The sequence below is a fragment of the Cupressus sempervirens genome, chromosome 8 (assembly GCF_028749045.1).
Source record: "Cupressus sempervirens isolate cs-2001-9-10 chromosome 8, ASM2874904v1, whole genome shotgun sequence".
Lineage (NCBI taxonomy): Eukaryota > Viridiplantae > Streptophyta > Pinopsida > Cupressales > Cupressaceae > Cupressus > Cupressus sempervirens.
The window spans coordinates 585,432,229-585,504,317 of NC_143125.1; the positions used below are offsets into that span (position 1 = coordinate 585,432,229).

The window sequence follows — 72,089 nt, forward strand, 5'->3', positions numbered from 1 at the left end:
GGAGAGAGAAAGTGTGAGGAGAGAGAGTTCAAGGAGAGAGAAGTGAGAGGAGAGAGAAGTGAGAGGAGAGAGAAAGTGATGAAAGAGAAAGTAACAAGAGGAAGAGAGTGTGAGGAGAGAGAGAGAGAGAGAGAGAGAGAGAGAGGAGAGAGAAGTGAGAGGGGAGAGAGAGGGAGAGAGAAAGTGAGGGGAGAAAACTTTGAAAGGAGAGAGAGTGTGAGGAGAGAGAGTTCAAGGAGAGAGAAAGTGTGAGGAAAAAGAAAGTGATGAGGGAGAACGTAAGAAGAGAGAAGTGAGGAGAAAGTGAGAAGAGAGAAAGTAAGAAGAGGGAGCGAGTGTCAAGAGGGAGAGAGAGAGTGCTTGAGGAGAGAGAAAGTAATGAGAGAGAGGAGAGAGAGTGTGTTCAAGGAGAGAGAAAGTGTGAGGAGAGAGAAAGTAAGTGTGAGGAGAGAGAAAGAAGAGGGAGAGAGAAAGTGTGAGGAAAGAGAAGTGAGAGGAGAGACAAACAGACAAAGTGTCAGGAGAGACAAAGTGATGAGAGAAAGTAAGAAGAGAGAAGTGAGAGGAGAGAGAAAGTGAGAAGAGAGAGAAAGTAAGAAGAGGGAGGGAGGGAGAGAGAGAGAGAGAGAGAGAGAGAGAGAGAGAGAGAGAGAGAGAGAGAGAGAGAGAGAGAGAGTGTGTGTGTGAGTGAGTGTAAGCACACAAAAATGATCACCTTGACTATGTGTCAGAGTTTCATAATTTATGTCAAGCTTGAATCAATATTTGCATCATCATTTCCTTTGATCAAATTAAATTATTTGAATTGTTCGATTTATTTGAATTATTTGAATTATTTAATTAACCATTATTATTTTCCATCAATTTCCTTGATTAAATTGAAATTAATTTATTTAATTATTTTAAATAAATGGTTTGATCATCTTGATTTTTATTTATATTTATTAAAGGAGATTTCTCCCTTTTAATAAAACCCTCCTCACTTAATTTTATGTGCAACAATTATTATTTTAAAAGAAATAATAAAACCCATCCTCAATTGTGTGTGTGTGTGTGTGTGTGTGAGAGAGAGAGAGAGAGATGGCAGAGTGAGGAGAGAGAAGTGAGGAAAGAGAGAGAGTTCAAGGAGAGAGAAAGTGAGAGAAGAGAATTTTTCTAGATATTGAAGGTTTTGCATGATGGTGTTGCGTCAAACCACTCTATTGTTGGCTGTCCAACCCCTTCCAACCTCCGTCCTTCGCCCACCGTGAGCCCTCCTGCTCCTCAATCTTTGATCAAGATTTTGGAGGGAGATTCGATTTCATCTCAGTCATCTCCTTCCTGTACCTCGGGTTATTCGTCGTGTTCCCTTCGCAGCACATCTACCCACTCTTCCAACTTTCTGCACCAATGGGAAAGCAAACTGGTCATCAACTTATCTGATGTCTCCCTTGACCCCCATTCTTTCAATTTTTTGAAACAAGGTCTTAATTTTGCGGTGGCACCACGTTCCATTCCGCAAGTTGACTTCTTGGTTGAGATTGAGAATGCTATACGTACTCTCCCTATCAATGTCGCCGAAGAAATTAGGCAGGATTGTGCAGTTGCCTTGAGATGGGCCAAACCTCCCAGACGTAACATCCCAAAAATTGAGTTTCTTTCATTCAAGAGTCTGTTGCGTCACAATGACCTTGTCATCACCAAAGCAGACAAAGGCAACGCCACTGTCATTTTGAATAAGCAAGACTATGTTACCAAGATGCGTGACCTTCTTGCTGATTCTCGTAGCTACAAAACCTTGTCTCGTAACCCTTGTGCAAAAATCCTTAAAACTGTCAAATCCTGTGTCATGGCCTCATCCTTTGATGATCACATCAAGAAAAGGTTAGTCCCTTCTAGAGAAGTCACTCCTCGCATATATGGGGTCCCAAAAATTCACAAGGACGGTATTCCTTTGAGACCAATTGTGGACACTATTGGCTCCCCCACATACCCTTTAGCTTCCTATCTTGCCAAACTAATCTCTCCCTTAGTGGGACATTCTGATTCCTTTGTCAAGGACTCAACCCACTTTGTCCAATTCATCAAGGGTGCACATCTAGATAGCAATGATGTCTTGGTGAGTTTTGATGTTGTCTCTCTCTTCACAAAGGTCCCAATCCCTGATTCAATCGAAATTGTGAAGCATAAGACCAATGTGGAGATTTCTAGTTTGGTTGAGTTATGCCTCAAGTCCACTTTCTTCTCCTTCGAGGGAGTCATCTACAAGCAAGTTGATGGTGTAGCCATGGGTTCCCCTCTCTCTCCTGTCATTGCCAATCTTTATATGGAACATTTTGAAGAGTTAGCCCTCTGTTCTTTCCCTCTTAAGCCTAGGTGGTGGAAGCGATATGTTGATGATACTAACATGTGTTGGCCCCATAGCATGGATAAATTAGAGGAGTTCCACCAACACATCAACAACATAGCGCCTTGTATCTCCTTTACCAAAGAGGTGGAATCTAAAAATCAGTTGCCATTCCTTGATGTTCTTCTCATCAAGAAACCTGATGGTACCCTTGGTCGTCAGGTGTTTAGAAAGGCCATGCACACAGACTCATACATCCACTCTTCCTCCCACCACCATCCCAACCAAAAATTTGGCATTCTTAAGACTCTTGCTCTGAGAGCATATAGAATTTGTGATGAGGACCACTTAAGCCTTGAACTCAACCGCCTTCGACAAGTCTTTACGCTTAATGGTTACTCTCATAGACATATATCCAGAGCTTTCAACCAAGCCCAGTCCCTCCACCTTTCCTCGTGTGATACCAAAACCTCCCCTCGCCCTCCCGGTTTGTTTGCCTCTCTCCCCTTTGTGGAAGGCATTTCGCAAAAAATCTCCAAGATCTTGACCAAGAATGGTTTGCGAATAGCTTTCAAACCCTTATCCAAGCTTAGAAACCTTGTCCCGCCTTCAAAAGACTCTAGAGAGGCGTATTCTAACTCAGGAGTCTACAAAGTAGTTTGCTCTTGTGGGACACCTTATATTGGTGAAACAGGTCGCTCTTTCCATACTAGGATCAAAGAGCACATTGCAGACATTAGGCATGATAGGGTTTGCAAATCAGCCTTAGCTGAGCATTCTTTCTCTACCAAACATCACATCTGTTTGGAAAACACGCAAATCCTAGCCAATGAGGACAACTATTTCAAAAGGAAGCTTAAAGAAGCCATTGAAATCAATAACCACCCCATCAACCTTAACCGTGATGATGGTTGGACCCTCAACCCCTCGTGGCAGCCAATGTTAACCTCTAGGTGCAGAGACCATCATTGCGAGTAGTAACCTCTCTCCTCCCACTCTCTCCCATCTTGCTTGGTCGCTCTTGCTCCACCGGTTAGGTTTCCTTCTTTCCCTTGGTTGCCTCTTTTCTTTGTTTTTAGTAGCTTGCCTCCTTGCTTCTAGGGTTAGATTACTATTGTGGGTGTGTGTTGGTGTGTGTGTGCGTGTGTTAAATTCAACACATGCACACACATACACTAGTCATTCAGCTTGTGCTTTGGTTTTAGTTATTTGGTTGGGTTTTTTAATATTTGTATGTTCAGTTGACATTTGCGCAATCCATTATTTTTATTAACAAATTCTTATATAACGTGTGTGTGTGCATCGGTATATATATATATATATATATATATATATATATACATACATACATATTTTTCATTTTTCATTTTTTATTATTTATTTTTTTCCTCGTATTAGGTGTATATATTCTTTATATTTATTTCATAATTTACTCGTTTATGTGTATGTATTTAGTTGATGCACTATATGTATATTTATATATAAATATAAATAAAACTATATATATATTTGTTTGTTTACATCTATATAGATTTTCTATTTTTAGTATTAGTGTCTCACTTTCCCTTCGTTGGTCCATATCTGCCCACATCTAATTCTCATCCATGTTTATGTATATGTGTCTATACATATATCGTGTCAAAAATAACACACACACGCACATAACATTTTATATATATATATATATATATATATATATATATATATATATATATATATATATATATATATATATATATATCAAAAATGATACACACATACACTCATTATATACTATATTTGCATGTGTTCTACCTAACACGTTATATTTATTCATGTTTTTGTCTTTAGATATGTTTATTCCTATTCATATTTTCAATTTCTTTATTTTATTATCATTATTTATTTGTATTTTTATTTTTATTGGTATTTTTAATTTTAATTCTAATTTTTATGTGGTTTGTTCTTATGGTGGATGTTCATTTATATATTTATTTAGCAGTTTGTTCTTGTGGTGTTTTCTATGCATTGTTATATGTATTTCAAACTTACTTTTTAGTTATTTATTTTCATTTTTATTCATTTTTTGACTTTTATTTTTGTTTTCTTGCTTTTCGTTCTTAGTGGGGATGTGCATTTTTTGCTACATGCCCTACATCTGGCCATTTCTTTAGTTTCCTTTTCACTTCTCTTATACTTGCTTCCCTTGTTGATTGGGAGTCTATCACTTATGGTCTTCTATCCTACCATCTCCCCATTTGACTTTTTTGGTGTGCGTGCAATCCCCCCCCCCCCCTTAGTCCCTATATCTTTGAGTTTGTCAACTTCTGCAACCCATTTTGTTTGACATCTCTTGCTCTCTTCATCGTGATGATGGATCACTTGGTGTGATTCGAAACGTTGATGGTAAAAAATCTTTACACAATCGAATCCAGAAATATATCAGTTTATTGAAGGTTTTTTTTATTTTTTTTATTCATCTAGAGTTTTAAATTGTTTTTTATTTTTTACATCTAATCCTATTGTTGGTTTTCTACATCTTAGATCATATTTTTAGTTTTCGACATTGAATCCTATTTTTGATTTTCTACATCTAGAATAATATTTTTGGTTTACTAAATATAATCATTTTGTTTTTATTTATTTTTATCTACCTAGTATTTTAAATAAACTAAACATATTATTTCTTCCATTGACTACAATTTTAACAATATTTTCTAACATTTAAACTAAAATACAACATATAAATATAAAATCAATTATTGTATACTAAAAATAACAAAATACCCATAAAAAAGCTAAATAAATTCAAAAAAAGAACTAAATATTCAAAAAAGAACTACTAATAATTCATCAAAATAACTAAAAAGACCAAGTCTTCTGCTCCCCCTTTAGATATGATCCTTCGGTCGCGTAAGGACAAATTCAAATCAAAAGGAAAATCTTATGCTCCCTTATGCTGACTGATTTTTTAGTGATGGTGAACTGGCCGAGTTTCTGGTTTGCTGGAAACTGGTTTGGGAGGTTTATCTTAATGGTTTATCTTTCTTTTTGTTGTAAAGGGTTTCGGGACCCCTTCAAAACCTGCTTTTACCTTAATCTAAAACTAAACAACCATTTAAAATAACTAAATATTCATTAAAAATACAAAAATGAACATACCTGGTATGTTGAATGCTCAAAGGAGGTTGAAAATGGTACCCCAAAATGATGATGCAACTCAAATGTCACAAAGTTTGCTCCAAGCCCTACTGCACAACTGTCGTCATGATAATGAAAGGTAAAATGGTAAAACAACTTGTAACAAGTCATTTTTCGTGCAATGATAGGGTTTGAATGGGCTTCGAGCAAAGCAATTGGGGCTTCAAAGGAAGCCCGAGGCTTCGTTCGAAGCCCTAGCAGGCTCGTGGGTAGCTCGGGCTTCAAGCAGCCCCATCTACATGGCTTCGAGCGAAGCCATGTGGAGCCTTTGATGGAAGCTCTAGCTTCGCTCGCAAGCCCCTCAAAAAAAAATTCCCACTTTTCATCTAATTCCTTCGTGATGACAAGTGGGAACGAGTTGCGTGGCCTTATCCAGGACCATGTTATGAAGGTGGCCGGACAGAAAAAGAATTTTGAGATGCAAATATGCCCAAACTAAACAATATTATAAGAATGGTTCATAAGGCACAACACTTGGTGAAGGTTTTGCAAATAGTGTTGCAAGCTTTGGGTTTAAGCATGGAGGAAACTCCATATTTAAGCACGCTCAGGTTGGAGTAGTATTGGGATGGGTGACCTCCTAAGAAGTCTCAGTGCTTCACCCCTGTGAGCATCACCTAGATTCAATAAGTGCTAAGTGTTCCATTATTCTCACAAGAGATGGATCCATGTTTAATCACTACTCATGAAACATGGGTCAATGAGTTTGACTCAAAATCACACAATTAAATCCTAATAGGAATATCACAATTTGACTTCTTGTGGAAATTATCTCCTACTTATCAATTGATGAGCTTAAGGGGCTTTCTAATGAATGGTTCATAAGACACCAACACTTGTTGAAGGTTTTACAAATGGGGTTGCAAGCTTTGGGTTTAACCATGGAGGAAACTCCATAGTTAAGTGCACTCAAGCTAGAGTAGCACTGGTATGGGTGACCTCTTGGGAATTTCTAGTGATTCACCCTTATGAGCATCACCTAGATCCAATGAGTGCTAAGTGTTCCATTTATTCTCATGAGATATGGAATCATGTTGAATCACTACTCATGAAACATGGGTCAATGAGTTTGACTGAAAATCACATAGTTAAATCCTGATAGCAATATCACAATTTGACTTGCTATGGAAGTTATCTCCTACTTATCAATATTATAAGAACTACGGTGATATCCCAATTTCATTTTGAAGTGTTATGTGGCTAATCTATTTATTAAGATTAATGGATAAATTTATAGATGTTTTACAAAATCATCACTTAATTGAGGATTTTTTTTTGTATCTATTCCAATACATGGTATAGTGAAGGATGAGGATAATCAAGCAACTAATAGATTAAGCAATGTTAAGAGGCCATGCAAACATAGCATTGCTCTAATGGCCAGAGTTCGATTATACTTTATCCATGCCTAATTTAATCCGGAGTTTCTTGACGTCAGCAATTCGTTGGACTCAAATTTAAACCATGAATTTGTTAGCGTACTTTTGGCCCATCAATTTCCCTAAGTAAATGTTTGGATGTCACATATCCCCTAAGCTATAGACACTCATGGATTTATATAAACTAAATTTCTATTCGTTTATATACCTTGTATCCCCTTTCCAACCAATCGGATTAAAAACCCACATGTGGCTGCTGAATCAGGGAGCACCGCAGACATCAATCTTTCATAAGACCCAATTGAAACAAATAACTAATGATTTGGTTATCGTAATCAGGTTTGCAAATTAATTCAAAATTATTTGGGTCGTCAAATTGGTTGATACAATATTAGCCGCAAGATTTTTCAAGACATCGTCAAATTGCTTATATTTGCACTAGTGTAATGTGAATTTAAATTCATAAAGCAGACTACCATGGTTTAATAATTACAGAGATAACCCATATATATATATATATATATATATATATATATATGGGTTATATACAATTTTCCTGATTTAATAATTTTAAAGATTGTAGTTATTTTGAAAAAAAATTTAAAAGAATATATCTTAGCTTTGTCACATTAATAGATACAACATATTTAACTCTTGCATAGTTCTCATATTATTTACATTATCGTTTAGGGATAGTAAAATTGTATTTTGTCTTCCAATCTTCAACAGACCAAAGGGTAGGGATTAATAGAAGTAAAATCATTCAACAAGGACTTATAGAACTACATTCATTCAACTCATCTTATTAAATAGTGGCTCTGGCATGGCAAAGGTGTATCCAGAGCTGAGTTACCTGTCTCTCTTCACAACTTGTCTTTATAGAAAGAATTAGTCTAAATAAAAGTTATTTAATAAATCAAAAGTTGAACCCTTACTTTCAATAAGAAAAAATATTGGTGACCATGCGTACAGCCTTTTGTGATTATACAAGCTCATTGCATTTTGATCTTGGAGATTTAAGTTGATAAGGAAGCACAAGGGATTGATTTAGCTTCCATTGGACAACTCTCAAATTCAAGACTCATTTTGATGCAATGTCATCGAATATACAATACTTTTTTTGTTTTTCAATTATATTACCTTTTTTTATACACATGCACGAACAAAATGCTATCAACTGAATTTGTTATTTCTTTGTCCGACTCTAATCTAAAATCACATTATAATATATTGTGTCAATGTTATATAACATTTACAGTCTGCCTTATAAATGTTATCACGTGAATATTTGAAAGCTCTTAAATTTAAAATTTCAAAACCAATCATATTTTTAAATAGTAATACCATGTCCCTTAAAAAGTTTCCTCCAAAAACTATCAGGGAATGCATTCCCCCGTTAAAGAAACTTTTTACTAAAAACAAATTAATTAAAATTGTGAAGAACCATTGATACTTAGGTTTCATATGACTGCCAACTATTTTGAATTCATGAAAACAATATATAACAAGAATATTGTCCCATGGAATGCTGCCCATTTCAATTTTTACTACTAAATTTGGTTCAATTCACACTATCACAACGTAGAAACCATGTTTTCAATCGTCACGCAAATTTCTTACAAAGATGATCATAACATGATATTGAAACAAATTTATGCATCAAACCACTGATTGAAAGGAAAGGTTAATTCCTAAATATTCCAAACTGTAAAATTAGTGTATCCAACAAGAGAAAATGCAAAAAAAATTAAAGGACTTGTTTTAGATAGCTCCACTACCCTGCAATGATAAAAAGATTTTTCAAATTGCACTAGACAGATGGGTCCCAAAAACATTGTAGAGACGAATCAGTTTAGTTGCATTACTAATCAGCAAGGCTTTTTAGTCTTGTTCAAAAAGAAATATATATTCAAGATACAAACACTATATAACATGCACACGGAAAATGATTACTGAAGATACAGGTGGTTGTGAAAAGTTTGCTCGATTGATGACATAAAAAAGTTACATGATAATATTGAATTATGCTGGGGAGAGCTATATCATACATAACATTTACTGCTAGGCCTCCTTTTCATTTTACTCATCCATGAGTCATCTCAAAATGAAGCAGAAACCGCAAAACAAAATCTAGAAAAGCAATAAAAGAATTGCCTCAAATCTGAAAAATAAATAATCTTTGCTAGGAAATCAGGCAACTACTGAACTTCAATTTGCCCATTAAGATTAAACTGAAAAATTATTTGAACTTATCAACGCATATTTCCTTCTCGTAAAACATCAATCATGTTGTACAGTCTCTTCTCTGCATTACTCTTAACCTGTATGTGTAAAAAAAGTATAACTTTGAATTGTTTTGGAAATTTGTGATGAGATTTTGAACTAGCTCTTAAAAATGCTTCTTTAAAGAAAATTCAACCACATACAGAAAGAAGTTTATTACCTTCTTAGCCAGGAAAAGTACAGCATCAACAGTACCCTGGGCATATATTGACCTTCCACAGACATTGTGTTGAAACTGAAAGGCAACCCTGCTCATAGTCCAAAATGTCCACACATTGACTAAATGTTTGCCATATGGAGAAACGCATAATAGGAAACTTCTTATAAACAGGGAAACAATGTAACATGAAAACTGTGTTAAAAAGCATCACTCAGAAAAGAAAGATATGGAGGAGAAATTACGTGTTATCTGGAGATATAAGACTATATGTATGGAATGCATGACCTCCCAAAAAATCCTCTGGAACTCCCATTTTCTCAATTTGTTCTGTGCGACCTCTAACTTTCTTTATCTGTAATTGGACAATGTGATCTTAAATTGAGCAGATTGTTCTTCAACTAAACAAATAGAATCAATTTATTTCATGTGATATAACATTATACACCAAATTGTTCCAGAAAACATATAGATTACGAATGATACCATTTTAAAGTGAAAGAACATAAAATCCATGACTGAGAACAACCATATAATGACCGTAGCTTACTTGGTTAATGTCATAACTAACACCAAGTCTCTGGAAGCAAGAAACAATTGCTTTTGCAGTGCCTGACGTGTCCACCTTACTTGACTGGTGAGATTCTATCACCTGGGTCAAAATATTTTCCACTTTAAACAACACTGAAATATGATTAAAGAGGACAAGTAGGGATTCAACAAATTATCAAACTAGTGTTTACAGAACAAAGATTGTTCTTTAGAAAGTTGTCTCAGAGCATGGACATTAAATAAAACTAAATACACGAGCAGTTAGAAATTATTTATGAAATTAACAATTTTAAATTTTATATTAACTCTTTATTTCCTAGTTTGCTTTTACTAGCATTTTTTTTAACGGGTACCCCTTGGAAAACTCTAAAACAAGGTTTATTTTGAAATCCATGATCCCAAGGATTATTTAAATAAATGGATCTTGCAATTATTTCTTGTTTTTGCAATCAATTAATCATGAAAGACCAAGGTTGAATTTGGAACATATGTTCACAAGCAATATTGCAAATAAATGAATCTAGCAATTCTTTATTGTTTTCGCAATCAATAAATCATGAACTGATTATATTACTCTCTCATTGCTCTTATCATTTCAAACTCATTCTGATGAAGACTGAACTTCAGATTACTATTTTATAATTCGTACAACATAAATTGGAGGGAAAGTATATTACAAAGAAATTGCACCTACGTAGATTTTATAGTCACTTTTGGTTCCTTTTCATTTTGAGCTGCACAATTGTTGGAGTTTGTCTTGGACCATAAGCTAACGGTGAGATATTAAAAGGATGTACCATGATTGTATATAGTTCTAAAATATATAATCCCGATGTAGTGTGCATGTTGAGTTTTTGCAACACTCAGAAAAAGAAATGGTTAATAGATAAGAAGAAACAAGTCATCCCGATGTAGTGTGCACGTTGAGTTTTTGCAACACTCAGAAAAAGAAATGGTTAATAGATAAGAAGAAACAAGTCATTAGGTTAGCAACCTGTAAAATAGGGTCAAACAATTATATAAATAACTCATTATTGTCTTAAATAAATTGCATTTGCGATATACGTGTAAAAATATTGCTATCATATGAGATCAGAGCAATCACTGCTCCTGTATAGTATCGAAAGGTATTTATTTAAGACCTTGAAACAGAATAGGATGTAAGTTTTTATTTTTTGTGACAGACTATCTGTGTACTTATAAAGGTAACTGTATTATATGTGAACAATTCTGCCAAGCGAAAGAAGGATTTTAGAAGTGTATTAAAAAGAACTAATTTAAGTGCATCAGGAGTGCTTGTAGTAGAAAAGGGTATTATGATAAAACTTAAAAGTGACAAAGGTATTTTGAAGAATTAAAATAAAATACCGAAAAAAGTGCATTGGTGTATTGCCACTGGCAAAGCGGGAAGAAAAACTTGTTTGATGCAGAAGTGTTTATTAATAAGCTCAATTACTCGCAGTAAGGTTTGGGTACCATAGAGGAGACCTCTTGTTTGTGAGAGGTGGCGTGAAATGCAAAGAGAATGCATGGCATTTTACTATTAGTTAAAAGTGTTTAGTATAAAATTTGATTTCAATAATATTGAGGGCAAAACTCTTCGAGTTTTAAAACATACTATAGTCTTTAAACATTAACCATTTTTTGAATAATAGAAACAAAATCATGGCAAAATCTGAGCAAAAGGGCACGCTACAACAAATGATCAATGACAAATAGATAACTGATAGTATCATAATTCGAAATGATAGCTAAACAATGCCAAGGCCCACTTGAATAGTCAAATCATAGTAAATACGCCAAAATCATTAAATGTGGTGATTTCAATATCAATGGTCATTCATAAATTATCATAGTAGCTGTAAGTCAGAATCCATTTCACATTAAGCTATTCAAATAACCAATAAGCTGAAAGTTTGAAGTACCAACTAGAGACTCACTGTACAAGTCACCAATGTGAAGATAATATAAATTAAATTGCCAAAAAGATATCAATATCTGTTTTTGTTTGAGCAACAAGCTTAAAAATCAGTCATCGTCTGTTGCTGCATATCTTAACAACTCATCACTCGAACTATCAGATTGAAGTGGAACTAATTCCTCCAACCCCATCAGCAGATCATGGTCATCATCAAGTCTACACAGCTCCTCAAGCTCTACATCCCAACTGTTGCACAAGGCTCTACCTATACTCAAGATTTTTGCATTCAATCAAACAAGAGGCACTATACAATACAAGGAGGGGGCAAGCTCGTAACTCTTTAGAGAGTAGATAAAGATATATTTAGAATTTTAGACCACTTCCTCTCAACAGAGAAAAAAAAAGCTAGAACTTGCAAGAGAAAAAAATTGCAAGCGTACACGATGGTCCTAGAGTTCCATAGACTGTTCCCACTAACTAATTAAAAGTGTATTGGGCAATCTTCACTGAAGTCTTGTAGCCATCTAATATAGTAAACTCAGTCCATTCGACTCTAATTATCAGCTTTATCTAAAGTTTAAAGTATGCATTTTTTTTGAAGGCCTTTGTGAGACCATTTCTCACCTCATGATCATTGATGGGAAAAATTCTTCCAAGTCTTTTTTAATGCCATTTTTTATTCAAACCATACACAGCCATTTGTAGAGAGGCATTCAACTTCTCCCAACTTTTCTGGATGATGGGGGGGAAATGTTCATCATACAGCTATTCGGTGCCTTCATTTGTCCAAGCACTATAAATGTAAATGTAGACCTACTGATACTAGGACTATCAAAATATGTAATCTAATGACAATAACAACAGGCTGAATAAATATGTGGTGTATCTTAAATTCTACCAAAAAGCATCACTAATCATAAATGTCCTCTCTCTTCCCTGCTCATACTTTGATTCCTTCCACCTCTTCCAATCTAGTTTCATAATCACAAATTACAGTGGCTTTTTCAACTAAAGCATTCTCTCTGGTAAAATGAAATAGTAAGCAAATTGAGAATCAATTCATTTAAAGAACTATTTATTTGCAAGGTCTATATAAAGACCAATGAGGTGTGCTTATTGCAACTAAAGTGTACACCTCCCATGCATCCAGAACCACTTATTTCACCCACTCTAGCTTTCCAATGTCTATTTGTGCATTGTTCATATCATTTCCACAAGAAGGGGTTCAGTAGTTGTGCTTGTACATAGATCAAATCAACATGACTGCTGCCCTACAAACATTTTCTGCTAGCAATCACTTACACTACATTTTGAGAACCGGTCTCCTCAATGGATTCTCAAGATCTAAAGCTAAAACCCTAAAACCATACATCTTTGTGTTAAAATTTGGACCAGACAAATATCAAGCTTCAAATGAACTCTCTGATAAGCAAGTTTACCCTGGGAAAAAACCTCTTCACAGAGGGAAACAACCCAACCCACAAAACCTGTAAATTTTATTACCAAAGAGAAGTTACAGTGCTTCAGAATTTGGTTCTTCAACTCCTATACAACAGAGGGTGCAACAAGAACAACAAATCTAGCAATCATTCTTCCACATGCTTACATAACAAGCAGTGGAGAAATCATGCTCCATAATAAACCAGATACAATCAGATTATAAACATAACTCTGAAAAGATCACACAAACATCTATGAGAAACACATATTTTGATCTGAGTTTATCTGTCAACTATACATCAAAAAAAATCGTTCTGAGTGAAAAATCAACTTCTGAGAAACTGTGATTTCCTTCAACACGTCACTTTCCTCCTTGCAAGTTAACGTGTGAGAGTCACCGCAAAGCATACATACACCAGATGACAGGAAAACCGATGCCAATTACAAGGCAGGGAATAGATGTATTCCATTCTCACGAAACAGTTTACCCGACCTTTCATTTGCTCGATGCCAACTCAGAACATGTTTAATTTCCACGGCATGGGGATGATAAAAATCCTAAGTTGCCGATTCAGGTTCGGGGACGGATTCAGTTTTGAGTTCAGGTTTGTGGGTTTGAACAAACAAAAAATTCCCATTTGGGTTCACGGGTGGGTTCGTGAGTGTATATATATATGCATTGTAAAGAAAAAAGTGCATTATTGTAAAACTTGCTCACTCAGTCATTTCATAGTATGAATATATGTTACTTGATCATTGATCAATGCCAAATGTCAAAGATAAACATTAAATACTCGCTCATTAATCTATGTTCATGATTGTAAAGAAAATCATATATCGAATTACTAAATTGCAAAATGAAATTTCAATACATAGACTAGTTCATCGGACTAACAGATAAAAAAATTTATAACATTATGATAAATGACAAATGTTTAATTGTTTATCAATGATCATAGACTCAGTATCAAAGATGCAAATGCCCTTTAAGGGTCAAATGGGTCATGAAAAAATGAGGGATCAGTGGTTTCATCCCCAACTGCAACTATATCTAGATCCTTATCATTGAAACCCAAACCAGTTCCACTAGCCCCAGATGCCATCACATCCTCCTCCTCCTCAACATCTAGCAAGGCAATTCTAGCTAGATCCTGGACAGTCCTATCCAAGTCAATAGACTTGGGTAATACATCCCATAACTTCTCTAGCCCTTTCATATATTTTGGATCCTTGCGTGACAGGAGACACCAATTGTGAATATAACACCACGTCGTCTGCTTTCTTGGAACCCAACCAGTTACGCTTCATGAAGTGGATAAAGGAGTATTTACTCCAATTCCGCTTAGTAGCAAAAGAGCTCGCAACCTAGAGAGATAACCAACAAAAATTTAAAAACTAGAAATTGTAAATTACAATGCAACAGGAACTAAAGAGTGCTAATTCTACAAGCTAGGTGGCCATAAAAAAGGGAAAAAAAACTTAAATACTTACTTGTGACAGGATCTTAATAGCAAGAGGTTGGAGGTACATGTAATTTTGCCCATGTAAGTACCACCATCCAATGGCATCCATTCTACTTTGGTCATTGATTGCATCAGGGTCTACATTTTTTCCTGAGATAAACTATGCAAACTCTCTCCTAACATTCGATGCCACCTCAGGATCACTAAAGAGTCTGCTAAATGCCTTCTTATACCCACTAGCAACCTCAGGATCTTTGTATGGTGCCACTCTACTAGGAATAGAAAGTATCTCACCGCTATAATACCTGGCAGAAAGCGCATATGCTAGGAGGTGTAAAGGTGTAGTCATCTTGTTCCAGCGATATAGAACAATTTTCTCCACCATTTTGTATAAGGTTTCCTTAGGATCCTCCTCTCTCTTCTATATGACCTGGGATGTCAAATGTTCATGTAAGTTATCTTGATGTAGTGTTAATTAAAATTAAAAATCAAAATCTCTCAATAAACAAGGGTAAAGTATTGTATAAAAATTTAAACGTACCGTTTTCACTCTCTAGCATGGAGTCAATGGCATCGTATATCCCCCAAACAAGGCTCATCAGAGTCAGCAAACCAAAGCATAAACATGATGGGCTCGGTGAATTCTAATACATATTTCACCCTACCCCAAAAATCATCAGTCAAGATCATACCCTTACATTTTTAGCCCTTGTTGTACTGTATTGCTTCCATTCACCCCATTGGTTGCTAAAAAACATTTGGAGCAATGTGTCTTTCACCCTCACAAATTGTCTAAGGACTATTGTGTTTGAAGCAAACCTTCTTTCAACCACCTATTACCATGTTAATTCAAATTGTAAGTTAATAACACATTTCAAATATGTAAACAACAAAAAAACATTTTATTCAAATATGTAGAGTATGACACAAAATGATAAAAGAAACAAAAAAAAAAGTTTAAAATTTACCTTCAATAATTCCAAGCGAGAGAAAATTCTGAAAATTGCTTGTGACATATAGTGATTCATCACAAACATTTAAATTTCCTTACCCTCCTCATACCCTTTGTTTGCCCATTCAATTTGGGTGTCGATTGCTTACATCACCAAGTTCAAGGAGTGGATGATGCATGGTGTCCAAAAGATATGGTCATATCGTGCTTCTACCAACGCACCTGCATCCTTACAAACTTCAGCATTGTCCGTTATTACTTGGACAACATTGTCAACTCCCATGGACTCTATGGATTCAATGAGAATCCAAGCAATAAAATTTGCATGCTTTACCTACCCTTTACAATCAACCGCCTTCAAAAACATTGCCCCCTTGGGGGAGACAACAATCACATTTATTAATGGAGGGTTTCTACAATCTTTTCATATATCAGAGACAATAGTCACCCTTATTTGGATCCAAGAATCTCTTATTGGTTTGAGGAGGGTTTCTACATTCTTTCTCTCATTATGCAATATGGTGGTTCTTAACTTTTCATATCCAGGGCCCCAATAGCCACGAGATGCTTCATTTATTGCTTCAACCATTTCTCTCCAATAAGGTGATCGCACTAGATTGAATGGAACACCATTCGTAAAGAGGCAATGCCCAACCTTTATGTCAGCAATTTCTCTCAATTCATTTTGAAATGCCCTATCTAATATGGCCTCTCTTGCGAGATGAGGGTGTTTCTATTTCTTATTCATCCGTAGAAGGATTAGGTAGGAAGGGATGTTGTCTAGTGGCTGTTTGAGAGAGTGGTGTTGGTGGTTTGTGCTTTGTTAATTCTTTTTTCCTTGTTGACACTAACCAATCAGCTTCTTGTTGTTCTTTTAACATGCTTTCTATTTGAAAAGCCAGCAACCCCTTCCTACCTCCATCTAGGGGCCCCTCACACATGCTAATCCCTTAACCTGCAGGACCTATGAAATGGTGTTTAACTTGATAATATGGGTTTGGCAAAAATTGCATTTCCATATATACCCTCCCCCCTCCAACACATTGTTGATTTCTTCTTGTATACTTCCACAAAGGAGAACTTTTATCAATTTTAAATCTTTCGGATCCATCCCCACCCACTGAACTCTGATTACTCATTTTCACAATCTATAACAAAAATAAATAAATAAATATTTCAAAACTTATACAAACACTTCATAAAATTTTAGAACAATAAAAAACTAAAAACAAACTATCAAAGAAGCAAAGGAAAGGATCCAATGTATAACTGGAACACTCAACATTGATTATTGGAAGGATTTGAGACTCCACAAACAATTTCTACAACCTTCTCACCAAAATGAGAAAGCAAATGAGAGATTAAATGAATGAAAAGTTTCTTATTAGGCTTCTTTAGGGTTGTGAACGAAAAAATATTAAAAAATTGAATGTTTTAAGTTTTTAAGTTCACTTTTTTAGCCCCACAGGCCATAGGTCTGCAAAAGTCCTCCCAAGTCCACCTTGGTCCACAATGGTTCCGAGTAGAGTCCCTGTTGAGGATTGTGGATCCACACGAACCCAGGCGAAACGACAGTTGCCAATAGGGACCCGTAGCAGACCTGGGCTTGAATCTTGAGCCGGAGGAATCCAAACCCAGACCCGAGCTCCTACGTTTGAACCCGGCTTTGCAATAAAAATCCCAACCTGACATGAGGAGCATTTTCAGCAGTAACAACGGCAATGTTTGGAGTTGCACGCCAGCATGAGTGAAATAATTTACAAAAACAAAGCAGTTGCCACACCAGCACAAGCATTTGAAGTGACTCGACAACTTAGCCAAAAATGGTATCCCCTTCGTTGAGCATAATTTACTCATTGTCCAATCATACTTGTTCTATAAACACAAATATATAAACAGAGTTCTATACCAATGATAAAACTAGTAGAGTAAGCATTTTATTATGAATGAAAAAATATTCAGCGATCAAAATAAACTTATTTGAAAGACTCGGGATTTCATATGAAGCTATTAATTCAACACTCCCTCTTAGCACACATATGAAATCAGTTAAACTTAACAGCCATGGAGTCTCTCAACATGACAATAAGAGAACAATTTATTTATTATTAATAATAATGGAATCTTTCAACATGATAAACCTGTAAAGATTACAGCTAGCCTTTCATCGTGGACTCTCTCAAAGTGGTGATGTCATGGAATCTCTCAACATGACATCCAACTCCCATCACAGACTCTCTCAACATGATGTCATCTGTGTACTCTCTCAACATGATGTTCACTTCCTCATAGTAAAAGAGTTATCATAGCTGTCCTTACATTCTTATTAATTCATTCAAGAATCAAAACCAAAATCACAATTGGGACTTATTTCCAATTTAAGTCTCAAGTTCAACAGTACCTCACTTGTATCTAAAAGAATAGAACTTCACCTTGGGTAGAGGTTTGGTGAGGATATCAATAGTTTTCTCATTGGCATGGACATATTGCAGCTCCACTGCCTTTTGAAACACCATTTCCCTTAAGTAATGATACTTAATTTGTATATGCTTGGACTTATCATGAAAGATAGGATTTATAGAAAGCTTTATACAGCTTTGATTATCACAAAAGATTATGGTAGGATCCAGTGATTCTCCAAGCAATCTACCAAGAAGTTTGCGGAGCCATACACATCCTTGTTTTTTGCTGCATCAAGACACCATAGCAAATCCACGGCTGAAACAAAAACCTTAAATACTCTTTCTATCTGAAACACATCCTGCCCAATCAGAATCAGAGAAACCATGAAGATGAAGGTCATTAGAACTAGAAAACTTCAAACCATATTTTAATGTACCCCAAACATATATCTGAAAATGTTTGGCAGCAATAAGATGAAATTTTCTAGGCTCGCACTTAAATTTACTTGAGGTGTTAATTGCATAGGAAATCAGGCCTGGTGTTGACAAGATACATGAGGGAACCAATCAGCTGCCTATATCATGTGCAATCAATTAAATATGAAACAACATCAACTTCTTCGAGTTTCTTCAAATTTGCCTACATAGACATCACATTTGGTTTTCAGTCAAGCACACCAAATCTTATAAGCATGTCTATTGCATACTTACCTTGACTAAGAAAAATTTCATTAGGCCTTTGCCAAATTTCCAACCCAAGGAAGTAATGCATTAAACCAAGATCTTTCATCTCAAATTCCGAAGTCAATTATTTCTTACATTTAGGAATTAACTCATCTTCACCAGTGCTAATAAGATCATCAACATAATGAACTAAGATCAGCATAAGATCATTATACGTTATGAAATGAAGATTTGGATCAGCCTCATTTTTTATAAAGTCCAAGCTCAATAGATAACTATCAGTATGTTCATACCATGCCCAAGGAGCTTGTTTAAGTCCATACAATGCCTTTTTCAGCTTGCATACATGAGACTCTTTGTCATGAATTATGAACCCTCTAGGCTGTTCAACATAAACTTCTTCATTAATGACACCATTAAGGAAGGTAGTCTTGACATCCATTTGATGTAGCTTCCATCTATTAGCAACTGAAATTGCAATGATAGTTCTGATAGAGGTGTATAGAGCTACAAGAGAAAAGGTCTCATCATAATCTATCCTTCCTTTTGTGAAAAACCTCTTGCTACAAATCTAGCTTTAAATTTTACCACACTACCATCAGCAATATGTTTCATTTTGTACAACCATTTACAAGATCTAACTAATTTATTTTTAGGATGAGGCACAATATCCCAAACATCATTTTTCATGATAGATTCATATTCCTCCAACATAGCATCTTGGAAACCTTGGCTTTTCAGGCGGAGACGCATCCCTGGGGTGTGTAGTTAGGAAGTCATGTTTTGGTGTCTGACATGTCTAGGGAGTCCAAAAACATCATTTTGCACCCTTAGATTGGGTATATGCATTGATGAGGTAGAAGTTGCAATGACAACTTTTGCAACTTTGCAATGTTGCATCGGCAATATTTGGCAAGTTTGTGCATTTTTGTGCCAAAACTGCACACAGTTGGTTGAAACATGTTGGTGAAACATATTATAAGACCTCCCAAGTCATAGTGATGGGGTTGAATGCCATTTGGCGCATTTTGCAATAGTGAACAATCCACAATTTTCTGGTGTGTTATGGATTGAGAATGGTTTATTTTTGTTGTAAATAGTTAGAGTAGATCATTTCCTTACTCTATGTGCTTTGTGTTAGTTCTTGTACAGCTTTGCTTCGTCAAATAAAATCAAAACTGTGTTGGTCACTAATAGTACCAAGGTTTTGGGTGAAATAATGCCTCAAACTTGAAACTCTACTGTGGGATTTTCACTACCATTGGAGGTCTTTGAGTAGAGCCAATGTACATTCTTTTCCTATTGGTAGCAGGCCAAAAAACTCAAACAGTGAATTTTAAGGTCATGCCCTAGGTGAGCTCTGTGGTATCCTGATTAGGAATTTGAACAGTGCAAAGACTTTTTCTTGCAGGAGTGGATTGAAAATTCAAATCCAATGATGCAGAGGGGTGTAGTGAGGCCAAGACAAGCCTTGGGTGCAAGATCAAACCTGGTTGAATCCATCTGAAGTAGCTTTGGAAAGTTGGACTGATCACAAGTCTAGTTAAGCCTATAAAGACTCAGTTCAAGGTTTGGTGTTGTATGGAGGGTTGGAGACCCAAAACCTACAAAATCTTGTAGGTCTCCCAAATGCTAAGTTACCGACCTTTTTTTCATTTTTTTTTTTTTTTGAGGGGGGGATGCAGATGCGTATGGGTGTGTGAGTGTGTGCATATATACCATAGTTACAGGACTCTGCAAGTCCGAGCCAAAGTCCACAATTCCAAGGCAAATGGCCTTTGGACTCTGACTCGGTAGAGTCAACATGGGCTTGTCGAGTCCAAGGATGCCCCTAACTTGTAGAGTCCCGAGCTCTGGACTCTCTCTGGCAACATGACTCATTTAAGTGCAAAAAATAATAAAATAAAGGCTTAAGTGAATTGTTTGTGCTTTGTTAAACATTTATTTTGCCTAAAAAGGTCATTTCATCCTTTGCTAATGCTTGTGATAGAGAGAAAAGAGTTAGAGAAGAGTATTGGGGTTTTGAGAGAGGAATTAGCAAACAGGTTGGCTCTCCCATTTTCCATTGTTGATTGTTTGTGCAACTTTGTAGCTTGCACTTAAGTATTGAGAGGAGCTAAAGGAAGCATTGGAGGAGGCTTCTACAAACTTGCATTTCCATTGTTTTAGCAAAAATTGAATGATCTTGTCTTTGTAGTTTGTTCCCTACAAACTTCACCTTCTCCATAGACAGATCCAAGGCACCGATATATCACCGATTGTATTAGAGATTGTTGATCCACATACAAAGTGGAACACAAAGATTGTTGATCCTATCTTCAGTAATGAAGACCTGGAGTGGGTTGATTAGGTGGATTGAGAGGCAAAGGCAGTAGCAATGGCAGTCGAGGAGGCTACAGTGCAAGGAGACCGAATGCAGGACCCTGAGGCTAGGAGTGATGGATCTGAGTCTGATTATGAAGATTATGTGGTTGTGGATGAGGATGAGGATGAGGATGCCCTTGAGGTTCAGCCTTGAACACAGGGAGAGAGGATGGCTCTAGAGTCTTCCATCACTTATCTTAGGTATACTCGTAGGAGGGCATAGGCTGCTATGAGCCTTAGTCTTCTACTCTCTAGCTGATATTTTGATATATGTTTTGAACTTTTGATTCTATGGATTTCATTTATTGTAGACACTTGACAGTGACACTATGTTTAACTTTATATTATGTTATTTAGTTGTTTTCTTTTAGAAATTCGCTTTTATACTTATGTGATCTATGCAAAATTGTGTGTGAGTGTTAAGTAGTTTCTATTTATCTTAATTATGGTGTATTTGATGTTAATTGACTAAATGATACATGAAAAAATCTTTAAATCCTTTAAAATCTTTGAATTTCATGGGTTGTTCAATTTTTTGAGTCCAATCGCCGAGTCCGAGTCCGAGTCCGAGCCCAATTTTGACTTTTCGAGTAAGAGGCAAGTCTAAGTCCCGTAACACTAATATACACACACACACACACACATTGTTATACTATGTAATATGTTTATCAATATGCAAAGAAATGAGATATGTAATTTCAGTCTTGTATTCTTACCTTCAAGATCAAAAGATGATCTCCATTATATCTTCACAAATAGGCATCTACAATGTTCAAAGGCTTAGAAAAGTGATTAGAATATATGCATGCAACATCATTGCCAAGGTAAATCTGAACATCAATTATCTCCAATGTGTAAACAAAAAATAGGCATTTATTGCACTTCAAATTTGTCAGGGAAATATTAATCAGATAATCCAAATATTAGATAGTTATTATGTAAAAAATCTCAGACAAAACAAGCAAGCAATTGATATCAAGTGAACAGAAGCAGCTATCTAAGCAACATAAGCAATCAATTGATTATTTAAGACACTAGACTAGTGTCAGGTTTGGAAGGAGGCTAGTCTACATTTCCTTCAAATGCAGCATGTGTTCTTCACAAATAGGTATCTACAATGCTACCACTGAGTTTGGATTCCTTTGATATAAATCTTGATAAAACTTAAACATTTCAGCACATTTAACTCAGTTTGAATTACAAATGCAATGGAGGCGAATGACATACTAGAGTGAAGAGCACGGATCACCGTTATTAATCATCAAGAAGAGTGCTATGTTGAAACAATGCATTAAAAGAACACTCAAGGCATCCTCATCTAATGATACAGGAGCTCTTTTGTACAAGTGAAGGAAGAAGATATCCACGCGCTACTTCTAGCAAAAAACTGAAATTACTTCTAATCAAGATAATCAAAATGAATAAGACCACCTCTAGAAGATGTGTTCAATAATCTTGTTGAAGAGCGTAGGGGAAAATTGACTTTAGTTATATCAGAGGGTAAGAATGAAGGATTTTAGTTGAAGATGCATGTGGATGCTCCTAGGTGCCCCATGGGTGCCACTCACAAGCACCCCAATGCGTCCAAATGCCATCTAGATGCATCCGAGTGCCTATGAGTGTCATCCGAGTGGCACACACATGGCAATCGTCTACCTCCATCACCCATTCATATCTGCTTCTGCCTCTTGCTTCCAGCTTCTAGAAGACCACATCGACATCTTAAGCCCAAATGGGTATCCTAAAAGGTGATTTGTTCATTGGGTCATTTGTCAAGTTTATGAACTAAAGCCCAAAAACCTAAAACAGAGAGCTAATTGAGTCATAAAAGGCTAGTAGGCCTATAAAGACCATATTATGAGATCGATAAAGAAGTGCAACAGAGACCAAGCAAATTGGGGTGGTTCTAAGGATTCTTGATAGATTTTGAAGTCCTTGCACTCCTCCAAGATAGTCTTGAGGGAATTTGAAAGTACGATGACAAGCTTGTATAAGTAACCCTGTAGATAAGATTGAGCACAACTGTGAATTGATTGGAAGCCCTAGTCAAGAGTGTTGCATCTAACCTAGCCACTCCAATCTTGAAAGATCATGTTATAGGAGACCTTCGAAGAGCCCAGGGTCAAGTGATCAGGAACCAGAGTCTTCCTATCATATTTTGATCTAAGTTTATCTATCAGCTATACATCAAAAAACAAATTGTTCTGAGAAATCAACTTCTAAAAAACTATGATTTCCTTCAACACGTCACTTTCCTCCTTGCAAGTTATAATGTGAGAGTCACTGCAAAGCTTAAATACACCAGATGACAAGAAAATTGATGTCGTTTAAGGCAGGGCATAGATGTCTCTCATTCTCACGAAACGGTTTGCCCGACCTTTCATTTGCTCGATGCCAACTCAGAATGCGTTTAATTTCCATGACATGTGGATAATAAAAATCTTGACCTAAGATGAGAAGCGTTCAGCAGTTAGAAACGCAATGAGTTGGAGTGCCACGCTAGCATTAGTAAAACAAAAACGAAGTGGTCACCATGCCAACACAAGTGTTTGAAGTGACTTGACAACTCAACTGAAAACCGTATCCCCTGCGTAGAGCATAATTTACTTTGTGTCCAATCGTATTTGTTGTATAAACACAAATATATAAAAAGAGTTCTATACCAATGGTTAAATTGTTATAGTAAGCATTTTATTATGAAGCTATGAAGCATATTATAACAAACTTATTTGAAAGACTCGGGATTGCATATGAAGCTATTAATTTAACACTTTGTATTTTCCAAAGAAATCAATCACCCACACAAAATAAGGTCTATTGATGCTCGAAACCTATGTTACAAGGTTCGCCGAATTTTCGGCTCCAAGTTCGAAATTCGGCGAACTTAAAAAAATATTAAAAAATTCATATAAGTTCGGCCTAAATTCGTCGTTTCTAAAACCGTGAATGCAAAAAGTCTATGTTTAGGTCAGAGGTCGTCATTTCTAAACCATGAGTGCAGGGGAGTCCATGTATAGGTGAGCGAGTCTGTGTATAGTCACGGGGGAGTCTGTTTAATGTTGGTTAGGTCGTGGGTCGTCTTCTTTCCTGTCTGCTTTCACATCTCTTGAACGAATGACGTCTGCTTCCCATGAACAAACTTCATACCCTGCGAACGACGTCTGAGAAAACTCTGCTTCCATTCCTCCCATCGGCAGTTTGGGGCACAAGGCATGATTATGATTTGTAATGTTTTGATATTATTTAGGTTTAATTTTATTTAATAGTTTTGAGCTTTTATTGTAGTATGTTTAATTTTTTAAGAGTATTTAATTTTAGGTTTACTTGATATTTATAAAAAAATTGTTATTATTATTAGTTTTTAATTTATTATTGTTATGAATTTTATATTATTTATCAAATATTAAAATATATCAATATTATTTTATATTATATAATAATAAATAGTTTGTACTTATAATTAAACATCACAATAGTTATATTATTTATCAATTATTAAAACATAATATTATAAAAATAGTATATATTTATATATTTTTTAAATTACATCAGACGAATTTAATGTCAAATTTTTTAAGTTTTTTTGACTAGTCGAATTTCATCAAAACTTCATAGCCGTCGAACTCAAACCTTCTGACTTAGCTCGAAACAATGATGTTGACGATGGAAAGTATCCAATAGTTGTTCACTCATCCCTGATTATAGTACAGCCATTTGCTACCCATTTGGCTTTCCTCTCCTCCATCAACAAATTAACCTTGGAATAGACTTTTTCCAAGAGCGATTCTCTAGCTAGTCTCACTAGAACCCACATAACTAAACTACTTTTGCTTATCTTCTCAAGCATTTCCTTTTACAAGGAAAATCAAGCAACATGAAAAGTAATGTCATCTCCAAACTGTAAATTGACAATGGTCTCATCTACAAGACTACAACCTCCCCCCATTGCACTGTAAACATGTCTATGACTCAATTCAAAGAAGATAGACCTATAACTATTTGTTTCTCTCTTGATTCCACTCCACTCACCTAAAATTGTTATAAAAACTTGATACTTTGATATAAAATGATGGGGACGAAATCTTCTTAAGTAGAAGATAATGCTTCTAAATGAAACAATGGTTAATTGAATCCAAAAAATAGAAGCTAACTAATATAACTAAAACCACTCAAGTGACCATTAAAAACATCACATTATTATCTTAATACTCTCCATTAATGATCATTGTACTAACTACCCTATAGAAGACAACTTGAAGGTCTTTTCATCACGGGTGCATAGGAGGTTGCCCTTCTCATCAGAACATTTTAAAACATGAGCCTACTACTTAGACCCTTCTTAAATCTATAGAACTTTTGCAAATGACCAAGATAACCACAAACCATCCAACCTAATGTTAAGAAACAAAAGTATCACTCCCTATAGCCAAAGACACAGATATGAAACTAAAATGACAATTTTAAGGAAAAATCAGCAAATCCTTGTGCAGAACTATTGCCTTGGCAACTCTAGGTGCTTTTGAGAACAATTGTAAAAAACTCTGATTTTTGTGGAAAAAAACTGCCAAAACCACCGAAAGATTTTATTTCCAAAAAAGCCCTGAGACCAGCAACACCAGTCATGATCCATAAACAACTTTTGAGGATCAAATTGAAAAAAAAACACACAATTTTAAGGAGAAAGATAGATCAAAACCCAAGAGAAAGATCTAAGACATGGATCAAAATACAACACTTCATTTTTTCCGACAAACAGTAAAACCCTTTAACAAAAACAATTTTCGAGGCAAAAAATTGCACAAAACCCACAATATTTTTTTATGGACAACAATTATAAAACCCTCCCAAAAATTCGTAAGGAAACAATTATTAAAACTCGTCACTAATTGTTGAAGGACAAGAAATTAGGAAACACAAAAAAAAAAGTAAAAGACAATTATAAAGCTAACATAATTTATTTAAGGGACAAAAGATTAATTAAAAAACTGAAAATAATTGTAAAGGACAAAATTATTAGTTCCTGCCTATTGCATGATACTAATGCATTCATTAGATTCTATTTTTAATTTGTTTAATAAATTTAAGCAATGATGAAACAAATTTTTTCCCTTCGACAAAAGTTCTATAATCTAAATTTAATTTGTAATTTTAAATTATTACAAAATGTCTTTCTACTTTTTTTCTATTGGTTCAATTCATAAATAGTAAGAAGTAAATTCAATTTCCTAAAAGAGAAATTAGATAAGACAAAGTACATAATACATAATATTATAGATAAAGTTATTTTTTTATATTATAGAGTTTTATTTTCCTTAATCTAATTAGATTAAACTAAAATATGAGACTATTTTAAATTAATCTACAATAGTTAGAAGAACTAATTAAAAAACTTAATATTTTTAACTAAATATTTTTAATTATTACATTATATATGATATGCAATTTATTTATTTTATTATTTCTCTATAAAAAGACTTATGACAATATAAAGTAAGGTTGTTTACCGTACAAGGCAAACGGATACTTATCGCATGTAGTATAGCAAGATATAACACAGAATAGATACTTTATTCATATATGCAATATGCACTTCACTACTGACAATCTAATTACGCTCATTACAATGATCCAAAGTCCATTTCGGACGGTGAACATATACCTTCCTGAAGGGTGACTCAATCATCATGCGCCTGTTCAGATACTATTCTACCCGTTGGCTACAATATAGAATTTATCGACAACATCATCCCCCCTAAAAGAAAAGTTGTCTTCGGACGACAATACAACAAAACTCAAAAATAAACCACTAATTACATCAATGCATAGATACTAAACAGAGGGATGCGTCCCTGGCATAGAGGTCGTCCGCGCCCTCAGTTCATTCAGCTCACCCGTAGCTTGTAGACTTGCTCCTTTCGAACTTTCAATTCCGCTTCTACCTACATCTGAAGCTCTAAAGTTAACTGCATCATCCCAGCAATCTTTCCCAGCTCTTTCTCCTTCTCCTCTGCTACTCTCTCATTCTCTGCCGCTATCTGCTCCTTCTCCGCTGCCAACTTCTATAGCTGACTCTGTTTGTCTAATGGGGCTGCCCTCTCGGATTCCCAGGCTGCCCTCTCCATGGCTAACCTAGTAGTTGACTCCTCTTGAGCCCTCTCAACTGCTACCTGATCTACCTTGCTCCTTTGCAAGGTGTAATATGCCTCCCTATGTATCTCCACTATCTTGTGAGTCAAAGCCTCCACTCGGCTCTCCATACCAAGACCTTTTGTTGTAGCCCAATCCTGTCGCATCTCTGCAATCTCCATACTTGGCCATCCCCATTCCTCAAAACAGACTGTAAAGGCAGCCAAGCATCCTAATCTCATGAAGGATACTACTCCCTCCAACTCCTTCACTACTAAGTCCAAAACTTGAATCTCTACAGAGGCCACCACGTAGTGAGCCCAAGTCGTTAGAGTTGCTACATCAACGAAGAATGTCTCTCTCATCCCTGCTTCCGACGCTACTGGATGTTCCTACTGCACACCCATAGCACTCTCTACTACTTCCACCATACGCTCAACTAGCGTCATCATTACTGGCTATCTGAGCTGACCAAAACCAGGAATGCCATGTATACCAACAGGAGTCAAATGTGTCATAGCTGAAAGTGCAAGCCGTGGGAATCTCAATGGCGTAGCTGTAATTACCTCTACCTCCTCGTCCTCTTCCTCTTCCCCATCAGTCCCACTCTCCTCAGAAGAAGTCTCCTCCTAACTACTGTTCGTGTTTCCACCGTCTGGCCACGGTCACTTCTATCCGATGGTCTTGGTGCCAAGTGTATCCAAATGTCTCCACTACATAAGAAGAATTGTCGTCATTGCCTCCAGGAATAGGCCGATGGCATAATGCGGCATGTAGAATGTCTTGCGCTATAATGTCATGAATTTCGACATCCGTTCGGCCAACAATGTTGCCCAATCACATACCCTATCATGCAAAATCTCCTTCATCATTGCTCCATGTGGAAATGAAATATCTGAGGCGCAGCTAGAGCCTGTAAGGCGGCTCTTCACTACATCCATTAGACAGCACCAGTGACCTTCCTGCACATTGGATTTCTTTAACCCTCTGCCCCTTGATGTGTCTGAAAGGGCTTCTTGTTCCACCTACATCAAGTCCCCACACACTAGCTGTATCAATTGCATCTTTACTTCCCAACTCATCTTTTTAGGTTTACTTTCTATTTTCCTTCCACCTTGAGCATGGCCAAGTATCTCATGTGAAGTCGGCCAGTTTGAATGACACCACCAAGTTGCAACCAAGGTACTCAAACGTACTGGTTCGGGAGAACCTATCATACGTTTCTATCATGATGCGTAGAAACCCTTCATAGTCTCTAATACAGAATACCAGCATTTGTATCACCCATTCCACTTGTGCTTTCTAAATGCTAGCCTTTACCTGATAGTTATCTGGTGTCTCCTGCCACCACTTCCAGCATTCTACACCATTCAATTCTTCAAATGTAACACTCTGCACTGTAGGAATATCTGTCACAGTCGACTGTTTTGGTTGCTTTACTTTCTTCTTGCTTGTTCCTATACTGGTTCCTCCTGCTACACGGACTCCAAATGACAATATCTTCACATGCCTGTTCATGGTTGAATCTTCGTCCAATTTCTTTTTCCAAGTTCTTTTGCCAGCTGAATGCATAATTGTCACCTTTTTGTCATTTGCCAAATACAAATTGGTTAGGTCAGTTACTTCTCCGTACAATATTGTTCCTGAAATCCCTCTCTTGCCTTGGTGTTTGTACGACTCTGTAAAGCCCTCACTTTATGCTTCATGTATGGTTTCTTCCATGTTAGTTCTATCTATTGTACGGCTGCAATCTTTTCTCCTTTTGAAATTGTATAGGTGGTGATTTCTCTTACAATTTTAAGTGTTTTAGACATCACAAGGTCCGTACATTGTACGGTACTCTCCTCCTGTAATCCTCTTAGTTGTACGGCAATTGAAGATGTGGCTCCCTATTTTGGCGTACGAAATGGCTCCCTTTCCTGTTCTGAGTTCTCCAATTTTGCTTCTTCCACACCGTACGGCCTCCTTGCTACTCGCTACTGTACGGTATGGTTCTTGCGGCCAGCCTCCAACCTCCAAGCAATCTGGCTGTACCACCGTACTGTATACTTACGACCTCTCCCTCTGACTTCCCAGTAGTACGATGTGTACTGATTTGATGTCTCTGTCTTGTGTGTGCTTCCTTAATGTCATACGACACTTTCCTTTGCTTCCTACTGGTCATACGATGCCGCCTCCAATACTCTCTTACCATACTACTGTCCTTAAGGTGTATTGATGCTTTCCCAATGTCGTACACTGTCTTCTTGCCTTTTATAAGCGCTTTGATGGGTCGTGCGATGTTCTAAATGGGTCGTATGGCATCCTCCAAGGTCACCATATGATGTGCTAATTTCCCTCCTTGGTTGTACGTCGTACAGTGTTTTAGATTTAACACTCTTTATCCGTACGGTGTAGTTTTAACACTCTTTTGTCTATACTTGCTCACCGTACAGTGTTATCTCCCCTTGGTCGTACGATAGTGAATTTTATGCTTGGTTCCTCTAAGCCATATGATCAAGTATTTCTCCCTTTAGTGGTTGTGCGGTTCCTTAATTGACTACTTTATTTAATTTAATAATCCCGTTCTTCATTTCCATACTCCTTTATTATAATAATTCGATCTCTTATTACTTTATTACTATCTTTTATTTCTTTATTATTTCCGTACCCGCACTTAGAAAATATGTTCAACTTTGAATTTTATCTATATCTACTTATCTTAAATATATATATTATTTACTGTCGTTCTTCTCTCAATTGTTCGTCGACAGGGGAACATTTCTTTCGTGATATATTTTTAACTTCGACCCATTCACCGCGTCTGTTACTTCTTCCCCATCTAGCGTCCATAACTTGATTGCCCCGTTATTGCCAACTTCTTGTATCTTGTATGGTCTGACCCATTTAATTTTGAACTTCCCTAGCCTGATCTCATTCCGCCTGTTATACTTCAAAACTAATTGACCCGGTTGAAACTTATTAAATTTTAAATGCTTATCATGCCATGCCTTTCGCCTGTTTTGTGTGACTTTCGTGGCCCACTGTGCCTACAATCGTCGCTCGTCCAGTTTGTTCAGGTTGTACAATCTCTCCCTTAGGCTTTGCATGTTGCCCAGCTTGTTCTCAATTGCTATCCTCAAACTTAATACTATGAATTCTATCGGCACCATTGCCTTTTGTCCATACATCAGTTGGAATGGAGTATGTCCGATAGTTACTTTATATGAAGTACGATACACCCATAAGGCTAATGGTAACTTCTCTTCCCAATCTTCTCCCTCAACTGCACAGGATTTATAAATCGCTCCGATCAAGATCTTGTTTGTGGCTTTGGCTTGTCCATTGGCTCTCGGGTAGTACGAGCTCGACAATGAATGATAGATTTTAAATTTAGTAGTGAGCAGTCAGATGACATGATTAACAAAGTGTCCTCCCATGTCACTTGTCAACTGCAATGGAATCCTGTACCTGGTGATGATTTGCTCATAAATAAATTTTGTTGTGCTCATCGCCGAGTTATCCAGTAGTGCGCATGCCTCCACCCACTTGGTCAAGTACTCTGTCACCACCACGATGTATCAGCGCCTTCTGGTTTTGCTTACCTTCAGGGGTCCAACAAAGTCCAATCCCCATCTTTCAAAAAGCTCCTGCGCGTGCGAAGGATTCAGAGGCATGAAGTCCCTCTTCAATGGTTTCCCAGCTCGCTGCCATGTGTCGCATGCAACGACCCACTCTCTAGCGTCGTTGTGTACGATTGGCCACCATAATCCCGCCAACAATATCTTCCGCACAGTTGTGTTTGGACCCATATGTCCTATTGGTCCTTCATGCGCTTCCTTTAGTACCTTTGGAATTTCCTCTTTTAGGACACACCACCTTAGAATCTGATCAGGGCCAATTTTGTATAGTAGCCCATTGATTAACTGAAACGTTCGGCTCCTCAGCACCAATTTCCTTCTCATTTGGTGGCATCTCGCTCAAAAACTGTCCTGTCAATAGATATTCCCCAATACGTTCCTACCAAGATGGTAGTACTGTAATGTGAAATAGCTGTGCGTCAGGAAAATCATCATTAACTCCCTCCGGTGGCTCCTCCGATTTTATTCTCGACAAATGGTCTACACTTACATGACTTTTCCCTGGTCATGCCATGATCTCAAATGTGAACTCCTGCAATAATAGTAACCATTGACTTATCCTTCCATGAATAATCGACTTATTCACTAGGTATAGCAATGCCTGATGATCTACATAGGATACAAATGACGTTGGCAACAAATAATGTCTGAACTTTTGTACTGCGTACACCATCCCTAGTGCCTCTCGTTCCGTCGTACTATAGTTTTTCTCCGCCTTAGATAACAATCTACTTGCAAAATACACCGGATGGTCCAATCTATGGTCACTTGTCTGCGCCAATGTTGCTCCAATGGCATAATTCGATGCATCTACATGAACATGAAATTCTTTGTCCCAATTCGAATAGGCTAGAATCGGTGTCGTGGCCAACCTTGTTTTCAATCCCTCGAAAGATTCATTCTGTTTGGCTTCCCATTTGTAAGGTTCACCCTTGCAGGTGAGTTTGTCCAGCGGGTAGGAAACCTTCGCAAAGTTCCTAATAAATCTCTGGTAATATCCTATGTGCACTAGAAATGATTTTACTTCAGATACATCCGTCGATGGTGGCATCTCCAAGATTACACGAACCTTGTTTGAATCCATCTTCAACACTGCTTTGCAGACTGTGTCCGAGCAGCTTTCCCTGTGGCACCATGAATTTGCACCTCTTTGGATTTAGTGCCAATCTTGTTCATCTGCACCTCTAATTCTCCGAGCACCGTTATGTGTTTATCCTCTATGCTAAAGATTGACTAGTCATCTAGGAATGCTTTAAAACTTCCAACAGACATTTTATCAAATGTGTGGGATAATCCTCTGGAACGTCGTTGAGGCATTGCACAGTCTGAACAGCATCCTATTGTAGGCATATACTCCATCTTCCACAATGAATGTTTTTTTTTAATTGTCTTCTTCAGCGATGGATATCTAATTGTACCCCAAGAATCCATCCATGAATGAATAAATCTCATGCCCTGCTACTTCCTCCAGGATGCTATCCATGAATGGTATCGGAAACAGATCTTTAATTGTTACCGCATTTAGGCATCGAAAATCTACGCATATTATTATCTGCGTGGTGTCCTTTTTCAGAAATATCATGATCGATGATACCCACTCACTCGTCTGCACTTTAAAAATAATTCCTGCTTCCAGCATCCGATCGATTTCTTCTGTGACCCGTGCCGCATAGTTTTTATTCATTCAATACGACCGCTTCTGTATGGGTACTGCACCTTCAATCAACAGTATCCAATCGACACATAACTCCAGTGGCACTCCTTTTAAGTCTTTATAGTCCAGGAGAAGATGTCCTTGTACTGCATAAATATTTTGAACGCTATTGCCTTCAAAACTAGGTTCCAATCATCTCCTACAAGAATATTTTTTGGATTCGTCTCATCGCCCGAGTTCATTGTTTTCACCATAGGCTCTTCATACTTCATCGATTTATCCTCACTGAACGTATGGGCTGATGTCTCATCCACCTACGCTTCTCTCTCCTTTGTTTCACTATACTCTTAGAACTCGTTTCCTTCTTTTTCTTCCTCGACACCCAACATGTTGCAGCTCAAAAAGAGCTCATAATCCTCCATTTGCCAGTGTAGTAGTCCATTCACCAAGTCTAGTTCGTCATCATTCATCCCTCCTAATCTCAATACTCCTTCGTCTAGTTCCATTCTCTTCTTCCCTTCATCGTCACTCTTGCCTCCACCTTCCGAGTTTGACGACGTTGCCTCCTCCCCCACTATCTGTGTGTGTAGGTTGATTATAAATCTTCTGCCTCCGCGTTCCATGAATAGGGTATTTCATTTCCAGTCATGTTTTACTTTTTCTTGTACCAACCAACCCCATCCAAGGATAGCGTCATACCCTCTTCTTTTCAATGGAATGACCACAAAATCTAATAAAAATGGTTGTGTTCCAATAGTTACCGGCTGTGCCATCAAGGTTCCCAACAGTTTGATTTCGTGTTGATCCGTCGTCAGCAATTGAAATTAGGTTGCCACAGCATGGATTGTCCTAACTTTTTCCACATATCTTCTGGTAACACATTCACGCCTGACCCTTCGTCCACAATTGTGTCTGTCAGTACCGTTTCCAAAATGCCCATCTCGACTACTATCGGATGCCTGCCTGTCATAAGTGCAAGTAGCATTGGGTCTATTGTCATCGTTCCACTACCGTTCCTATTTCCTCCGTTGCTTTCGGAAGCGGTGTCATATTCAGAATGGTTGTCCGTAACTAGGGCATTGTGAGAAGGAGATCATTTAATTTAATAGGGACTTCCGTTTGCATCACCTGCCTTATCATGTTTTGTTCGACTAAGTTCCTTTTCGAGGTATCGGCAGTGTCTTTTACTTGCAACTTCCTTGTTTTCATCTGTCTTTCCAGCTCTGTTCATGCTTGTTGTAACCTCTCCTTTTCTTCTTCCGCATCAAGGTATTTTGCCTTCTTAGCTTGCTCACGTGTAATGGCTAGTACCTTCTCATCACATGCTTCGATACTTAGCAAATTTAACCCCCTACTTTGGGCATTTTGAATCATCGTGATCTCTCGGACTAGACCATCTGCATAAGAGTTGCGACGTCTCCTTTGTGGAACAATCTTTGGCAAAGTGCCCCCAAAGGTTGCACGCACGGCAATGTATCACTGGTCATCCACTCGCGTCGTATTGAATCGGACTCCAACCTCCATTATTATTGTTATTATTATTTCCACGCCTTCCGCACCGGTTATTATTGCAATAACCTCCTAAGGTTGCATCATTGTTCGTGTTATTTTCGGTGGACACTTCTTGCGTCAGTAACACTTGTTGGTGTCCTTTTGACTTCATATTAAACGGACACTCCTTTATGGAATGTCCCGCCACCTGGCAGATATCACAAAATTGTTTCTTCGAACATGAACCCTTTGTGCGGCCTTCCTCCTTACAGTGCGTACACCACAATTCTCCCTTCACCAAGTCCGAATTCTTTTTCAAATTTTTTAATTCTTTCATCATTCGTAGCATATCTTTTTATAACGCTCGAACTTTCTTGTTTGATTCTTCATCATTGTTGCTACTTTCAGAGGATGAATCGTTTGAATCCGACGATTGGTGCTTCTTCTTCTTACTTGTTTTCTATTCGCTTTCCAGAGCCATCGTCCTTTTATACACATCTATGTATGATGTTGGAGGCACAGTCTTCATTTTCTTCTTCAAAGTCGGTCGCAACCCCTCCACAAACCATCATTTTTTCAATCCGTTAGTTGATTGGCTCTCCATCTTCCCCACCAACTCTTTCAGTCGTCCTACATAGGCACGGATTGTTTCGTTCTTCCCTTGCTTTGTGTTGTATATTTCTGCTACAATTTTGTTATCGTCCCGTAGCAGTCAAAACTCTACTATGAACTTCTTTCCGACTTCTGCCCATGTAGTCAATTTCTGAGGATCCACATCTACAAACCAATCAATTGCCACAACCCGCAGGGTTGCTAGAAACTGTCGGACCCAATCATTCTCGTTCGTTACACCATTTGCCGTCCATATTGTTTCACATGTCTTGCAGTGTCTGATCAGATCTGTCATCCCATCACCATTAAACTTCGGCAACTTCTCATTTGGTCTTGCCATTACTGCTTTCTTTTGATTCTGAGGTACCTACTGAGCAGTCGCGCTATTCTGCACACCCGCATTGTTCTACACACCCGCGCTGCTTCGGACAACCGTCCTACTTCCAACAACCACGTTACCTGGTGAGAAAAGATCTTCCTCAAGTGAAGTTGTTCGATTCTCTCCCTATATCCATTAGTCGGGTGTATCGAGAACGAAGAGTTCACTCCACGCTTGTGCTCCTTCGACACTTCGAGTCGTGCGAGTTGCTTCCCTTCCGTTCGAATGCTCTACCCTCGGTGTTTACGAGTTAAGGAACTCCTATCACCATCACCATTAAACTTCGGCAACTTCTCATTTGGTCTTGCCATTACTGCTTTCTTTTGATTCTGAGGTACCTACTGAGCAGCCGCGCTATTCTGCACACCCGCATTGTTCTACACACCCGCGTTGCTTCGGACAACCGTCCTACTTCCAACAACCACATTACCTGGTGAGAAAAGATCTTCCTCAAGTGAAGTTGTTCGATTCTCTCCCTATATCCATTAGTCGGGTGTATCGAGAACGAAGAGTTCACTCCACGCTTGTGCTCCTTCGACACTTTGAGTCGTGCGAGTTGCTTCCCTTCCGTTCGGATGCTCTACCCTCGGTGTTTACGAGTTAAAGAACTCCTCCCTTGTCTCTTCCACCAAATTCAATCATTGTTGAGTCTCTTCTAGCAATTCCTCAGCACTCTTTGGTCTGCTAGGTGAATGCACTCCCTCCGTCTGTGCCCCTTCACCCCCTCCGTGTCCATCGGCAATCTGCTAAAGCTTTTGTCTGCGCTCCGCCTATTGTGCTAAAATTAAAACTTCCTGTGCTGTGCGTATTTCATCCTTATCTTTTATCTTATTCCTATCTTTATTAAGCAAATTAGGCATTAATCTTCATCACACTTCCTTCATTCTAGGTTCGACTGGCAACGGCGCCAAATGTTTACCGTACAGGGTAAACAGATACTTATTGCATGTAGTATAGCAAGATATAACACAGAATAGATACTTTATTCATATACGCAATATGCACTTCAATGCTTACAATCTGATTACGCTCATTACAATGATGATCCAAAGTCCATTTCAGACGGTGTACATATACTTTCCCGAAGGGGTGACTCAACCGTCACGCACCCATTCGGATACTATTCTACCCGTCAGCTACAATATAGAATTTACTGACAACACAGGTCTTAGTAATATATGTAATATCTTTTTACGACACCTATATTAAACTTATACTTAACTGTAGCACAAAATGAAAATATCAATATTTAAACTTATTTAAGACAAATACATTAAATATAGAAATTATTTTTAAGTTTGGTTTTAGTCTATTATTAATAAGGTATAAACTGAAATATAATTTTATTTTTCAACTATTTTGGTTGTACTACAATTGAATTCTCTCTCTCTCTCTCTCTCTCTCTCTCTCTCTCTCTCTCTCTCTCTCTATTGGGTATAAACTTGACACATTAAGTCTCTTGTTAAAACCTAGATATTATCAGCAAACCCTAGTTCACGCGGGTTGTAAACAAAATTATTGTTGTCACAATAGCCCACAAACAGCTAGAAAGATAGCACCTAAGATATCAATAAAATGTGTCAAAAATCCTAGTCACATCTGCAATCTCTACAACTTCACACATAGTCAAAATAGGATATAACTTGAACAGGAAAAAACATGTACAAAAACTTGATGATCATTGTCACATAACTGCAAAAATCAGAAGGAAAACCCAAGGTCGCATGGGAACACTTGAGAAAGTTGTAATATTTATCTTCTTATGGGATATCGTTTTTCAAAGAGCAATGGATGTGCGTGGTTACTGGAATCATAATCTTGCATGTCTTTTTTACAGCTGACAGTGTAGGTCACCTTGCCTTAACTGGTGTAGCTGTTAGTTATCAAATAGCTACCGTTTTGGAAATCCAAAAGTCACTTTCTTGCAGATTGTATATCAACTCTTTCGGTTACGGAAGACTAAAGTCTAAGTCACAAGGGTCATTCCTTCTGTGGAGTGAAGTTTTATAATTGTTGCAATGCATATTGGTATCTTTTATGGTAGCGGTGAATAGCATTAATCTGGGGGTATGCTCCTTGTATTCTCATTTATGACCATCGAATCTAGAAGTTTTGTAGTATTTGTGTGACAGAAATATATGAAACAAAAAGTATACTAGGAGTGGTTGCTAGGCAGAGCATCCAATTCTGATTGCAAAGTGCTACTAGGTGTTTACAGTTCAACTAGGTAGCACACAATATGGTAACGATCTCTTGCTCTCTTTCCTTTTCATCCTTCCTTGCCGGCTTGCTTTCTCATAAGTTCTTAGTTAACATCTCATCTTGTAGCCCTAACTTTTCCATTTATTGCAAATAGGAGGAGCAGATATAGGTTGAAATCTTATTTCATAAAGATCATTACCATGGACATACATGTAACTCATACAGCCACTTTCATTGGTCAGATTTTTGACTATGGTCTTAGGCTATTAGCCATAGGAACCACAACCATAGGTTTTGCATCACATTTTTTTGGCTACCATACCATGTCTAGAGACTCTGTGGTAACTTAAAACTATATTATACTCTTTCCTTTTTGCGGTGTAGAGTTGAGAATTGTTGCACTAGAGATTCCAGTAATCCTACTTAGCATTTGATCTTCTATAGCTGATAGATGGCATGGACACCCTTGAGTGTCAGAAGCACACCCAAATCCCACACCTCCCTGCTATAAGGGTTAAGCCATCAAGCTTTATTGTGGTGAAAAGGGTCCTGTCTTTACATGGAGAAACATGATTGTATATTTAATTATGATGTACAATGTCCGCAGAAGGACTTAACTCCATGGATCTCTGTAAGAATCTTGATTAATGTTACAAGCTGGTTGAATATTCATATATACTAACACATTAGACTGTGAAGAACCAATTGGGTAGAGCGAGAAGCTCAATTCCAAGCACCAACAAGGGATATCCATGAATGTTTTGGACAAATATGCTAATCTAAATTGTTGCCTGCTGTACAGGTTTAAATAAAGGCAGTGTACGCACTTAAAGGCATAAACAAGATGTCAGGTATGCATTGCCAGTCCCCAAATGTTAAAGTAATAGAATCTAGCCTGAGCAAAGGCCACACACTGACAATGGGATTGGCTAACCATTATAATTTTTCATTGACAGTTCACAAGCAAAGTTTCGTGTGTTTGCTTACCTTTTGGGTTACAGTATTACCGTTACATGTTTAAATGGGAAAGTTAATATGAGTTCCTTGTTTATTATAAGCCTGCATGTATTTCCTTGTGCTTTTAAATGGCTGCAAATGTTGGAGCATGACAGAGTATCGAATTGGTAACATTGGAATATAGTGGTGCTCTTTATTTGTCCACTATAATGGAGTGCATGGTGCTCTACACTGAGTATGCAAAGCAGTTTTGCTACAAAGTCATCAGTCTATCAAATCCTGCTTCTTTTGGCTGAAATAATTGTAATTTAGAATTTTATCATTCAACAGATGTCCCTTCCAGCCCAAGTTGACAAGATGAACAACATATAAAACATGAAACCATGATCCAATATGTGCAACTTTCTATCCAACTAAAAGCAATTAAACTGAAGTGAACAAATGTAAGTGAATTAATCCTAGTTTTTTTATGGACAAGGAATTTAAAAACTAAAAGAATAGTAAGTCACAATGCTCTGCTCTAAATTTGATGTGGCCAATTTAAGATTATTATGTCCTTCAAAACAAACTACTACTCTCTAATGAATCGTGAGATATTTAAAAACTGCCCATTTACAGTAATTAATCAACCACAGGTCAGGATTAAGCGATTTGCAGATAAGGAGATTTCATTTTCTCTCCATACATAGTAAAACTGGAAAGCAAAGCTATCTGCACATAAGATGATTTGATTTTCTCTCCATACATAGCAAAATTAGAAAGTACTAGATTGAGTTTCATTCAGTGAAACCCGGGGACACGCACCCCCCCAAAACCTCTAAGCGCCCAGTGTGGGAACATCCCAGGAATGGGTACTAGAGTACCCGAGTACCCCCACCTCCACCATTCCGCAACCCAAGAGCTGCCGGGATGCATCCACAATTTGGGGATGCCCAGAATATTCTGATTGCTGATAATTCTTGAATTTCTATATGACTTTTCATGTTTGAATGTTACTATTGGGTATGTACTATGTTGTGATATTGCTATCACAACATAGTTCAATGGTTTTGGTTCATGTTGCATTTTTTTTATGTTCAGGTATTTCAATTTGGTATGTTATACTCAAATATCACAACTGAATTCATAGTGGGCAGCCAGAATTGCTGTCCAGGCTAGGTGACCTCAACCTTATGGGTTCATCACAATTGAGTTCATTTAATCTTTTCCAGGTTCCTCGGTGAGTAAATGTATTTAATTGCAGAAATGATCAACCTAGCCAACAAAAGGGGATGATAAATTGTTGATCAGATTTCAGCTCAAAGCTCTCTTCTTTTTCAAGTTTTGCATAATAACAATGCAAATGTTCGTACATCCCAACTTGTAACTATTCCACCACATAATCTAATTTTGATCTTGGTTGATTTTCATTCAATAGAGTGCAGGCTTTGTTGAATAAATGAACTGGTAGATGATGTAGGAAATAATAACTGCAATGCTGTCAAAATGATATAAAACCCGGGACACAATTGACTGTTTCTAGAAAAGATATTTCCCTTAAAGATGATCAGACTTTTAATCGCAATAAATAATTGTAAGAATCTATCATTTACTGTAATGATTTTCTTATCATACAACATCGTATATTATAAATAATTCAATAGAAATGACAATTCTAGAGGCCAGTGAAGTGATGGATAACCTCGAGTTTGTAGCCTAAGAAAGCTTCTGGAAACTGTTCTGCCATGATCTCCATAGCTGCCTGAAAGGCAACCACCTAAAGAAATAGCAACAAACTATTAACAAGATGGCTGTGCCAGGTTGCGAATGTAATAATGTGATTAAATGCATGAGAGTCCTTGCAGGAATAGCTGAATAAATAAGTAATCACCTGCTTTCCCATCTGTGGTGCAATGACAGTATAGTTCTTTGACTTGCGTACCACATCCAATAGTTTTTCTCGGTCTCCTCCAGTGGTGCCCATTACAAATGGTACACCCTTTCTACAATAAAGTTCCGCATTCTCTACACAATTTACGGCGGAAACCTGGACTAGGTCACTACAATATATATTTATTGAGTAAATGAAAAGAAATATCTACAATTTTTTATCCTACTGATAGTGTTAACTAGTACCAGCTATCTTCACATGAACTTGGAATGATTGAACTTTCATAAAACATAAGAATGACCGTTTGGAAAAGCTCATAAGCCATATAACTTAACAAAAACATTCCCTTGCCTGAATAGTATCATACAGAATTGTGTGCTTAGAACAATTTAAGGATAGAAACAGTGAACATCACTCACCATTCACAGCAGAAGGAACTGTGTAGTCGACTATAACTACATCAGGATACTTCTGAAGAATCAAATCAAAGACAGCATCTTTTTCTGATGCACTGCGTACATCAACCTCTACGTCTCTTATCTGGACCTTTTGATGACCCAGATGAGGACTAGTGAGAGATAGAGGAACAAGCTGAAGACCAGCAGATAGTGCTGCTTCTGCTACTGCTCTCCCCATGTTTCCAGCGCAGCCGTTAACCTGCCAGAAATCGATGCTTGAGATTTCAATTAACCTGTGCAAATATAGGCTGAAACACAGTTACTCCAATCCTCAAAATAACAGAGGCCAGTCCAAAAGTGTTCTTTAATTAGATAAAAATAATGTGAGCAAAAAACCCAAAGAAAATGCAATTCAAGAAGATGACAATAATTTAGGTTAACTTAGTACTAGCATAGTCAACAGAAAAATCCAGTATAGAGTCAAGAACCATGTCCCCATCCCAATCCCCATACCCACATCTTCTGGTGATTATACATATCTAAATTTAAACCAAAACTTATTCACTTTTTCTCATACCTGATGAATGGCGCCAACATCTGCATATCAGTGCCGGTGATCTGACATCACATTAGGATTACCCAAGCTATAAGCATTAATTCTTGTTGCCTATCAGCCTAGATGAACAATTAATAATGAGGGCAAATAGGGTCGAAATAGCTAAATCAGTTAAATATTATTAGAGATCTGAATTGAAAACAAATGGTGAGCCAGTATGATATGTCTGAAAGTCAGGTAATACTGTAGGTGGAAACAATTGCATGTTGTGTGAAAATGAGATAATACTGGAGGTAATAATTATTGCATGTTTTGCAATTACTGTTAAAAAAGCCTTATAGCTTATATCCAAACAGATTTCAAGAAAAAACATTGGGCAACAAATGCAGCTGACATTTTTAAAACAGATTTTGGTTTATTTCCTAGAAAACATATCAAAAGTAAAATGTATTTGCTTTGCAAATAGAATATACAACACGAATATGGAATTCAAATTGATAAAACAGAATTTGCTAAAAAAACCAAAAAAATTCCCTAAAAACTAGAGCCTACTAACTTTTAAAATTCAACACTCCAATGAATCAGCACTTACACTGCTGGGAAAGGATTTTCCATAAGACCAAATTAAACTTTAAACCTCAACACTACGTACAGCGATGAAACAGAAAAAATTATAAACTAATAATCTCAAACGATTGATAAAATCCATATATAGTAATGAAATTCAAGTTACATTGCTGAAAGAGGATTTTACACGTTAAACCGACAAAGGCATTAAGCCTTAAACCCTTACGGATTTCACAACCGAGCATTTGACTATGAAACCCAGCTTAGCTTACATAACACGATAATACGGGCAGGAAAAACCCCAAACTCGCATTCCCAACGAAAATCCAGCTTTCAAATTAGCATACCCGAATAATGTGCATTGTACATTAATAGAATGGCTTCAGCAAGAAAAACTTTAAAAATTCTAACAAACAACATCCAAAACACCTTGTACAGCACTGAAATGCGTTAAACCCTAAACCCTGCCAGCTTTCAAGTAGAGAATACAGAGTACCCAAAAATGAATATGACGTAAGCAACTTACCATGACAGGAAATGAGGTTTTTGTAGCAGTAGATGTCGAAGCATTTTCAATTTTTTCGGCATTAGCAACCAACAAACAGGTGGAGTTTTTCTTCGTACTTAACGAAGATTGCTTCACTGCCGTTGATATCAAAGGGCGGGCATTTCTGACCCACCATCGGCCCCCAACTCTGCCGCATAAATGATCTCTATTTTGCAGCCCTGTCAAGGAAAATTGAGGAGCATTAAGAGCCTTCGCCAGCATTTTTCACATTCAGAATTCCTGCAACAAATCTATACTGGACTGAAAGCTCTGTTAAATATTTTGTGGGATTCACCTTTTCACCCAACTTCAAAACTAGATATTTTTTTTATTATAAAGTCTCCATAATTGAAAATATTTGAAAGGAAAGTTATTTGACAAAAAAAAATTTAATGAATAGTCCTTTTCTATCAATAAATAATATATTAAGATTATAATTCACAAAAAAGGGCCAGGGGATAGAAGATCACCCCGCAAATAAGTTCACACGACTACAGCCAAAATCAGACACTATTCATCCAAAAAAAACATATAAAGCAACCTCAGGTGGCCAAAGCAGTGCCAGCCGAGGGTGGTGGTTCATCCGATCATGAAAGCCTCAATCATCTTTGCAATTTGTGGGGGGGGCGGGGTGCGCCTGGGAATAGTCTAGCCATCATCAACAACAGCAAATAAGAGGATCAGTGGCAGCCTCTACATCTTTTATCTCTAGCCGTGGAGGAGAAATCGCTAGATCTAGGCGAGGTCATTTCCTATAAAGCGCTCGTCAAGCACCAGGAGGAGTCGGGAACCAACTAGAGCCACCACAGGGTGGGGAAGCTGAGCGGCGCCTCTATCCACCATCGCCACTGTTGGGAGAGCGATGGTGGGAAGCTAGGGAGCGTAGGTTGTGGGAGTGGCAACCTGAGGAATGGAGCCGCTTACGATGGCCACAAGGCGTCAAAGTATCAACCGAGGCATCTAGAGGAACTCTGGCAATAATGCAGGGGCACTGCCCTAGTGATTCAGCAGCTCCTACAGGTGAGCCACCTCTAGGGCAACTTTGTTTGCTTGCACCTGAATCTGCATAATTACATTATTACAAATACGCGCCTTAGTGTACATGGCACTATTAATATCTAGCAAACTGTTTGTGAAAAGAACAACATTCCTATCCTTCCACAAAGTAAACAAAATTTCCATCTTGAAGGTATGCCAAATCTGGGTGAATTTTTGTCAGATTCTGGGGGAATCCCCCAGAATAACCATGTATCAAGAAAAGGGTTTAGGCCTGAATGGCTTGAAAAATCATGAATCCAGTGCCAATAATTTTGGGCATCCCTACAAAACCATAAGATATGCATGAAAGACTCTGGTTGCCCACAAAAAGGGCATCTAGATCAGGAACCCCAATATGCTTGAGCCAAGGCCCCAAGGGAAGACCTTAGACGGCAAGACACTAAGTAAAATGGGCAATCTTGGGTTCTGTAATAGCACTCCAAACAGTGTCAAAGCATTTTCTCCATTGAGAAAGAGAAGATTGCAAATGCCATCTCTGGTTGAGCATATCCACCATCGAAAAATGGGCCAAAAGCCATCTATAACTTAGACTTGGCTTATTATTGGAGAAAGGAGTGGCAGGAAACCACTTCCAATCATGCCACCAAGGTCGAAATGACTGAATACCCACTTTATGAATTAAGTGTACAAGAATTGAAGAGAGCAATAGGTCAAAAGTCTGTTGATCTGAACGGATAAGGCGTTATTGTACTTGCATGTCTTCCCAAGATCTAAAACTCATGGTAACCCTCGAGAAGAGATCCTTGGGAGTTATGATGCCTCGTTTGAAAAAATGCAGAGCACTAGCACCTTGAGTCTTGGCAAGGGGGGTACCCTGAATGGCAAACAGGGGAGACCACCAAATGTTCTGTTGATTCAAGAAGAGGCCATTATGGAACTCATCCCCATCCAATTGAAGCCAAGGCTTTATTGCTTCCAAGGCCTTCCATATGCTCTTGATAACAAATGAGCCTTGTATGGTCACTAGCTCACGCATAATGAGTAGGGTGTGGAAACCAATCTCTTTCCAAGCAAACCTGTTGACAAGAAAGTCGGAAGATATGCAATGTCGAACCAAAATCTTCCAGGCTTCATCTCCAGTGATGGCACGAATAATCCATTTAGCACAAAGAGCAAGGCCTTGTTTCTATGTGAAAAGCAGGCCAAGACAACCAGATTCTTTTGGGAGACAACAAAAATCCCAGACAACTCTATGAAAGCCATGATGATTGGAACCAAAAGCCTAGAGAAAATCCCTAAGCAATCTTTCCAATTTCTGGTAGGAGGCTTTGGAGGGAGCCCAACAAGAAGAATAATAGACATGAGTAGCCGAAATAACCTTCGAGCAAATTTGGAATTTGCTAGCAAGGGAGAGCGGTTTCATAGGCCAATAATCAAGCTTCTCGGTGATCTTGGCAAGCACAACATTCCAAAGCTCAACAGGCAAAGCCTAGAAAGCAAAAGGAATGCAAAGAAAGCAAAAAATCTCCCCATGAGTAAACCATTTCCATTCAAACTGGCTAAGCCAAGGTGGAGCTGGCAAGAATGATTGTAGGAAGCAGAGCATTTTATGCCATTGAATAGCAAATCTAGAGGCTTGACAGAAGGTGTCTAGGCAACTTAAGGCATTGTTGATATTTTCTTCATCCTCCAAAAGAGTGAGAAAGAAATCATTCACAAAGTGACCATTGACTAACTAGAAAGATGATTTGGGTAAAGAAATGCCACGAACTAGCCCAAAAGACACAGAATGAGCTAGCAAATAGCCAAATCCTTCAGCAACAAGGACATGGAGCACTGGTGCCAAGGGGCAACCTTGCCTGATTGAATGGAAAAGGCCAAAAGCCTCAGATTGTGACTTATTGATGGTAATGCAAGCATTAGCATCGCCAAAGAGCATTTCCATGGACTGCAAAAAATTGGGACCAAAACCTAGAGCTTGGAGCATAGCTAAGATAAAGGGCCATTCAATGCGATCATAGGCTTTAGCAAAATCAATCTTTAGAAAAATAACCTTTTGATTGGACTTGCGAGCGCACTCCATTCCTTCCCAGACAACAATAATGTTGTTGAGAATATATTTGGACTTAATAAAGCCAATTTGCTCAAGGCGCACAATTAAAAGCAACAGGTGCCGAATTTTGAGAGAAATTGCCTTAGCAATAATCTTACAAGACACATTTAGAAGGGTAATGGGCCTCCAATTGCAAATGTCCTCTGGATTGTCAGCTTTAGGTATGAATTTGATCTTTCCTTTATTTATAATGGCTCCTAAGCTTTTAGTATGATAGGCTTCAAGATAAACTTTGTGCAAATCAAGACCTATATGCTCCCAGAGGTGTTTGTAAAATTCACAAGGAAACCCATCGCACCTAGGGGATTTATCATCAGCCATGGAGTAGACTACCTCCTTAAGGTCTCAGAGGGAAAGAAGTTGCTCATAGAAAGCACGTTGCTCAACTGCTAGGCGATTTGGAATAATAGAAATACACTTTCTAAGAGCTTCCTCCTAAGCAACCAAATTTCCTTGCAAGCAAAAACATTCTCATAGTGATGAACGAATGCTTGCACAATGTCAGGGAGACTAGAAAGAACAACAATTCCTTGTTTAATTTTTTTAATCCCAACATTGGTATGACAGGCTCGAAGAGCCTAGAAGAACTCCTTTGAAGCTTTATCGCCAACCTCCAACCAATGGAGATGGACTTTGATTTGGGCTCCTCGAGTGGCATAATTGTTAGCAACTTGTTTGTAATGGTGAAGCTTGGCAAGCTGAATTTGCAATTCCACATCAAATGGATTAAGGGTGAGAGCCTCAAAGGCTTTTTTGAGTGCAAGAGTGTTGGCTTCATAAGACCACTTTCTTAAAACTGCCAACTAACGCCCATAGATGCGCAGAAAACAAGCAGTACTGGTAATGGCATCATTCCACCATTGAATCCATCCATTATGAGAATGAAGATGTGGCTTCAGATTCCAGACACGTGGGATATGCGTGATGGTGGAAGCATGCATCAACGTAGATGTGTTGAGGAAGAACTATGACTTGACAACTTTCGGGACAATTGTTTGCCATAAAATGACAAAATAAATGGGATAGTGGTCTGATAACATCACATTTGCTAGGGGAATGACAAGTAAATCACAATCCTCAGAAAAGGAAAAAAAATATTGTGCAATAATCATGGCATGATTGAGGCATTTCAAAATACAATCACAGCCAACTCGAAAATTGGACCAAGTGTGCCAAACCCCACTATCTTGGCGGCGGTTGATATTGGGATCATAAAGGCCCGATTTATTACGCATGTAGTACCAGGCTTCCCTTTCCCCAACTTTCTAGTGAAAGGGCAGAATGTCGTCCTTGTCAGAGGCCACTTCAACCATATTGAAGTCACCACACATAACCCAAGTAGCTGGAGGCAAGTTGTCAACTAACCAACCCCACATTTGAGATATTTTCACAACATCATTGGAAGCATAAACATTAATGACTCCACAAGAATTATTGTTGATGGAAAGCAAGAGCCAAATAATTCTATGTGTGGGGTTAGAACCGTACGAAATAATAGCAGAATGAAGGCGAGGTGACAAGAGAGTAACTACACCACCTTTGCCAGCTTCGTGTTGAGAGGAAAATATAACACCATCTTGCCAAATGATGCAACATGAAGAAAAGAGAATGAAACCAAAAATCTTAACCTCTTGCAAACAGAGAAAATCTAAATTACGAAGTCTATGGCGAGTGTCCCGGACATAGTACTTTCTAGAGAGGTCTGTAAGACCTCGAAGATTCCACAATAAAAAAATTCATATAAATTCTTCCATATCATCCTCATCCTCAAGAGAGGAGTAGCTATTCTGCAAGAAAGTAGAAACCTGGTTGAGGTTAGAAGGAAAATTTTTCTGAACTTACAGCCTGTCGTTTCACCTCTAGTATCTCGCATATCCAGGAGGACCGTGAGAACGCCACGTCGCTTGTGGCACTATGGAAGAAGTAGCAAGAGGGGTATGCACCACAACCGAGGCAAAAGCCTTGGCAGCTACCTTAATCCCCTATGAACTAGTAGAGTTTGAAACCTGCGAGACACCTAGAATAGGTGTTGTGGAAATTGCTTGCGTCCCTACGTTGGCTAGAATTGACATTCCTGTTGGGATAGGAGGAATCGCAGCAACCACCGCATAGGATTATTTAGGGGCCAAGGGATTCAAGGTAACTTTGCCCTTGTGCCCAACAGTAACCCATTCTTCTTTTTTCCCTTCGGCCGGCTCTATAGGAGCTTCTTTAGGCGTGAATTTAACCCTAGGCATAGTCAAGGGGCAATCCTTGATCTTGTGTTCTGCGGACTGGCACCTATAACAGGTGTTGGGGAGGTTCAAATAGAGCACCTTTTGAGAGAAGGTTTGAGCCCCAACCTAGATTTCTATAGAATCCTTAAGATCCTTGGAAAGATCAACCTCAACATAAACACGTCTTTGAGGGCACGTTTCTCAGGCTCCTCAGTGACAACTTTGCCAAGGGTTTTGGCAATGGACTCAATGAAAGACCAACATGGCAAGGGTAAACCTGGGAACTCGACCCACACAGGAACCCTAAGCTTTTTCTCATTAGAGATTGTGAAATCTCACGACCATTTTTGAAAAACAAGCAAAGACGAACGCACAAACCAAGGGTCGTTATTAAAGACTGTGTCTGCTTGCAACAGGTTAGTGAAGTGAAATAAAGAAAACTTTTGGTAAGGTTTTGCACAACATCAAGGCAGACTCCATGAGGAGTCCAACTCTTGTTAACTCATTCATGGAGCATAACTTCACGAGGAGTCCTACCCACAAAATACCCCATTAGGATATGTTGTTCTAACCAATCACGTACAACATCAAATACTTGTAAAGGAACGATAATATAAGGACTACCTCGTGAAAAACCTTTGAGACAAACTTGTGAGGGCATTTATTCTATGGAGGCGCCATGGCAATCTGAAGCAGCAACGTGAACACCAGTAACAACTAGGTCACCGCTGGCTGGGGCCATTATAATCTAGCCTTAAAGCTCCCACAATAAATGCGATATGACAAGTGGAGACAATAGAAGGAAAGCTCAGACAGAGAGTCATATGCAAGGAAACTAAAAGTTCGAATGAAACCCTAGTAGAGTGAAAAACCCAAAATGACTCTTTCAAGAATAGAAAAGTATTTGATAAATTTTATAATCAGTGTTTTTTAATTATCAATAAGTACTAATATCTAAATGAAACAGAGCATGAGTCCTTGTCTTGTAGAATTTAAAAACCTAAAAACTTTTTTTAGGTATTAAGTTTATTTTATTACACAAATATTGGTTTTTTTTACAAAGATAAACATCATGAATTAGTTATCAAATTTTCAATATCAGATTACTAGTGTTTTTAGTTTTGAAGTTTAGGAAACCTAAAATGTATGTCGTATACTCATCTTATAGAGAAAAAATAGCTAAAAGACTTCTAAAGAAGGATATATTTAATTTTATGATTTATTAAAAAGTAATAATAAACAAGTGTCATATAGTGACACGTACTTCACATTACTTGTCATTATAGTTAATAAATTAATAGATATAGTTAATAGAATACAACTGTAACATAGTTTTAAAAGCTTTAGCAATAGATAATTAAATTGAAAATGTTATATTATATAATTTATAGTTTATCAAATAATAATAATTTTTTAAATATTAGATTTAGGAATAGATAATGTTGTAGATTTTATTAAAAGATAAAACAATTAAATCTTCATCCTATTTGTACTATTGATTTAAATAGATGAGTAATTTATTAAATAATTTTCAACAATTTATATTTAAAATTTAATTAATTTATGTATTATTGTTATTTTATAATAATCTATCCATATCTAAAATCTTACCACTCCAAGAAAAGGGTCTTATAAGACAAAAGGAATGGAGCCAATAATATAATCTATATAGTATTTAAAATATATAATTAAATAATTAAACTTTAAAAAAAAATTGTGAATGCAATAGTATTTGCTAAGGCAAGTACAATAAGATTAGATTAAAAAGTTATAACTAAATAGATTGATTATGGAATTGTTTTTCAATTGATTTGAGGTTATAATATATTTAAAAAACTATTAAGATATAATTAAACAATAATAATACAATTAATCTATCTTGTGCACATAAATGATATTATTAATACTCTTAGAAATAAGTATAGGATATTGTACCAATAGAATATTAATTTAATAATCTATCATCAAAACATTAATTATCACATTTTATTAAATTGATCAAATACATAAATTTAAATTCCAAATTAATAGCAAATTGAATATTTGTCAAAACTTTAACATTTATAATGTTCCTTATGCTTCATGGTTTCATCCCCTAAATACAATAACTATCACTCCCAAACATTTATTCATAAAATATAATTTTTCATTACACATCGGGTAGGATGGAGGCCACGGAAGGTTTTATGCAAATTTGGAAAGATCTTACATGTGATCCCCTTTTCTAAAAAGAATTTTGATGCAAAGTAACACTCCCCATTTACTATCGGTTGTTTTCTAACGTAGCTTTTTTTAAGCTCTAAGTTAAAAGATTTGTTGCAAATGGTGACCATAGCCTCCTTTAAAAATATTTGTTAAGTTTCAGGATTTGCACCCTACTGAACTGGCAATGTTCAGTAACCCTTACTTAACATGGGAGTCATTTCATTATGTGAGACTGGATAATGAAATGAAACCTCCGGATTCTAGGCCGGCTCCTATTAAATCTTTCAGTGAAACACTCTAGAACTTACTGAAAACTTAGAGGCGAAAAGGTAAGAAGGTGCAAAAAATAAACCTAAAACCTAAAGCTTAAACTAAGAAAAGAGATGATACACTAGAAATTACTATGAAGACGTAACACACATGTAACAAAGAGGATTATATAGCTCTATGAAATACAGATAAAGCACATCTTCCTGTAAAGGCTTGCACAAGTGATTTATGATAAGATTTTAATACTGAAACTACAAAAAGAGGATAAATTATTACCTCACTTTGACTAATTTCACCTATAAACACATATCATAACCTGCAAGCAAACTTACTTTTCTACAAAAAGGTGTTGGAATGAGACAGAAAACAAGGAATAAAGAAGACATTCACAAGTTAACTTATCAAATCATTCAAGACACACATAGAATTTGTAGAAAGGAAAAGGGCTTAACAATTTACTCTATAAAGCATAATCACACTGCTGTCACTGGTATTATTTCTTCAAAATGTTGAATTACAGACCTTGTAACAAAGCTTAGGACTCAAAAGATGTATCAGAACTCTGTCCTAAAATCAGAACTCTTCCAAATGAGTCAGAAAACTCATTAAGTACAATGCCCACCTCCTTGGGTCGTATGCAGAATGATAGCCCCAAAAAGAGGACTCAATAACTCACATAATGAAGTCTCATCACTGCTAAGACTTTACTAACCCATAATGAACCCAATGAGTCACTGATAACTGCCCTAAAAACACTCTACTAGCCAATAAATCTCCTCCAACTACCAAGGCAAAGTCAAATTCGACCCCAAAGCCTATATTCTTTCCTAGAAGGATTCCTAGTGATTGTCTGAATTAATACTATGACAAGGGAATAAAAGATGACTCATTTTCTTTTGCATGAGCAATAGGAAACTATTTAATGATTTATAAATGCCATCATTAATATAGTTTTCCTTTACATTTTAGATTTAATGCAAAAGAAAATAAACAAAATAACTCCTTTTGTTTTGCATTGAAAATAAACAAAATATTAAAATGATAAATCATCTTAATATTTTACTTATATGAAACTAAATGCAAAATAAATAAAAAACCTTTATAAACTTTACGCTCAAATGAGGAAACTAAATAAAAGAAACCCTATCCTAAAACCCGCGAACTTCATATTTTATTGAAAATAACATAGGGCATAAGATTAAGCTTGAATACCCTAAATGTCATCATTTTCACCTATTTGTTTTTTGGAGGCTTTTGAAGCTACGACCAGGGTTTCTGGGCTCTTCTTGTCACCACATTTACTTTGCTTTTCACTATTCTTTTCTACCATCACGAAGGAGATCTTTTGGTGTATGTTAATAGCCATCATTTTTTTTCATCTAGGTCGGCTTTTCCTTGACCATGGAGGTAAGAAAGTTATTGCAACTCTTTTGTTTAGCTGAATCTTATAACACTTTTCAATTTCATTTATATTTTGGATGCCGCTATGAGAGATACTGTTGGAAGTCTCTTAGTTGCAGGAAAATGTTATCTTTGAAACTTATAGCACTGGGGTTCTGTGGCTGTATTTGTTTTTTTAAATGTATACTGTTGTAGAAAATCATTTTCGAATGGATTTGCAAGAAAAATGCAGAAATCTGAGCTTATTATTTGTTGCCATGTGATCTTTTGATAGTTTCTTGTATCATGTATTAATCTGTTATGAGGGTCATTACATGTGCAAATTTGTTGTTACTTTTTGTTGTCACTATGACTTTGCTAGGACAAATTTGAAGCCGTGACTGGGCTCTCTGCACTTTCAAATAGCATCTGAAGTTTTGAAGTTTCTCTTTGAATATATAGCAAGTTATGTTTCGAAAAAACCCAAATAGAATTTATTGCTTTAATCCGCCATGATCGGAAGCATGATCATTTATCTGTTGTTAATGACACTTCCATACGAGTTTTACTAGTTTTCTTCTTGTTTTCATAGGAACCCGAATGGGTTTTCTTCTTACTGGTCTCTTCATCTCCGCTATTATATGCCCACTTAGTCGATCCAGGCTCCCCTGAAACACTTGACTCTTCTATTGTGATTGGTAAATGTTTAGCATAATCTTGCAGTTGTACGCTGCCCATCCAATCAAGCTTTTGAGGTATTCCACTATGAAGAGTTGAGATAAATACTGCTAGGCTCTTTTGTGTGCTTGAAAATGGTTAATTTGCAGTCTGGTCAACTAAATGAAGCACTGCATGGGTGACATGTATAACCAACTGATTGCACCATAGAATTGATTGATGTTCCGTGGATAGCCACACATTCCTCATTCTTGTAGCACCAATTGTCAACCCATGTGTAGGAGGAAAAATTCCTTTTAGAGACTCCAATGTCGAACGTACCTGATAGTCATGAATGCCACTAGAAATAGACATAACTATAACATTGGGGAGTATTGAATCAAATATCCAGCGACCTGATCTTGTCCTTTGTATTTTATATCCACTCCTCCGAGCTTTATTTACTTGTGAAAAGAAGTGGCCAAGAGATGATTGCAATGCAATTGGTGGAGATCGATGTGGGCTCGAACGAGTGATGATGATCTCCACTACACCTTTTCTCAAATTAGGGTGCACAACCGCTACTCTAGCAACAAATTTTCCCATTGAATGACCCACCAAAATTACATTAGTTGGCAAAGTTCTAGCATTCAGTTTTGTCTTTTGTGCTTGTACTCTTTATAGCAATTCAAATGGAGGGAAGCTACAAGAATCAAAGTACCACTGTCTGATGAAATTGTGTTTAGCATATTAATGTTGCATGCTGTCTAAGTTTCTCAATGCTCTATAAATGACAGTGATTTTCCGCAATTTTAGTGAATGATCTTTAATTTGAAGAAAAAATCATAACAACACTGTCTCTTTGCTTCATGAAATTGATTTGCATATGATCTTTCAACTATTATTTCATTCACACTTTCTCTTGCTTATGCAGTACAACACTTCAATAATATGATGAACGCACAGTTTTGTTCACATTATAGCATAGTCTTAACCTTTTTATCTACTATGTGCATTCTTCTTTCAGCTTTTATTTCATTTGTTGCAGACCCAAATTCTGTAGTCAACATTGTGATGGAAATCATTATTTATTTGATATAATACTATGGCATATCTTATGAGGTTCGAGAATGGGCTCGTGACACTAACAGACTTTTACTTTTTCCTTTCAGTTTACATTCTTTCACGACGAATACATCGACAAATAGAGTATGTCGTTGTAGAGATAGTTAGTCATTGATTAGATCCTTCGGGATCTAACTTCAGTTGCTTCCATTTTTTTGCAGATGTTGGATATCATGGAGCTCAAAACTGGATGAGTGCGCCAGACAGAGGGTTTATAACTAGTCAAAGCAACAGGCAATGACTGATTATCTCTACTCCTCTTTTATTTCATTCATATGTATCTGTTCATGTATTTCCTTATGAAAGAAATGTAGTATAGTGAGCTATAATCATGGCTTGTGTGAGATCATTTCTTTTCAGCATATCATTTCATTTCATTATTTGAAAACATCAATGTATATTTGAAAGTAAATAAATACAAGGACATTTCTATTTGTTTAAATGAAATGAAAAAGCAATTCTATACTTCATTGCATGCATGCTTAAATTTTTACACTTGCAAAAATTAAGTAACATTTTTGGCGACTTATGTTGTATGTTTGCTTGCTTGACATTTGACTAGTGTTTAAATTGTCCTTGTTCTTTGGGCATAGAGTTTGATTATGCAATCCTAGCACCTAACTTGACAAAAAGTGACTTCTAAAGTTGTTGGTTCAGTTTTGAATGTATGTTCGTCAATTTAATAAGACTGGAAATTCTTATTAAATTGATGGGTATGCAGGGTCAAAACTCAAGTACCAACTTTAGGAGTTGAACCATCATAGTCGACCATTTGGTTGGCGTATGTGTAGATATATGGACTTATGTAACTGTATGTATGCAACGTATACATGAATATGCAGATATGTATAGCGGACAGCCAGACATATTTATTGTTAGCGATATGTATGTGTGTCAGTGTGCGTATATTGGATATGTGCATGTATGAAGACGCATATATCTATGCATGCGTGAATGAAATGGGTGGATATGATTGCAAAACAACGTAAACCAGCAACTAAACTAACCTAGACTACCAAACCAAAACAGAACAAAAAACAAAACAAAACTAAATGCAGACACATTTATTGAAAATAGGGAAAACTAACCTATTATATACAAGGTAGGACTGAAACTCATACCTCAAAGCATGGTTTGAGGTGGATCCCATTCACAAGGATCGGTAGTACGTCTCCTTCCATGGTAGCCAGATGGTAGGCATTATGCTGTTTACACTCAACAATCTGAAATGGCCCAACCCACATATGATCAAATTTATTATGCTGGCATGGCCTACTCTTCAAAACATCCCACTTTAGTACCATGTCACCAACATGGAACTCTCGAGCTCGAGCTCTTCTGTCAAAGCTCTTCTTTATCTGCATTTGCTGATACTCCATGGTTTCCATGGCCTTTTTCCTTGTTTCCTCCAACTCCATCGGTTGAGCACACTGCACTAAAATAGGGTCACCTTCCTCAAACAAAACTAGCTGTGTAGCAAGGTCAAGTGCGGGTAATTCTATTTCAATGGATAATCTGGCTTCTTTCTCATAAACCAGCCTATAAGATGAGTTTCCAATAACTTGCTTTGGAGTAATCCTGTCAACCCATAAGGCGGCTTTCATGTTTGAATGCCAATCTCTCTTATTCTCTTGCAAATTGCGCTTAATAATCCTTATAAGGTTCTTGTTTGAAGACTCCGCTAATCCATTACCTTGTGGGTAATAATTAGAGCTGGTGCTAAGATAAATACCATGTCAAAGGCTCAATCAATAACTTTCATTCCAATGAAAGCAAGTGCATTATCTGAGATTATAGAATCAGGTACTCCAAACCTATTCACAAGGTTATCATAAAAACTTAGGACTGTTGTTTCATTTGCATCCTTTAATGTTGCTGCCTCAGTCCAGCGCGTGAAATAATCAGTGGTTGTGATAATCCACTTGTGACCTACACTAGATGGAGGGTTAATGGGCCCTATAAAATCAACTCCCCACTTCTAAAAGGGCTATTCTGTTTTAATTGGCTACAAAGGCAAAGCTGGCAACCTTTCTTTCCTCGCAAACATAGCACATTTAGTGCATTTTCTGACATGTGTGTGACAATCCTTGAACAAATCAGGCCAGTAATAGCCTGCTCTTATAATCTTATAAGCTGTAGTACTCGGAGAAAAGTATCCTCCTGAATGACCATCATGAAATTCCTACAATATTTGAGCAATCTGATCTGAATCCACACACCTGAGAAGGACTCCATTGAAATCTTTTCGATACAGAATGTCATTAATTAGCACAAAAGGGATTGATTGCAAGCGATAGTATCTTCACTTTGCTCTGTCTAAGGTAGCTGGACATTGACTAGTTTTCAAAAAATGCATCATATCCTTTAACCAGCTTGCTGGTTGATTATTAGTTCCAGCAGCTCCAATAAGCAAAACTATATTTTCTTGCTTCTCAAGTTTTGAAATATCCTTATCTACAATTTTTTCACATAATCCTTTTCCTCTAACCATCTTAGTGATCTAAATATCTACGTCATACTCCATGACGTGTGTAATCCAGCCAGCTCTCTTTTCATTCAGGTCCTTACTTAATAGGAACTCCATGACGTGTGTAATCCAGCCAGCTCTCTTTTCATTCAGGTCCTTACTTAATAGGAACTCCTTGACACTTGGGTGTGTGACACGCAAAATAACCTTGCTATGTGTCAACAGGTGCCTGAATTTGTTAAGGCTTTTCACAATAGCAAGGACATGTTTCTCAATGAAACTGTACCTTTGCTCATATTCTTCTAGTCCTTTGCTGAAAAATGTGATTGGTTGTTCCAATCCTTCTGCATTTTGTTGTACCAACATGGCTGAAATCACGTCATAGCCCCCATACACAAAGAATGAAATCCTTACTGAAATCAGGATTAATTAAGACAGGTGTTGATGCTAATGCATTTTTAATGGTTTGAAAATTATCTTTAGCCTCTTTTGTCCATGTGAAAACTGCATTCTTTTTAAGCATAGTTGTTAAAGGCTTTAGAAATGCTGCAATATTAGGCAAAAATCTTCGCATGAAATTGATACGGCCAATGAAACTTTGAAGGCCTTTCTTGTGCTGTGGTAAGGGTAGCTCTAGAATTGCTGCAACTCGTTCAGGGTCCACCGTGTTGCCTACCTTAGATACAATGTATCCAAGTAATTTCCCTTCATGCACAGAAAATATGCTCTTTTTTGGGTTTAAAGAGATGCCAAATTCTCTACAGTGCTCAAAAATTTGTCTTAAATGATCAATATGATCTGTTGTTTTTTGTGAGTAGACTGTGACATCATCTAAATAGACCAAAACAAACCTATACATCAAATTTTTGAAAGCCATCTCCATAGCCTTATGAAAGGTAGCTCCAGCGTTAGACAATTCGAATGGCATTCTTTTGTACACCATTGTACCCCATTTCATTGTAAAAGTTGTTTTATATTGGTCTTCTTCCTTTACCAAGATTTGGTTATAACCTGAAAAGCCATCCAGCAAAGAGAACCTTTCAACCCCTGACACAGACTGTAATATCTGCTCCATGGATGGAAGTGGGTGTCTATCTTTCAGTGAGACCTGATTCAAGTCTCTGAAATCTACACACAACCGTAACTCTCTATTTTTCTTCCTTATCGGGACCAAATTTGCAACCCAACTCGTGTGCTTAATAGGAAAAATGATCTTACTCTTGATTAATCTAAGAACCTGTTTGTTCATCAAGGGTTCCAGCTTTGGATTAATAGGCCTTTGCCTTTGACACACTAGTTTTGCTGATGATTCTAACTCTATTGTATGTTGTGCCAATCTTGGGTTAAATCCCTTTAAATCACTATACTTCCAAGCGAACACATTGCTAAATTCTTGGAACAAATGAAGAAAAGCTGCCTTTTCTTCAGTTGAGTTGACTTTGCCAAATTTCAAGCATTTACCTGGTACAATTTCCAGGTCTGCATACTGGTTTTCTTTAACCAGCAAGTTAGCCTTTCTAGATTTGAGTTGATCATCTAAATTAAAAACACTCTCCAGCGTTACTAAACCCTTTGGCAACTTGTTGTTTTTTAACTGGATCACCTGATCACCATACTGATCCTTATATCTCTGCTGATTAGAATTGGCAAAAATATCTTCTTCCAGCAAAAATTGTAAAATTTGTTCATCACTGTCAAAAACTTGCCAGTTAGTATCATTATCAAGAACTGAGGGCCTGGTAATGATTTTGATATGTTGCTGATCAGTATGTACAGACAGACTATTAACAATATCATACTAGACTCCTACAGCTGCTAGCCTGTCAGCATGCTAATTTTTGTTTCTAGGAACAGCTAGTATGTTAAATGCATCAAAATGTTCAAGTAAATCCCAAACACGATGTTTATAAGATTTCAAAATATCATTTTTTATAGCATTCAGACATCTGATTTGATTTACTACTAATTAACTATCACCATACACTTTTAAACACTTAATGCCATGTTTTCTTGCCCATTCTAACCCTTGGATTAATCCTTCATACTCTGCTATATTGTTGGTACAAGAAAAACTAAATCTGAAAGCGGCATAATATTTCTCATTATCAGGTGAAATCAACATGACACCCCCACCAGCACCTTGTCTACCTCTTGAACCATCAAAAAACATGCTCCATAGCCGATCTTTGGACTTTGCCAACTGACTTGCTGGTTTGACCAAAGCTGGAATGACTTCATTTTGTTCATGAATAATGTAGGTCCCTAAGTCAGCATTTTTTATATGATAATACTATTTTTCAAAGGTTTGACTAGAGGCCCATTCATCAAGAAGAATATCTAGGACATTATTTAACTGGGTTCGATTTTCAGCTGCTGTATGACACTCCTCTTCATTAAATGCAAGTAGATTTGCATTGACAACACTGGGTGTATAAGGTTCTATATGGTTTTTTGCAAGCAACTCAGATTTAATGGTTACTTTAGTGCCATATCTAGTCCAAAAAAGCATATGAGACCAATCAGATGACAAATAACCACTGATCTTTGCTGTGAAGTCCCTCGACAAGCAGATAGCAAAGTATGGAGGTAACTCTATGACATATATATCCTATTGAATGGAAAAAATAGGACAGGCATGAAGGGTGACACTTGCATCTTTAATCACGCCTATAGTGCCTACAAACATCCCATCAAGTTGAACAACACCCTTTTCAATAGGCTGGTATTTCAGTCCTAACTGGTCAGCTATCTTTTTTGGCATTACCGAGCTTGTAGCTCCACTATCTACCATACAATTATGGACTAATTTATCACCAATGGTCAAGGAAAAGTAGAAAGGAGGTGGTTTTATTACCTTATTTGGTTCCTTGGCAGTTTTCTCGCTGTCATCTTTCTTTTCATCAGCGTTGGTTAACACCACCTTTGCTAGTTCATTCATCACCTTTGTGGGATTTGCTTAATCTAAAAGGGCCTTTTGTAGGATATCTGTTTGACCAGGAATAGCCAAAGTCTCCCACATTGACATAGACACGTTCATCTTCTTCATATTCTCCACTATATTGAATGGCGCAGCAAAGTGTGATTTATGATGTATCTTAGCAGCAACATGTTCTGTTGGTTTGTGAATGGTTTCCTTGGTGACAGGGACGTGAGTGTCTCCCACCATTTTTGTAGCACTTGATGATGGCTCAGCTATATTAGTTGCTTTACCCTTGTTTTTTGTTTGGTCTATTTCACGAGCTCTTTTCTTAGCTCGGGTATTTGCTGATATTGATGAGTCATTATTGACTGCGCAAAACTCATCTCTCTGCCAGTTGAGGAAAGTAGTCTCAGGAGTCGGTGCATCATGTTGCTATTCAGGTGCATCATTTGTGACATTTTTTTGTCCCGCTAATGTATTTTGCACCATTAATGCCTAATTAATAACTCCATTTGTACACGTAGCCTGATTGTGTGGTTCATTACAGGGGTAACACCATTCAAAATCTGTTGCAAGATTATTTTGCATAGGCACAATATCTCTAACTGGATTAGCTAAATTGAGAGGAACTGGATTATATGGATAGAAAGGCCTTTGATTAATATTCTGCCTGTAACCCATCGCATTACCTTGAAATGGCGACCTATTTCCCTAAGGCTAGCCTTGATTTTACTGCTGATAAGGTAGATTTACAGCTAGAGTCTATTATTGGTAAGACGACCTAGGCTGAAATTGTTGCTTTTTAAGATTAACCAGCTCATTACTAAAGGTTTGCTTCATATTTTCAATTTTGAGCTGACTATTCTTAATCTCTTGTAGCTCTAGAGAAGGACTTGTGGTATTTGAAGGGCCTGCCATGGTAATTTCTTGGCCAGGAACAACAGGTAATGGGTTAAATGGTGGAATTACCAATGGTATATTTGACTGAATGTCAGAAAAAATGGGCATTGGAGGTCTAGGGGCTATTTTACCAGCTTGGATAAGACTATTTTCCACTCTAATAACGATCTCATAAGCTTGAGGAAGTGAAACACCTCCCATAGACTGAATCATTACTAAAATATCGCTATTTAAACTTCTCAAATAATAAAGAAAAGCATGATTTGTTGAAGGTCTTACCATATTGGGTATTCTAGTCCAGGTCCTTTGAAATTGGTTATTAAAATCCATCATTTGTTCTTGTGGTGCACACTTTATAGTTGTGAGCTGCTCCACAAGCGACAAAAAGTCTAACTTATCCTCAAAATGTCTTGTCAAAGCATCACCCAAAGCATCCCATGAACCTATAGAACCAACAGCTAGGCTTCTAAACCATTGAAGTGCTTTTCCTTTTAATGATGCTGCCAGTAGCTTAGTAGCCACATCCTCCTCTGTAACATGATGTATGTTGCATAAAGTTGCAACATCTCTTATGTGCTCATAAGTTGTAGTCTGATTTTCTCCCGTGAAATCAGGCAAACTCTTCAATGTAGCTAGTGGTATATCATGGTGTTGAGAAAAATTCAAGGGACTCCCTTGATTAAAAGGCACAAAAGCATATCCCCTCGCCATTGGTGGAGGTTGCTGTACGGGCTGTTGTACTGGTTGTTGCTGTAAACTTGTATTGACTGTACTTGCTGGTATAAAACTAGTACTTGCCAAATTTTCAGTTGAATCAGTAGAAATGTCAAAAGAATCAACTCTTACTAATGGGCTTGCTGAATGTCTAACTTTTCTTTGACGTGTTCTGTTGTATACACGAACACCAGGAGCTGAAAGCCGCTTCCTTGATGCTGGCTTTGTCTTGGATAAGCTCCTTCCATGTCTTTTTGGAGTTTCCAATTGCATATATTCAAAAGAAGTGGAACTTCATGTTTGAATCTTTCTCATAAATTCATCACCTTCTACTGGCTAGTTGAAAAATGACCTTCAATTGTACCAGCACAGTTATAAAAATGTGCTCGTGTCCCACCGGGCGTGCCAAAATTGTTAAGTTTCAAGATTTTCACCCTACTGAATTAGCAATGTTCAGTAACCCTTACTTAATATGGGAGTCATTTCATTATGTGAGACTGGATAATGAAATGAAACCTTCGGATTCTAGGTCGGCTCCTATTAGATCTTTCAGTGAAACACTCTAAAACTTAATGAAAAGTTAGAGGGGAAAAGATAAGAAAGTGCAAAAAATAAACCTAAAACCTAAAGCTTAAACTAAGAAAAGAGGTGATACACCAGAAATTACTATGAAGACGTAACACACATGTAACAAAGAGGATTATATAGCTCTATGAAATATAGATAAAGCACATCTTCTTGTAAAGGCTTGCACAAGTGATTTATGATAAGGTTTTAATACTGAAACTACAAAAAGAGGATAAATTTTTACCTCACTTTGACTAATTTCACCTATAAACACATATCATAACCTGCAAGCAAACTTACTTTTCTACAAAAAGGTGTTGGAATGAGACAAAAAACAAGGAATAAAGAAGACATTCACAAGTTAACTTATCAAATCATTCAAGACACACATAGAATTTGTAGAAAGGAAAAGGGCTTAACAATTTACTCCATAAAGCATAATCACACTGCTATCACTGGTATTATTTCTTCAAAATGTTGAATTACAGACCCTGTAACAAAGCTTAGGACTCAAAAGATGTCTCAAAACTCTATCCTAAAATTAGAACTCTTCCAAATAAGTTAGAAAACTCATTAAGTACAATGCCCAACTCCTTGGGTCGTATGCATAATGATAGCCCCAAAAAGAGGACTTAATAACTCACATAATGAAGTCTCATCACTGCTAAGACTTTACTAACCCATAATGAACCCAATGAGTCACTGATAACTACTCTAAAAACACTCTAACGGCCAATAAATCTCCTCCAACTACCAAGATAAAGTCAAATTCGATCCTAAAGCCTATATTCTTTCCTAGAAGGATTCCTAGTGATTTTCTGAATTAATACCATGACAAGGGAATAAAAGATGACTCATTTTCTTTTGCATGAGCAATAGGAAACTATTTAATGATTTATAAATGCCATCATTAATATAGTTTTCCTTTACATTTTAGATTTAATGCAAAAGAAAATAAACAAAATAACTCCTTTTGTTTTGCATTGAAAATAAACAAAATATTAAAATGATAAATCATCTTAATATTTTACTTATATGAAACTAAATGCAAAATTTAAAAAGACCTTTATAAACTTTACGCTCAAATGAGGAAAATAAATAAAAGAAACCCTATCCTAAAACCCGCGGACTTCATATTTTATTGAAAATAACATAGGGCATAAGATTAAGCTTGAATACCCTAAATGTTGTCATTTTCACCTATTTATTTTTTGGAGGCTTCTGAAGCTGCGACCAGGGTTTCTAGGCTCTTCTTGTCGCCATATTTACTTTGCTTTTCACTGGTCTTTTCTACCATCATGAAGGAGATCTTTTGGTGTATGTTAATAGCCATCATTTTTTTTCGTCTGGGTCAGCTTTTCCTTGACTGTGAAGGTAAGAAAGTTATTGCAACTCTTTTGTTTAGCTGAATCTTATAACACTTTTCAATTTCATTTATATTCTGGATGCCGCTATGAGAGATACTGTTGGAAGTCTCTTAGTTGCGGGAAAACTTTATCTTTGAAACTTATAGCGCTGGGGTTCCGTGGCTGTATTTTTTTTTAAAAATGTATACTGTTATAGAAAACCATTTTCGAATGGATTTGCAAGAAAAATGCAGAAATTCGAGCTTATTATTTGTTGTCATGTGATCTTTTGATAGTTTCTTGTATCCTATATTAATCTATTATGAGGGTCATTACATGTTCAAATTTGTTATTACTTTTTGTTGTCACTATGACTTTGCTAGGACAAATTCGAAGCCGTGACTAGGCTCTCTGCACTTTCAAATAGCATCTGAAGTTTTGAAGTTTCTCTTTGAATATATAGCAAGTTATGTTTCAAAAAAAACCAAATAGAATTTATTGCTTTAATCCGCCATGACTTGAAGCATGATCATTTATCTATTGTTAATGACACTTCCATACGAGTTTTACTGGTTTTCTTCTTGTTTTCATAAGAACCTGAATGGGTTTTCTTCTTACTAGTCTCTTCATCTCTGCTATTATATGCCCACTTAGTCGATCCAGGCTCCCTTGAAACACCTAACTCTTCTATTGTGATTGGTAAATGTTTAGCGTAATGCTGCAGTTGTACGCTACCCATCCAACCAAGCTTTTGAGGTATTCCACTATGAAGAGTTGAGATAAATACTACTAGCCTCTTTTGTGTGCTTGAAAATGGTTAATCTACAGTCTGGTCAACTAAATGAAGCACTGCATGGGTGACGTGTATAACCAACTGATTGCACCATAGAATTGATTGATGTTCCGTGGATAGCCACACATTCCTCATTCTTGTAGCACCAATTTTCAACCCATGTGTAGGAGGAACAATTCCTTTTAGAGACTCCAATGTCGAACGTACCTAATAGTCACGAATGCCACTAGAAATAGACATAACTATAACATTGGGGAGTATTGAATCAAATATCCAGCGACCTGATCTTGTCCTCTGTATTTTATATCCACTCCTCCGAGCTTTATTTACTTGTGAAAAGAAGTGGCCAAGAGATAATTGCAATGCAACTGGTGGAGATTGATGTGGGCTCGAACAAGTGATGATGGTCTCCACTACACCTTTTCTCAAATTAGGGTGCACAACCATTACTCTAGCAACAAATCTTCCCATTGAATGACCCACCAAAATTACATTAGCTGGCAAAGTTCCAGCATTCTATTTTGTCTTTTGTGCTTGTACTCTTTATAGCAATTCAAAAGGAGGGAAGCTACAGGAATCAAAGTACCACTGTCTGATGAAATTGTGTTTAGCATATTAACACTGCATGTTGTCTGAGTTTCTCAATGCTCTATAAATGATAGTGATTTTTCGCAATTTTAGTGAATGATCTTTAATTTGAAGAAAAAATCATAACAACACTATATGTTTGCTTCATGAAATTGATTTGCATATTATCTTTCAACTATTATTTCATTCACACTTTCTCTTGCTTATGCAGTACAACGCTTCAATAATATGATGAACGCACAATTTTGTTCACATTATAGCACAGTCTTAACCTTTGTATCTACTATGTGCATTCTTCTTTCAACTTTTATTTCATTTGTTGCAGACCCAAATTCTGTAGTCAACAATGTGATGGAAATCATTATTTATTTGTTGTAATACTGTGGCATATCTTATGAGGTTCGAGCATGGGCTCGTGACACTCACAGACTTTTACTTTTTCCTTTCAGTTTACATTCTTTCATGACGAAATACATCGACAGATAGAGTATGTCATTGTAGAGATAGTTAGTCATTGCTTAGATCCTTCGAGATCTAACATCAGTTGCTTCCATGTTTTTTGCAGATGCTGGATATCATGGAGCTCGGAACTGGATGAGTGTGCCAGACAGAGGGTTTATAACCAGTCAAAGCAACAAGCAATGACTGGTTATCTCTACTCCTCTTTTCTTTCATTCATATGTATCTGTTCATGTATTTCCTTATGAAAGAAATGTAGTATAGTGAGTTATACTCACGACTTGTGTGAGATCATTTCTTTTCAGCATATCATTTCATTTCATTATTTGAAAACGTCAATGTATATTTGAAAGTAAATAAATACAAGGACATTCCTATTTGTTTAAATGAAATGAAAAAGCAATTCTATACTTCATTGCATGCATGCTTAAATTTTTACACATGTGCAAAAATTAAGTAACAATATTAATAGAAGTTATACCTAGATGGGGAAGATTTAATCCAGACAAGCTTGAGTGCATTCTTGACAGGGTGTGAATGATAGTCATTAATGTAATTAATGTTCTTCATTTATATTTTTTCTTATTTTCAGAAGTTGAAAAATAATATAAATCCTAGTAAAATTGCAAGGGACCAATGAAAAATTTGGAATAATTCAACATAAATTAATTTAAAAATAAAAGCTATGCCAAACTTTAGAAATTGAATTTTTGGGAACTACACAAATTAATAGAGGGTGTCTACTGAAAACATTAGTTCCCTACCTATATAAGCTGGGACTAGTAATGTTTGAAATAATCTTGTCAATGGACTCTTGATGTATTTGTGAAGTTTAACGGCTCACAAAGATCCCACTAGAGGTTAAGTCCAATTGAGTAGAAGGCTTCAACATCATAATTATTATTTTTAAATACAGGATCCGCAAAAATAAAAGTTATTTAAATTTCATCGATTTTTTCTCATAGAGGTCATCATTTTTTAATATATATAGTTTAATAATTTGTATGTAACTTAAAATTTATAAATATTTTATTATGTTTTTACACAATATTCAAACTTACTATATACTCACTCAATATAGAATATAAAATATATATTCAAGATTCAGTCAAAATTGATAATTCCTTCGTTGTTATAAATCAAGTATAAATATAAACTTTTTAAAAGAATCACAATGCTATAAAGTAAAGCACATCTACAAGGTTATTGGATTGATAAAGTTCAATAACTATGAACTCGATAAAAATGGTTATAAATTATTTTCAAATATTTCTTCGTAAACTAACTTCCTTCATTGTCTTGAAATGTTCTTCAACTAGATTATCATTTTTTTAAACAAATAGATTTATATGGATTTTCTACTTTGTTGAACTAGTCTCAAAAACATTAATAATTGAGAGGATCTTTATATATTTGAACTAATCCAACTACGAAAATTATTCCAAGGTTCTCATCACTTTGTTTCACATGCAGTGTGTATGTTGCCAAATAGGGTTAGTTTACATATAGAAAACAATCCAAAAAACATACTCATGAGTCCTTAATTCATCAACTAGTCCAATAGAATGCACAATCACACTTGAAGTAGTTTAATGAGAACGTCTCATGTTATCTATCTCCAAGAATCCTAATTTGATTATTTAAAATGGTTCTTGGTTAGTACAATTGATCAAAAAAATGAATGACAACTCAAGGAACAAGTGATGGTAAATGCATACAAAATGCCTAAATGAGCTAACTATGAGAGATGCAAGATGGAGATAAAGTAAAATGGCATGATTATGATTATAAAAATGAAGCTAAAGATGGTATAACTATCAATATGATGTCAACTTAATCTAACTATGCGCAAAGTTCAAAAAATGAGACCATCAACAACATAATGCCAAACAACTAAAATGCATGAAGAGGAGTCAAAAGATACTAGAATGCATTACAAGAAATGGATACAATAACAATAAAAGCATGAAGTGGATGGATGTGGCAATTATGGGTGAAAGAGGAAAAAAAATTTCTCTCTAAAAATCCTTCTATTTATAGATTTCTCATGAGGGGAGAGGTGTCCTTGGTTGAGCCAACAGATGACAAATATTGCATGTCTTGGGACAAGTGTGAGCTTTGTGAGGCAAGAGAAATGCCATGTGTCCCAAGAATACCAAGTATGGATTAGGTGATCACATTTCATGGTATGTGTCTTAGGAGGGCACATAGAGGTTTCATAATAGGGCATTTGTCTTTGGTGGTTGGGAAAGAGAATCTCCATATGTGTCGAGAGTAAATACCCATTTAATTGAATAATAGAAATGAATATCATGTGACATGTGATGAGGAGAATTTAATTAAAAGGTGGCATGAATTAAATTGATTAATGGAGGTGTAGGACTAAATAAAGGAAACAAACTATATAGTTAAATAATTCAACTAAACTATATAGTAGAAGAAATGTATTAATTAAAAAGAGTATTTAATCTCCTGGTTTAATGAGCCCAATTTTATGAATAAATGTTCAATGTAGGATGTTGATTTAAAGAAACTTGTTGATTTCTCCCTTGTTTGATCTAAATGATGTGTATATTGCCACATAGATGACAAAATATTGATATTAAGCCCTGATTTCAAATTGTTTATTAGTTTGGATGCCCCAATGATGGTTTTGGATTATCAACATGTTTGATGTCCCTAATTTAATAAGTGCCTTGTTTTTAATGATTTTGGGCCTTGACACGTGATGTGATATTAAATGCGATGTTCCCTCTTTAAACATGGATTGGGAAAAACTTTAAATGATTGGATAATTTTTGAAATTTTCATAATTTTTCAAAAAAAGAAATTTTTTGTAAAATAATATTTTTCCAAAAAAATGATTCATTGCTAGATTAAATAGCTAAATTTGAAAATTTTGATGAGAAAAATCACTCTTAAGAGAAAAGAAAAGAAAAATAGCCCTCCAAAAAGTTCATTAGGGTAAAAAATGAGGTATTTAAATAAACAAATGTCTCTCTTTACCCTCATTTTCACTTTTTACTCTTAGCAAGTTTCTATCATTCCTCTAGGTCTTCTGGTGAAAGATGTCAATTCCAATGTCCAAGCATTGATTTGAGCATGCCCATCTATCCTAGTGGCCTTGCAAGTATGGTCTCGTGGTATGTATTTAATTCTTTATTTTTGTCATTTAGTGATTTTTTTAATTTTTTGGTGTTTTTGATAATTTTGATGTTTTCGCATCATTTTTGGATGCCTAACATCACTACTTGGGTGGTTAGTGCCTACAACAAGGTGGCTAACACCCATAATCAAGCAGCTAGCACCCATGATCAAGTAACTAATACTCGTAATTAGGTGGCTAGCACCCTCAATTGGGTAGTTAGCATCCACCCTAGCATGAATAGCACCTGTAACGGGGTGGCTAGCACCCACCACAAAGAAGCTAGCATTTATTGTGGTAGAGAGTGCTCCCAATCACATTGTTACAACCCACATCTAGCATTTTATTGGTGTTCTTAGTGTTTCCAATACCCCACTGTTGCATTTCTTTACACACTTAGCTCTGATATCATAATGGTTTACACATTCCTGGACCAGTTATGGACTCATAACCATGGGTGGGAAGATTGCAACAAATATCAAACCACTCAAGAGTATTTCAAAGTTGAGGGGTTCAGTTAGGTTGCTAGCTAGCCTTTCGATAGTAGCTTCTACATCTACTCCTTTCAAGTTTGTATCACTGATTAATGGACCTTTATTGTTCATACTAGTGGTGTTTCCAAAAAAATGTAAAGAGGGCCTTGTGGCTTCTTCTAATGTGGACAATAACAACTTTCTAGACTCTAAGCAAAAGAAAATTTCAGAAATTCACAGTAAAGAAAGTTGTAGATAAATACCTTAAGCTCTTTGGGTTAGCAATTTTTTATCCTTGTACTCGTATGTTTCATCACCGCAGTCCACACCTTGGGAAAAAATACCAATTTACCAAGATTATATATTAGTTTTCAAACTAATGAGAAAAATAAAAGCACATCTTGAGAAATACGAATAACAAGACTTACATACGATAAGTGATTCTTGATTTGACTCTTGGTAGTTGGTGTTATTAATGATAGTCACTTTGTAAACTTACCCTTACCACATAATAATTAATTTACACATATGAGCCACCTTTTTACTTATCTCATGTTGTCAAGTATGTCTTCCCTTAATGTCACAACTTTCAATGTTTGTCGTAACATAATTATCTTATTTTAGTCTTCATTAATCATAATATCACATTATATCTTTGTACTTTACAATCTTTAGCAAACCTCCTCAAACTCCTTTGAACTTTGTACTAATCAATTCAGAATAGTTGAAGATTAACTATTGCATCACAACCATGGGTCTCACCTCTGTCCACATGATACCTATCTTACCTTACCATTGAACTCGTTTGAACCATTTTGAACTTTGTACAACGTGGTTAAAATGGTTCTAAGTGGTACAGGAGCTCAGATATTTTCACTTAGATACTTGCTAACAAATGTGTGACACCCCTAGACTAGACACATATGAAGGTGATTCATTTAAGGCATGCACAAAACACAAAAAATAAAACCCGATTGACTCAAAAACATAGCGGCCTTTGGGAATTTGAAAAAGGATTGCAAAGGCAAAGGTTCGTAATAAATATTAGAACATAACAAGGTGACTCAAAAAAATAAATCCGGGGAGAAACAAAAACCAAAAAAAAAAAACTTTAAAACCTAGAGCCTACTATCTTTCAAAACTCAACACCCAAATAAATTAGCAACTTACATTGCTAGGAAAGGATTTTCCATAAGATCGAACTAAGACTTTAAACCACAACACTGTAAACAACAATGAAACAACAAAAATATTATAAACTAATAATCTCGAATGATTGATAAAATGCATATATAGTAGTGAAATTCAAGTTACATTACTGAAAGAAGCTTAAACACTTGTGAATTTCACAAAGGAGCATTTGGCTATGAAATCCAGCTTCCATGAACATGATAAGTATTGGCAAGAAAATCCTAAAAACCACCTTCCAAACCAATATCTTGCTTTCAAATTAATATGCCCAAATAATGTGCACCATGCATTAATTATATGACTTTAGAAAGAAAAACTTCAAAAATTATAAGCTAACAACATCCAAAACACCTTGTACAAACCTAAAATGTGTTAAACCCTAAACCCTGCCATCTTTCAAGTAGAGAATACAATGTACCCAGTAATGAATATGAAGTAAGCAACTTACCATGAGAAGAAATGAGGTCTTTGTAGCTTTAGAAGTTCAATCATTCTCAAATTTTTTCGACATTAGCAATGTACAAATAGGTGGAGTTTCTCTTCATACTTAATAAAGATTGTTTCACTACCGTTGATATCAAAGGACAGGCATTGCTAAGCCACCGTTAGCCCCCAAATCTATTGCATAAATGGTCTCTATTTTGCAGTCATGTTTAGGAAAATGGAGAAGCATTGAGAGCCTTTGCCAACACTTTTTACATTCAAAGCTCCTACAACAAATTTAGCCTTGAATGAAAACTTTGCTAAATATTTTGTGTGACTCGCCTTTTCACCCAACTTCAGAAAAAAAGATATTTATATTTTATTACAAAGTCTCTGCATAATTGAAAATATTTGTAGATTGCTATTTCATAGATCTTATAATTAATGAATTTTTTAAATTATTATTATGTACTAATATCTAGATGAAAATTTCTTATAAATTTAAATTAATAATTATAAATAAGATGGATTAATATATATTTTAAGTCAAGGAGAGTTGTTATTAGTATGAAGAGGATGAACATTTAGAGAATTGAGTTATGGGTTTTGATTTTTTCATGCTCAAGCATTATGCCTTCTTTTATGCTCTTAGTAATTATTTTCTTCTACTATTTTTTTCTATCTCACGATCTCATGACAATTATTCTCTTTTAATTTAGCTATTGTTCTCCAAAGCACAATGAACTTCTACATCCAAAATATATTAACAATCTTAACTTTTGTTTTAATTGAAAATTGTATTTTAATAAAATTATCTTTTTCCCAAGTTATAATAGTAATGTGGATGGCTCCATTTAGTCTTAGCTTCTTCTATAATTTTATTGTTCAAAGTTATAGATCTCCTTTTATTTATTAAATTACTAACCTTGTTCGATTTTAAATTCACAAGTAGGCTTAGTAGAAATACATTTCCAATCAATAAAGTATATCTTTAGTGAGTATAAATGAAATGGGTTATCAAACCATAGTTAAAATAGAAAGAAAGTCTCTTAGGAAATGTCACCTATGGCTTTATATAAGGTCCACAATTTAATAGAAGTTATTTTATATGTTTAATGTCGTATATTTTAATTTCGACAATTTTCTCTCATAGAGGTCATCATTATTTAATAGATATTGGTATGTAACTTTAAATTTACAAACATCTTATATTTTAGCACAACATTCAGCTATACTTTGTAGTCACTCACTATTGAATATAATTTATATATTCAAGATATAATCAAAGTTGATAATCATGCATTCCATACTTCATGGGTATGCTTCATTGTTATAAATCAAGTATAAATATAAATATTTTTTAAGAATCCACAATGCTATAAAATAAAGCACATATACAAGGTTATTAGATTGATAAAGTCCAATAACTATTAACTTAATAAAGATGGTTCTAACTTAGGCAAGAGCCTATAACACAATGGTAGATTGTGAGCCTCTTATCGAAGAGGTCTTGGGTTCGAATCTACTTGCAAATTAATAGATAAAAATAATAATTCATAACAACACATAATAATTAATCTTGGCTTCGGCCTCTTACTGCCTTTTCAAACATTAAAATTTAAAAGTGACTTCCCATCTTAAATTTTGACATGTTCACATCTCTGATACTAAAAACACTAACAACCACTTTTAAATACCTTATTTTTCATGTTTAAACATGTAAGTATGATTGTAAGACCTGTAGCTTATGGACCTATAACATAACATAAGTTAAATAATTAATACAAAGTATAATATCACTTTTTATGAAAATTGACAGAAATATATAAAATTTGCCATTATTTAGTTATCTCTCTCTTTTATTTTATTTTATTTTATATTTTTCTTTTCTTTGATATTAGAATAGTATAGAAAACTTATTACAATAAGTTCAACTGAATGTTCAACATAGAGTGACTTTTTTTAAATAGGTAATTTAGAATCTCGGATCACCACTAAACATTACTTACAAGGTAGTAGCCACATTTAATCAACTTGGGAAAGGTAACAAGAAAGACATAATAATTACAAAGTTATAAAAAATGTATGACTGATTATCAGTTTCAAAACATGCTATTCATTACTAGTTGGACCCCATCAATCATTGGAGTCCAATGCTTGTAGGAAAGTTGTATCAAATAGTTCATCATTCCATCCAGTTAAAACATAATCATTAGAATCAGAGTTATTTTTCTTTTCTTTTGTAATTAATTGACTTCCTTCATTGTCCTAAAATGTTCTTCAACTCGAATCAATTTATTTTAAACAAATAGTTTTATATGGATTTTCTACTTTATTGAAACAATCCCAAAAACATTAATAATTGAGAGGATCTTTATATATTTGAACTAATCCAAATTGAAAACATTTTTTTTTTTAAATTCCAGTTATGAAAATCATTCCAAGGGTCTCATCACTCTATTTCACATGCAACATATGTGTTGCCAAATAGGGTTAGTTCACGTATAGAAAACAATCCAAAAAATATAACCATAAAACCTTGATTCATCAACTAGTTCAATCGAAAGCACAATCAAATCTAAACTAGTATAATGATAATGTCTTATGTTATCTATCTCCAAGGATCCCAATTTGATTATTTAAAATGGCTCTTAGTTAACACAATTGATACAATTCAAAGAGCAAGTGATGGTGAATGCTTAAACAATGTCTAAATGAGCTAACTATGAGAGATGCGAGATGAATATAAAGCAAAATGCCAAGATTACAATTATACAAATGAAACTAAAGGTGGTGCACCTATCAAAATCATGTCAACTTAATCTCACTATGCACAAAGTGTGAAGAATGAGGCCATCAACAACATAATACCAAATGACTAAAATGCATAGAGAGCACTCCAATTATAGTGCAACTCAATGCAAGAAATGGATATGATAACAATGAAAATGTGAAGTGGATAGATGTGTCAATTGTGGATGCAAAAAAGTGGATCTTTTTCTCTCCAAAAAGCCTTCTATTTATATATTTCTCACAAGGGGAGAGAAGTCCTTGGT

At 36.3% G+C, this 72,089-nt stretch overlaps 1 protein-coding gene across 1 annotated transcript; it reads right to left on the reverse strand.

The window, feature by feature from the left end:
• Positions 1 to 8,853: 8,853 nt before the first annotated feature.
• Positions 8,854 to 42,329, reverse strand: LOC149543791 (putative 4-hydroxy-tetrahydrodipicolinate reductase 1, chloroplastic). Its single transcript, XM_089798475.1, has 8 exons — positions 42,062 to 42,329; positions 40,434 to 40,671; positions 40,015 to 40,148; positions 39,826 to 39,900; positions 9,876 to 9,977; positions 9,571 to 9,680; positions 9,329 to 9,416; positions 8,854 to 9,206 (listed from the first exon to the last, which is right to left on the reverse strand). Exons 1-8 carry the CDS (start codon positions 42,302 to 42,304, stop codon positions 9,138 to 9,140), a joined length of 1,059 nt encoding a protein of 352 aa, XP_089654601.1. The 5' UTR covers positions 42,305 to 42,329; the 3' UTR covers positions 8,854 to 9,137.
• Positions 42,330 to 72,089: the final 29,760 nt, after the last annotated feature.

Coding starts and splice junctions, on each gene's coding strand:
- LOC149543791 (XM_089798475.1), bottom strand. CDS start 42,304: ATGCTGGCGAAGGCTCTTAATGCTCCTCAATTTTCCTTGACAGGGCTG. Junction 40,672..42,061: donor AAACCTCATTTCCTGTCATG/GTAAGTTGCTTA, acceptor GATTTCTGGCAG/GTTAACGGCTGCGCTGGAAA. Junction 9,417..9,570: donor CTTATATCTCCAGATAACAC/GTAATTTCTCCT, acceptor GACTATGAGCAG/GGTTGCCTTTCAGTTTCAAC.